This window comes from Parus major, chromosome Z (assembly GCF_001522545.3).
Source record: "Parus major isolate Abel chromosome Z, Parus_major1.1, whole genome shotgun sequence".
Classification (NCBI taxonomy): Eukaryota; Metazoa; Chordata; class Aves; order Passeriformes; family Paridae; genus Parus; species Parus major.
In genome coordinates this window covers 46,314,499-46,386,154 of record NC_031799.1, presented here as the reverse complement: position 1 = coordinate 46,386,154, position 71,656 = coordinate 46,314,499, and the positions used below count along the sequence as shown (strand labels likewise).

The 71,656-nt window shown below is 40.3% G+C and overlaps 2 protein-coding genes across 5 annotated transcripts; one reads left to right on the top strand and one right to left on the bottom strand.

Moving 5' to 3' along the window:
• The first annotated feature begins 11,141 nt into the window (after nt 1–11,141).
• Nucleotides 11,142–46,095, top strand: ACO1 (aconitase 1). Its single transcript, XM_015652570.2, has 21 exons — nt 11,142–11,246; nt 22,565–22,685; nt 24,425–24,593; nt 26,675–26,812; nt 28,095–28,164; nt 28,270–28,453; nt 31,156–31,295; nt 32,267–32,438; nt 32,876–32,976; nt 33,924–34,040; nt 35,264–35,423; nt 37,953–38,088; nt 38,571–38,655; nt 38,940–39,096; nt 39,631–39,755; nt 40,510–40,614; nt 41,282–41,424; nt 42,849–42,996; nt 43,397–43,519; nt 44,448–44,633; nt 45,398–46,095. Exons 2-21 carry the CDS (start codon nt 22,589–22,591, stop codon nt 45,509–45,511), a joined length of 2,670 nt encoding a protein of 889 aa, XP_015508056.1. The 5' UTR covers nt 11,142–11,246; nt 22,565–22,588; the 3' UTR covers nt 45,512–46,095.
• Nucleotides 45,698–69,329, bottom strand: DDX58 (DExD/H-box helicase 58). 4 transcript variants are annotated; one of them, XM_015652567.3, is made up of 18 exons: nt 69,163–69,329; nt 68,953–69,084; nt 67,040–67,218; nt 66,388–66,538; nt 64,518–64,640; nt 63,616–63,729; nt 62,575–62,728; nt 61,441–61,699; nt 60,586–60,748; nt 60,073–60,174; nt 57,867–58,024; nt 57,088–57,223; nt 56,061–56,209; nt 54,695–54,785; nt 53,779–53,949; nt 51,949–52,100; nt 49,956–50,102; nt 45,698–48,345 (listed from the first exon to the last, which is right to left on the bottom strand). In XM_015652567.3, exons 1-18 carry the CDS (start codon nt 69,266–69,268, stop codon nt 48,049–48,051), a joined length of 2,784 nt encoding a protein of 927 aa, XP_015508053.2. In that variant the 5' UTR covers nt 69,269–69,329; the 3' UTR covers nt 45,698–48,048. The 4 variants fall into 4 exon arrangements, with proteins under 4 accessions (XP_015508053.2, XP_015508055.1, XP_015508054.1 ...); XM_015652569.3 differs by lacking the exons at nt 68,953–69,084; nt 69,163–69,329 and adding an exon at nt 68,611–68,909; XM_015652568.3 differs by lacking the exons at nt 68,953–69,084; nt 69,163–69,329 and adding an exon at nt 68,615–68,909.
• Between the last annotated feature and the right edge of the window lie 2,327 nt (nt 69,330–71,656).

Here is a 71,656-nt window from a genome sequence, read left to right as displayed (position 1 = left end):
AACTCTCTTGACACTGAGTATGATGAAATTCAGTTCCTAAATTCTTTCATGAAGCAATTAATTTGTAAGCAAGCTTCAAAAAGCCTGTAAGATCCAGGTGGGATTTAGAGAGGATTTAATAGGACTGTACAAATAGGGAAGTAGTGGGTGAAAAACAGATGGAGCTGTGCTGTTTTTTACTGGACCGTCCTGGCCTTCCCATGTCCTGGTTTCTCAGAGAGCTACGAACAATTTCATCCATCCACTCACAGGATGGGAGTCAGAGTCTTTAACTTCCCAAATGCCAGATAATCTTGTTAAATTTCTATTTCTATAAAGTGTGTTCTTTACATGTTGGTGAAGTGTGAAAGTGTGTAATCCAATGGTACCTATCCCATAGAGCCGTAAGCAAAAGCCTTTCTAGATTACTGGAATCTTCTTTATTGTTGACTTCTGTTTTCTGGATTTCCTCCATTACCACAAGGAACTGGAAGAGAGGAATGACATAAACCGTATGTGGAGGCTGAAAAGGAGAGTTTAAAATAAATTATGGCTTCTAAGAAGCAAGACTTTAAAACACAGGAGTTACTTTGAATGTGCCCTCCTGTTGGCAATCAGAAGGGAAGAAGAGCTACAGGGGGATTGGTTTCATTTTGTTTAAGCCAGCACATCAATATTTGGAAAATGAGGGATAATGCTGTTCTGGCTCATGAAAGGAAGTGGCTTATGAAGTATCACCTTCCTAGGCAAGAGAGGTTTCAGATGTGCAGTTTTTTTCACCTCTCCAAGTTGGTGATATCTGAATCAAAAGTAAATCCTGATGTTCATTTAAATAGGATATCTTTATTTTTTTCCCAAAATCTTGCAGCTGAAGAGACAGTAAAACTCTTAGATCATGTTGGCGCACTCTGTGTCTTGCAACAGAAAACAAAAGAGAAATTAAATTTCTTATGCCCACAGTACCAAAAAAAAAAAAAAAAAAAGGTATGTACCTAGCATGTAATTGTGGTGGCGTTTTTTTTCCTGTTTTTTGCTTCATAATAGCTCTATAGCTACTTCCTAAAAAAAAACCTTTAAAACAACTGTTCAGATCACACTAGAAATAAATCAAGTGCTGACTTGTTAGTTAAAAGCATCAGCTTCCCCTGAGTCAGAGAAGCAAAAGCCCTGCTGTGGAAAGCCAGGAGAAAATTCTGGGTCAGGTCCAAGTTATGCAGTAAGATATGGTATGTCTTTCAGCTTTTTAATTGTTTCTTTGCTTAGCCAGATTAAGAGACTATACTTTTTCAGATAAAGGTCATAATTAGGAACACATTAGCATTCATAATCTAAGCAAAATTACATATTAATGTTTATATATCAAATATATACACACTTTTCATATAGGTGCAGAGACATAAAAGAGAAGAAAATCCTTCAGTTCAAATACATCCATCTATTGTGGGAAAAAAAGCCTTCCAGAGATCCCATCAAGTAATACACTTTTATTTCACCAAAATCATTATAGTCAGCATTAGTAAGTATTTAATGAAAAAGTAGATACATTTATCACAAGCAGACATAACCTTGGATCTCATATTTTCTTTTAGCATTTACACTTCTTACTATCCCAGGAGTTTCTCTAGTTCTGCTAACAAAACTGAGACTTAGTAAACAATAAGCCATATCAGAGCTGAAAATAAAGGAAACTGTAACAACATAGCAAAGTCAAGAGGCTGAAAATTTAGGCCCAGCCAGCTAGCAAATATGATGATATGACAGGCAAGTTATTTGTGTTTCAAATATACCAATTTTAAAATTTAATAGCTTATTTCCAGCTCTTAAGTTTTAGAACAAATATCTTCCTGACAAAGTACATAAGGGATGTGGTCAGAGTTAATGAATCACTTCTCTTTGAGAAAAGCACCAACCACTCAACCAAAAAAACAGGTAGGGTTTTATTTATATATTTATTTATTTATTTATTGTAAAGGATTGCCAGTTTAACTTCTTTGGTCATGTTTCGTCTCTGGACCTAGGGAACATGAAAGCAATTCTTATTAATAGAGTAGCTTAATTAATGCATTCTGAAATGCAAAATATGCAGAAACAGCCACATATGGAATAACAGATTGCAGTTAAGGTTTACTAAGAATTGTGCACTCTGAAAAGAAAATGTCCAGGTCTTGTTAAAACCACATTGTAATTTTTGATTCTACACTCTAATAATGTATCAGAAATCCAGTATATAAAACACCATTTTTTAATATATGTGTATATGTAAAATAAGTAACATTATTTATTTCTATGCCTGACAGAACCTGTTGGCCTACAGGATAGATCTACTCCTTCACCAGCAAGAAGAAATACCACGTGTGCTAGACTCAAGAGTGATGTGCTCATGCATGAGATTCTCCTTTGGCTGTGTCACTGGTGCCCACATGGATGATGGGAAGTCATGGTCTGAGGGCTTGACAAAAGCACCCCAGATCAAAGGCCAAGGTGTTTTGCAAGCAGAAAACTTTCTGAGACAGAGAGATCAGCAAAAGTAAAGTCTCCAGCCACCATGACTTGCTCTGTCCTTGTGGGGGCTCTGATGTTTTTCCCGACCTAGGTGAAAGGGAAAGACTGTTTTCAGAGTATAGCACCTGAGTGCCTTCAGTTCATACCTACATGACCAAAAGGAGTCATTCTCCTATTGCCTGGAGTCACAAGATCCCAACATTTCCATCTTGGGAGTCTCAGCCTTCCCACCTTACAAATCCAAGCCTACAAGAGAGTCCTGCATAGCCTTTTAACTGTCCTACCTCTTAAGCACCTGTTGCAGATAAATTCCTAAAATAAGACATCACTGTGGAATTACAGGGGTTTGTTGATGATTAACTCATTATAAAATTTTAATTAAACAATTATTGAATGATAATTAAATAGTAATGTAATTAAAAAACTACCGCCCACTGCTGTACAGGAGAGCTCAATGTCCTCAGAGTGGGGTTACAGATGTCTATAGTGTAATGTGGTTGATTTGTAGTTAACCTGCCTTGGAGCAGGAGTACAGCCACAGCAGTTTTGGTATTGGCTAGTCCTGCTCAGGATGGTTCTGTTAGGTCCTGATAAGTTGTGGTCTGGGAACCTTGGTTCCTGAAAAGTCAATGGCCTGGCACGGTTCTCTGGGTGTGCACAGCAGGGCTGACTGGCAGTGACGCCTGAACAAAAGTGCTGTTCACTCAGCCAGAGTCCTGCACCCATCACTGCTGCAGAGGGCTCCAGCACTTACCTCTGCACAGGCACCTCCTTGAAGGGATCCTGTTGCCTTCCTGCTCATCCTCCCTGGTGCTATGTGGTGTCCTGCCTTCTCCCATAGCTTCTGCACCTGTAAGCTCTGTACCTGAGTCCTGCACCTCAGTCAAACCTCAACCTCCACAGTACCACCCTAGGAAGAGGTACTTGGCCCTCCATATAGCCCTACACTTTCAGGGCCCCCCGTGTTCTCTTGGAGCAGCATCTGGGCTGGTGCTAAGGGGCATTCTATGGTGCTGGCCCCAGCACAGTCTTCAGCAGTTGTTTTGTGCATCTGCTGTAATGGGAATGCTGTGCTAAAGCCAGCTGCCCCTCACCAGCAGATCACTGCTCTCCTCTGGTACAGCTGAACAGAAGTAAACACCCCCTGACCAGGAAAATGCTGACTTGGAGCTTCTGCATTCCACAATAAGGAAAACAAAAGGAGAGGCAGCAGTGAATCTCCATCTGTGAAAAATAAAAACTGGTCAGTTATGTGACAAATCCCCATTTGCTACTCCTGGTTACCACTACATTTCCTTCTTCTGTTCTGTAACAGCTTGTAACTATAATGGATTCTGTTGAGTGCAGTGCATGGTTGATTAATGGAAAGATAATTCATGTGAATGGTGCTGAAAGCACTGGTTTTGTAGGTGTTTATTTCTTTGGAAAGTGTGGAATAGGAGAGGACTCTGGAGCTCAGAATAGGGGTGACCTTAAATTTAGATCCAAGTTTGGTATTAAAGCAGCTCCCCACATTCTCCCAGCAGCGCTCTTGACTTGTTTTATCACCTTGTCACACAGATGAAACTTTACATTATGTAACTCAGTTCAAGATTACAGAAATAGGTTGAGTTTTCCAATCTCTGCTGCAGGTAAAACAATTAAAAACTTGCTTGTGTGCTCTTTACATAACTAAACAGGACCAGCAGGCAGTCGCTGATAGAAATTTTCAAGGTGTGCAGGGCAGCCAATCACTTAGGTAACATTGTGACATTTCAGGGGGTCAGCCAGGGAAGGAAATGTGGCCCTTATTATTGCACAACTCATGTTCTTAAATTCCCCATAAGCCAAAAGAAGTGAGCATCCAGCTTAAAAATGGGCCTACCACTGTGTAACAGCAATCCTGCACCTGTGCATTACAGTATGGAAACAGGCACCAACACCTCTAGCACCTGTGATGGGTCTGGAGAGAAGCTGAAAGCTACCCAAATCCAGGGACCCACCTACAGGCTAGTCACAGGACAGAATAGTTATGTATCATGCAGATTCCCACCACAGACCACTGACACCGTGGAAATCTAAGCACTGGAGTGTTGAAGTGCAATAGGAATGAAAAAGGTGAATGAGAATTTATAGACTGATAATGGCACCTGTTTCTTTTTCCATCACAGCCAAAGCTTTATTGCACACAGCTTATATTTACATGGTTATCAGAAGGCACCGTGTTTAATTCCAGTTGGTTAGGAACTCAATTCACTGGTTGGTAATGAGTGTACATGTCAGTCAAAACTCTTCTCTCAAACAATGTTTACAGGCTTTTTCTACTGATTCCCATGGGACAGATCCCTTGTTACTACAGGTGCACTTGTTTTTCTCCCCAAGACCAGTTACTTATGTTTTCATTCTCAAGATGTCTTTGCATGGGAACTTACCAGGCTAGCTGCTAGCTAGTAACAAGTAACAAGTAACAAGGCCTGAACCATGATTTTACAGGGCCTTTCTTTTGTAAAGTTTTACCTATATGTGACAAGATTTCACTGATGGAAATGAAGAACTGAGGGCCTGGTAACACTCAAGTTAACATTTCATAGGAGATTCCATTGGGTAGCTTTCTCTTGGCACAATCACAGCTTTTCATTAAGGTCTCTGGTAAATGAGGCAGTCTGTTCACTGAAGAGAGATTAACAATAGAGGTACTATTTGCACCCAGAGCAGTAGTAGATGATTTCCCACTCTCCTGGCATCTAGATTTTGTGTGTAGAAACGTACACACAAAAAAAGCTCACCAACCTCTGTCTTTTTTGCTGTTATCCTTTTGTTCTGTATTTGTGTGCAAAGAATGGAACTACTTGCAAACAGGCAAAAAAGACAGCTTTCATGAGTTGTAATTTAGCTCTGTGCTCTCTGTTTCACTAGTAGTCAGGGTATATCTGCCATGATGAATGGCTCTCAGCCCTCAGAGGCAGGAAAATACATCAGGGAAACATCCATCCTGACTGTGCCATATCATAGGTGACTTGATGATCTGTTCAGGAAGCCTTCGAAGCAGCTAAGTGGAATAGTCTTAAACTGCAAGTGCTGATTTAATTCAGCATGTGAATTTGTTGTGGGAAAATTGAGGAATCCAAAAGCAAAGTACTAGTATAAACATCTTGGGAAAAATACACAGTATCCAATTTTTCACTGAAAAGTAGTTAAGAACAGTCACTCATGTTCAGTAAGTAACAATAAGTAAAATGTTACAGAAAAACAGCCTTCCATTAGAACTTAACAATGGTATTCCTACTGCTGTTTTGTGCATCTTTAATTCTCTTTGAGCAAAATGTGTATCTATAGGCAGCATAAAATGTGTACCTCTTTTCAAAAAGTGTGTTTTCCATTACTTTCTATAATGTGTCAGTTGTTTTTAAGAAAGTTCTAGATGTCAGAGCAACTACAAGCAATTACTAGGCAGTACAGGGAATGAAAGAGTAGTGCTACAGTGAATGTCCAAGGCTGTTATGTTTACCAGTCACCAAAGGCATGCAGCAAGCATGTAGTAGGAAACAGCTGTCTCTTAGATAAGGGTTAGTGACTGCGTGTGCAAGTTCTTTAGGCAGGTACAGCGGCAAAGTGAAAACAGCTATCTTAGACTAGCCACATGCTAGATGGTAAATTTCCTGAGCTCCAGAGTTTCTTTCTTCTACCAGCTTTCTGGATTAGTTTACTCTCCACTTCATCCTGTTGTATCAGATGAGTAACATGTTCTGTCATAGTCCTGAGCTCAGTTAGGGAGTGTTAGTGCAACTGCAACAAGAATATGAACAACGTAAGTTCAGGCTTACTGAGTTCAAGGGTGTTGTACATTGCCTATGCACCAAAAGTTTAAATTTTGAATATGGGTCATTTTCAGATGAGCATTCACAGGTATCTAGTCTGGTTAAAGTCCTCTACACCATCCTGGCTATGCAGGGAAACACACTAGTCGTCAGTAAAGTCTTCTGTATTTGCTGCAAGTTATATCATTACTCTTGAAAGGGACAAGAACAATCCTTCCACTTCTATGGTGGAAACAGTTTTTATTTGTCATTCTCCATACAGTAACTATAAGCTGATCACAGATTACCTACTTTGGGAGAAATTCTCCAAAAACATTATGCAGTCTGGTGCTGAAGGCACAGTCCTGACAGTGAAGTTTCACTTGTCTCAGACAATTTATTCTTTCATTTTGGGTACACAGTCCCATCCTCAAGTCCCTTTTCTTCTGTACCTATGGCACAGTCGAAAAAAGGCTTTTATTCTGCAAGAAAGCAGTATTATTCCGTGACAGTACACTTGTGTGAGTTACTGCTCGGGATTAAGTAGAGGATCTGAACTCCTAAATCAATGCCCTCTCGCCGGTAGGAGTGACAGCGAGCCTCCGCTAAACCCCGTTTAACCAGTAGATGGCAGAACTCGAATCTTTGTTTTCTGCTGAGACCGAAGTTCAATAAATGTTACTGCAATTTTCTGAAGACTCATTCAAAGAAAATTAAGCAAACAACTGCTGAGACCAAAAGCAAATTATAACATGTTTATTAAAATATGCCGACCACAGAATTCCCTTTAGAGGATGCACAATCATCTAATTAAAGAGGGACAGTGCAGTATGCCCTCACTTAGAGGTCTTCAGTGAGCTTCTCAAACTCTGTTTTAGACTAGTACTTCTGCTGCACTGACAATTTGAACAGCTTGAAACAGTCATGACTAACACTGAAATCTTAGCATGAACTCCTTCATGAGCCACCAAACATATTTTTCTGTACTCAGGACAAGCTGTAGGCCATAACCTGCAAGCTACCATCTCACCAGTTCTTTAGTTCATTCACAGATGGCTTCCTGGAATCAGGAACACTTTTACTGAGTGGTGAACTCATTTGAATGCATAAATTTGTATGTTCTGTAGAACATAGTACGTTAAATTATGTATCCTTAGGTGTTGCTTATGGGGACAGCACTCCAGAGCAAATCTCATCAGGCCTTTTCATTATCCTACAGAGAGCACACAGGCAGACACTACTTTTTGATGACAACTCCAAAGCTCTGGGTCCTCTAGGCTGACAGCTCAAATTTATTGCCTCTCTGTCAGACCTATCCTAGCCCAGTTTGAGACTGATTGCAGCAATCCTGTGATTGCAGCAATCCTGTGATTGCTGCAACCTCAATGATCAGCTGAGCCTGAATGGAAGATTGCTACAACACTGAAGTCTGCTGCTGTATGTTAGGGCTTTATTGGCTGTAATAAACTGAAAGCTATCTCTTGGGAATTCAAAGTCTTTGTAACTTCTTGATAGGATCAGAAAGAGTGAAATATGTTGACAGACACAATAGTGAAGTCAGATAGGAATTGAACAAACATGATGTGCTCTCTGGACTTCCAGGACATTGGTGAATAACCTCAAAGAAAGCTCCAGAAGGAAACTGATATTAGATGAAGCTTCTTGGACATGGATTTCATTAAAACAGAAAGGACAAAGGACTGACATAAAGTTCCTCATCTGTTGTTTAATAATTTAATGAAAAACCCTAAAAGCAGTCAAGGATGCACATGACTGCAACATGAAAGGCACTGTTATTCCTATTTGCATCCATCTTCACTGCAAGAACAGAAAATATTTTTTTTGATCCTGATTTAGCACAATGCATGATTGTCCAAGAAAATGGTTGGATATCCTTGCAGTCTGATCCTAAACCCGAGAAGCCATTTCAGTAAACATCTTCCTTACAAAAAATGGGTCTAATATAGTTCCCATCTTCTGACAGTCTTGGGAAAAGCAAACCCACACATTTTTAGTCATGTGCTAAATAAGACACATTGTTGTAAACTGTGCCCCAGTGAGAAGAATACTCAAATGCTCAAATGGAAATGGTGGAAACACCAGCAGTAACATTCAGGCAGCATTGCCATAAACCATTGAATGAACAGCCTGTCTTCCAATCCCACGATAGTCTCTGTGTCCTTACAAAGAACCAGTAGTGGCTGAAGCATTTCTGCCACTCTTTCTGGGATATAGAATCTTCCCTTCTACTGTCAACCTCAAGGGCCTTCACTCCCTACAGAACAGAAAGTACAAACCTTGCAGATATTCACTGGGAAAAGTCAGAGCTGATGTATGGATTTCCCATTTCTGTTGCTGACCTGTTTTTTTCACTAGTGTTGTCTTTTTGTCAAGAGATTTTAGGTCAATCAGATTTTGCAGCAATTGCTTTGGTAACTAGGTAATAGAGGGTTTTATTCATGATTGAAAACTTAGTGATACACATGGGCCTTGCAAGTCTGTTCTGTTAGAAACAACAACAATAAAACTAAAATTTTAAAATTTTCTTTTTAAAGGAAGTGACCCAAAGAAGCATTACAGGACTTAATCCCACGAAGAGGAACATGTTTGAAATGCTTTCATTACTATTAACTAAACATATACAAAAATAAAAACTTCTATCAAATAATGAAGTATTAAAAACCCTAAGAGGTTTTAGAAATTTTCTGGCTTTACAGACCATCAGAGTCATCTACTGTTCTGTGGTGTCATGTAGAAACATGTGCTTCCACCTTCAAGAGCCAAAAGCCAAACTACAGACTTAACTGTTTTCTGCCAAACTCGAAACTCTCTGGCCAAAGGTTTGAAAACAGTATTATGAATTAATGTCCATTTCCATGTTAACCATTTTGTAAAACAAATCATATGTTTTAAAAACCAATACAATTCTAAAAGAAGAACTTAGTGCAAGTGAATTACTCCATGTGGTACTTTATGCTGAACAGAAAACAGGCCAACCTGGAAGAGATTTTGAGCAATAACTCAGAAGTACTGCATGTTGTAGATTACAGGCTATTTAGAGGTGCCACTGCAGAGAATAGCAGGTCCTGAGAAGTCTTAACTGGTGAAATCAGTTAAATGAAATCAGCAGGTATGCCAAAGCCAGGATTTCCATATTTAGTTAAAAAAAATAAACCAAAAACCTACTCAATGTATTTTGTTTGCTAGATCTTGGGGTCCTTCCCACTGATTTCTTCTGGTCTGGTAGTTTCAGCTGGACAGTTTACTTAGGCAGGAGGATCTGTCAGCACAGGTCTATGTGCAGGAATCCAACCCACAAACATCCAGGTGAGACATCAGGGGCATTTTCTTTAGAAGTAGAGCTACGCACTTCCATTTTCACTCACCTGAGACTTGCAAAGCTAGCAAGTAACTCAGTTTGCTTTTAGCCTAAGCTTTCTTCTGGTAAAAACAAAACGTCTCTGATCTTGTTTTACACCAACTACCAGTGGTTAGCATGTCTCCTAGCCACTGCTCTCCAGGACCTCACCAAGACTTTCAAAATATTTGCATTCCTACTTCTCTTTACTATGTATACAATTATTTTCCTTGAATCAGATACCTTTTAGTTTACCTAATTGTTAAACAAAGTTTCCTGTCTGACCATCCAGGAATCGCTCTGGCAGGCACACTCAGACCACGTGAGCTGGAACGGAGGTCACTTCACAGTGGGCGGCTCCAGTCAGCTGAGTGGTGCCCTGTTTGACTCCCTACACACCCCATTCTCACCCAGTCAGACTAGGTTTCCTTATGGGCTGGACCCCAGGTTTCCCAAGACAAAGTCTCAGAATACTGGATTCTTACAATGGTTTAATCATTCAGTGACAAAATAACAGCTGAAGCTGGGGTGTCCGAGGAGGGACCCTGAGCAAAGCAAACCCTGGGCTTTTATACCCTCATTGTCTAAGCATGTGAAAGTCTGGGGTCTTCCAGCTGAGTCACTGGCTCCTGTTGTGTTTCTCAGTGTCTGCTCACCTGTCTGGGCCACAGGGTCCTGCACTCTTTGTTGAGTCAATGCCAGTTCCTAGCCTGTTCTGGCTCCTGCTATCCAGGGATCAACGTGCAGCTCCCACTGTAGCTGCACCCCGACTACTTGCACTGAATGAATTCCTCAACATTATTCAGCCTCAAACCTATATTGATCTACTGGGAACATGCTGGACACTGATAAATTCTCCCTGGCACTCAGCTATGGGGGTGATGTAAATTATGTCCTCGAGGATGTCCTCTACTCTGATATTGTTCCTTAATATTGACGTCATGATATTGATCTTGATCAGCCTGTAAGTAACAGCCTGTTTCTGCCAACAGCCAGGCCAATCAGCTCTTCCACTGCCAAGAGAAACAACAGGAGGTCCCACTCCTATTGCACTGCCACGAGGATGAGGATGACACCTGTGTGACAGGTGGTGTCCCGAGCAACACCTGTTCTCTTCCCGGCCCAGGTTTCACTGACAGCACCTCTGGACTCCTCCGAAGCCTGGTCGAGCGTTCGGGCTGTGAGCACGTGGAGCACTTACGGCCGCCACAAGGCACATCACTGCCCACACCCCGCTGACCATGTCACAGTGCCAGCAGCAGATCTGCCCTTGACCTCGGTACCACCCCTCCTACCCACCCCTCCATACTCACAGCACGCCCTCTCCTCCCCCTACATCCAGGAAAAGAGGCTGGCCGATGAAAGCAGCAGCTCCTCTGCAGGGTCAGGGCTGTGGGTGGGAAGGGGAAGCCCGCCCGCATCGCGCCCCCGCCGCCCAGCTGGCCATCTCTAGCTCGTCCATCCTCCCTCCTTCCCTTCCCGCCTCCCTCTCGGGCGCTGGCGGCCATCCCGCCGCCGCTCCGGCCTTGGGGCGCGGGGCGGAGCCCGCCCGCCACCGCCCCTTCCCTCTCCCTGCGCCCGGCGGCCCCTGACGGCGAGCGGCGGCGGTCGTCTGTGCTCCTCGCTCCCCGGTGAGTGCGGGCCCCGCCGCCCCGCTTCTCTCCCGCCCGGCACCGGCGGCTCGGCTGCCTGGGAGCCGCTTCCCCGGGCGCGGCGTGCCCGTTCCCGGCGGCGGCGGGGAAGGTGGCGGGGTGGACCCTCGAGGCAGAGCTGGGACGGGCGCGGGCCCGGGCGGAGGGCGGGGACCGCGGCTAGCAGGGCCCGGCGGCAGGTCGGGGGATCCTGCCGTCTCCCGGCCCCGGCTCCTGCGGTGGGGGCTGGAAAGGCTCACTGGATGCTGCGGAGGGAAGGCGGCTGTGGCGGAGCAGCCCCTGCGAGGCACCATCTCGTAGCTGCGGCGGCAGCAGCAGCGGCGGGCTGTGCGGCCCCCGCCGCGGCTCCGGGCCCCGGCTGCCGAAATCGCGTCTCTCCAACACCCGGCTTGGGGCCGGCTCACAGCGGGCACACGGGCGGCTTTTGCGAAGCGGAGAAACCGGAATAGATTTAGCTAGAGAAGAGCGGACGTGGAAGAGGAGTTGAGCTTCTCTGTCCTTATGCAGAGGAAGCTTTAACATTGATTTTCCTCCTGGAACTACTCGAGCCTTGACTCTAAGTATTTCAGTAGTATCTAAATAGTAGAGGATAGTGTAAATTATACATATCAAGCACACAGCAACTCCTCTGTGTTGCAAAACACCTCGGTAGATCTGCAACATAATTGGGCAGGAAAAGGATGGAAGAAAATAACTGGAAGGTGATGCCTAGAAAGTGTCAGGTTTTAATAATTTTGGGTGACAAAATAATCTTTTTCATGTTCGTGGCACAGAACAGGTGCAGGTGCAGATGTTCTGTAACAGTCCTGGAGGTTGTAGAGCAGATGCAGGTATTTGCCTTCTAATTTAACTTTGAACGGTGGCTGTGGCGATGCCCATTTTCAGTAACTGGTATACGTTTGGATTGGTCCCTGTTTATGTTCAGGATATTTCCATGTTTCAAAACATCACCACAGTACCCATTTATTTTTTAACTGGAGGTTGTGCTTTGGTATTTAGTTTCCACCTCTAAAGCTAGTGAAGGTGGGGGGAGGGGGGATAAAGGGGAAGATGGAGAAGTCTGGAATTTAGCGTTTTTAGTATCAGCAGGAAACTTGGTTTAAAACAGAGGATTCTCTCTCTAAACAGTTGGAATTGAATTGATATCTCTGAGCACTCAGCGCAGTTGCTATTGTTCAGACTGGCTTTATCAATCCACAAAACCGAAGTAAAGGAAGACCACCCTAGAGAAATATTAACACTGGAATGTTTATTTAGTAATGCTTTGCTTAAAAGCAATTGTATTTCATCAGAATGTCCTAATAAACTTCTGGGGATTGTTACTGCTTCAAAGAATGTAAGAGGAGTGTAATGGGCATTGAGTAGGAAGTGCAGCTGAGTCCTGTGCCTTCCAGGATCTGTGGTGTGTGTGAAGAGTATCAATACTTTACCCATCTCAGACTTTATAAGATAGAGGAAATTCCTGGAGAAGCTTTCCATGTAAAAAGAAGTCTGGTCACTTAGCAGAGCTTTACATGCACACTATTGCTATATTGAAAAGACTGTTGGGCTTTCAAACTGCAGGTTTTTTGTCATATCTTATTTGTAATTTAGCACCTTTCTCTCTGGTTGTCTTTGGCCAGAGGATGTTATACTCCAACTTTGATATTATCTGGTGAAGTTTTTATAGTAATGGTGGAAGAGTCAAAACGATAAATGCAGAAAATTAGAGAAGAAATAACATTTGAATAGTAGGAAATGGAACAAATCTCTTTTGCAAGTGTTTCCCAGCACAGACTCTCACTGTAGGATTGTAAAGGAGAGAAGAGCTGGAAATTTGCTCCCTCATTGGAGCAACAATCCATTTAAGCTAAGTGGAGAGATGTGAATTGAAGAGTCGTCCCTTTGTGTCTTGAAATATAGAGAAGGTAGGGACGAGTTTTAATTGTGTGAAAAGGAGATAATTTTTTTTACAGGGTTTTTTCCTTCACTGCTGCCTTAGGGATTGGTTGATTCAGAAGATTTTCCCTAGGTATTTGGCACTTCCTTTAAAGAAATGGGACGTCCCACAGCTGTAGGGTCAGGACTTCATATGCTTGTGAAAGAGGGTGTTAATTTTGGTTGTTTGGGGGTTTATTTGCCTACCCTTTCTGTGTGAAAACTGTTATGAAAAAGTTGATTTAAAAATGTTTAGTGGAACTTAATTTGCCTCCCCAGAGAGCTTGGCCAGTAAACTCTGCTAACAGCTAGTTTGAATTCATGAAATTGCATCAGACACACACTTGTTCTCCTTACAGGCTGAAGCTGTGGGTGTTTGAAAGCTGGATTCATGTACACAAATAGTTGAATAGTGGCTGAGATTGCAGGTAGCAGGTTTTGGTGTGAGAAAATGATCTTTATTTCCAGACCACAAATTCAGGGTTTTCCTCTCATTAGTTCTTCATCCTGAAAGGAATCCTTCCGCCTACATATCTTCAGGAGTTCTGAAACAGTTCAGATTTCAAGTTACAGAAAAGAAGTTTTCAAGGTGCAGAGAGAGCAGTTTCTAGAGCTGGTAAAATAGTAATGGCATGAGTACAGAGCTGATTCACAATACTCTCATTTTGTTTGCCTTTCCCATGCACCTCTGCTTCGTTTCTTCACCCTTCACAGGAGTCTTTTGAAACTAACAGACCAATACAGAGATGTCTTTTAATCCTGCCTTTTGAAGTTGAACCAAAATTTCAGACCAAATCTTTGTATGTGTATTCTGTATTCCACACTTCTTGCAGCATTTCCATGTTGGTTTTGTATTTTATCTAACTAATATTGAAAGCTAGGTCTTTGTTAAAACTGGTCCAAGCCGCATATTTGTTAATGAACAGTCTAAGAGTACTAGCATAAGGTTAAAAAGCAGCAAGTTTGTATAGAGGTAGGAAGTAGGTTAAAGTTCAGAGCTGCTCTTTCAGAGTTGGGAAAAAAAATTTCAACACTTAATTTTTTGATGTTTGGTCTCCAGATAAGTTTCTTTTATTCTTGGGTGTAACACTGCTCATTTTCCTGTAGCAAAAAAAGGAAAATTAGTCTCTACTTTTATGTGGGACACTCAGTGGTGAGTGGGCTGACAGAGCATTCCCTTAACACTTGCACCTGCTTAATTATGATCTGGATTTTGTTAAGACTAGATTGCATTTCAGAGGCTGTCTGAGAGCACACTACATACGTGTATGTGCCTGGGTTACCAAAGGCTGGTGAGATCTATACAAGAGAAGTGCTTTGACTGTCCCTCTAAGCTGTAAGTGCACAATACCTGTGTTGAAGTGAGGGAGGAGGTAGCATTTGGCTTTCTGGAGGGATGACTTGAAAGTGTTTAATATCTACATTTTGGAACTGGGCATGCATCTAAACTTCCAGCTGACTTGGAGCTGGGGTTACTTTAAGACCTCAATGTTTGATTTCACAAACTTGATCTCTGACCTAAACTTTAAGTTCCAATATGCGTGATACAGCATTGCCAACAAAGTGAAAAGGTCAGAATACTTATGACAGATTATGAAATGCACTAATTATGGTAATATGCAATTAGCTACCTGTTCAGTGTTTTGAAAGTTTAACACTTTATGTATCTGAATAAATATGTATTTTAGCATTGCAGCCAAAAGTTTCAAGCAGCAGGAGAAATCAGGAACATCTGCAATTCAAAGCTCTGTTTGTTCCAGTACAGTGTTCCTCTTGAGCATTAAAGTTGAAAAGGGTACCCTGAAACTTTGCTTAGGGATTGTTTAAGAAACCCTTCTTTTTAAATTACTGCATTTTTTTCCAGTGTGGAATGTAGTTTATACCGGTGGAATAGTTGCCCAGTCATCGAATTTTTGGTGGACTTCTCTTTAAGGATCTATGTGTAATGATTGACTTTTCTATGTAACAAAGAAACACAAAGATTGTTTCTGCTGTCTCTTTAACCTCTGAAATCCCCTTACTGCCTGTTAGCAGCAATGCAACAGTGTATATTTGTTACATAGTGGCCTTATCTGCCACAGGTAGAGTAAGTGTTAAATACTAAGAGCTTCTCTAAATAAAAACAAGAAACTTGTGTTTGTTGCAACAGTAATTGCACTCATCTGTTCTTTGTACATCCAAAAGTAATTATAGCATTTTTTATTTTTATAAAACAAGAATCTGCTTGTTCTGGTGTTGGAGTCTATCCAAATGCTGGGGACGTGTGTGGGCTTGAGGGGTTTTTTTTTGCTTATGGTTTGGTTGGGTTTTTGCCATTTTTTGGTGGGAAGGTGGGGTCTTTTGTTGTTGTGTTGTCATGTGTCTGGTTATCTCTATCTGTCTGTCAATTTACCCAGTGTAACAAAAACATTTTTCTTAGGCAACTAAATATTTAAACTAAAAAAAATTCCTGCCACACAAACGTATTTATTTGGATTTTCTTTCTAAACTGACTTGAATTATGGATATATTTACTTATTGAAGTTTTACTGCTTGAAACAATTGACTGATACTGAAGAGGTTGCCTTTCCTATAAAAAATGCAGAGTTTTGTCAACATGCTTAACATGGATATTCTCCCTCCTTGGTTTCTGGGCAAGTTTGTCAAGTACAGAACATGGTGTAGTTCCAACTACATCATGCTGGATATGCTTAGAGATCTTTATTCATGGTTATGCCATCTATAATTTAGGTAAACTAGAATTAGTCATCAACTTTTCTAATGGAGGCCCCCTGCTGAGTAGAATGTGAACCCATGAGAAGAGCTATGTGAGTTTAAGAGGCTCAGGGGAATTGAGCAATAGTGTTTAATCTAAAAAGTGCTGTTCAGCTATATGTAACAGCTAGTAATCTCACAAAGTGCATGCTCAATGTTGTGATGAAGAGCTTATAAATCAGTAGCCTGATGCCCTGACGCAGCTCTGCTTAGATTTTTTTAAGTCGCTTGCTTTTGCTATTTTGGAGGTGCTTGTTGCAAACTTGGCAGCTAAGTACAGATACATACAGTGGCAGTCATTTGAGTGGACAGAACCAAGGGAAATAACTTGTGGGTGTAGGAGAGATAATTGCAACAGAAGGTGGTAAGATCAGATTCAGCATGGATGAAAAATGTTGCATTTTCCAAGCAAAGCCATGGATGTTGCCTAGGTCCTGCCTTACTTATCACCTAGCAAGGACTTTAACCATGGTGGTTCTGCCAACTCACCTCTTTTTTCCCCAGTTTCCAGTTGGAAGTTTCATCACAGAAACATGAAATTTTTCATGTTTCTTTCCTGCAAGTACCAGCAAGTCTGAGCCTTCGCCTTTTTCTTGATGACTGATAAAATTGCGTCTTTGCTTTGCCAAAGTGTAATCTTTTTTAGCATTTCTAGAGTCTGGTAAAATGTTCAAATGAAACTACTTCTTTGCTGAGTGTGTGCCTCCCAGCAATGACAAGGAATTTATCCACATTTCAGAAAATTGAGCAGTAAATATTACTTGAAATCTCTTCTAGTTAAAATACTAGGTGTTTAGTTTTAGGAAGAGATGCCTAAAATTAACCTCTTATTATTAAAAATGTAGGCACCCTTTGTTAATTGGAAGGACAGCAATTAAGAAACCAAAGGTGGAGTAGAAAAAGCAATTGTAGAAACATGTTTCTCCAAGTGAGATTAAATATATGTCTGTGCTAAAATGCTCAGTAACTGTGGCTGTTCTCTTCCTACTTTATGGCCTGAAGCTTAGACAGAAGTTGTCTCATCCAGAGCTTTTTTTTCCTTACTGCAGGTCAGACAATCTGTGTCTTTGGTTTGTCATCGGGTGCTTCTGAAATAAATGTGGTTATTACCAATCATGAGTCTTTTGTAAATATTTGTGTCATGTACTACAGAAAGAGCATGGTTTACTGTCAGCATGCTTGTAGGAAACTACTCCGTATGCTATAGTCTTCTCTTTTTCTGGATGGTGAGAGATGAGTGGGATGCTCTCATATCCCTAAGAAACTGCAAAACAATACATACTGTTGACTGTATGAATCTGTTTACAGTCAAAGAGTGTAAGTGCAGGTCTTATGATGTAAGATTGCTGCTTTTAGTCTGACTGGCTGTGTTCAGTTTTACCTTCAATTCTAAAGAGAGAATAGTATGTCATACGGTGATATCTAGAACAGTTTTCTGACTTTTTCTCAGGTATAGTAAGAGGCTAAATAACTTTTTTCCCTCTCTATGATCTTCATGAGATAATTTCTGCAAGTGCAAAATTACTGGATATATTATGATGTCTTTTTCAATTCCATTAATTTCAGTGAAATTTATTTGTTGTTTTTGTTCCAAGTTATACAACTGCTTGAAAGGGGTCTGAAGTAGAGTCAAAGAGTCACTGTCAATCAAGAATGTGCTTTAAACTGAACCAAATCCTTTTCCAATCAATGTTGTTGTGATGTGACTAGGACTGTGTTTATGTTAGATACTCAGAAAGGTACAACAACTGAAGATTTGAAAGCACACACACAACATATCTTGAAGCCTTCTGTGATTTTTTTTTTCTTTTATATAAGATTTTAAGTTAACTACTTAAATCCTTTTTATGGAGATACACATGAGACTTAAATGTACTTTGAATGTATCTGATGTAGTTGATTAACAAATAAGGGAAGAAAAGGAAAGAGAATGGACAAACACCTTTTTCCATCTGTCCCCTTGGACTTGTGCATGTTTCTTATGTCAGGATCATCAAATCGTGTGTCCTTCAGGACACCACAGAGATCCCCACAGACAGTATAGCCAGTAGGCATCTTTGCAAAGAGCTTTTGGTGCTAGTGAATGTCTGAGGTCTCATGGTAAAGGTTTGCTGGCACACTCAATACAGATTAAGCGAGAAGTGTTGTACTAAGATTTTGTCTGTCCAAAAGCTTTTTTAGAGTATCACAGTGTGAAACTTATGTTCCTAGAGAAATTTAAACTGCCCTGTGTCTAGGGATACAAATAGCAAGAGACAGCTGTTCTGGCCAAGGGTTCATTCTCTACCCTAAAGGGCAAGATGTTGCATTTACAAAAAGCAGCTTTCTTTTTCTTTTATATCTGGAAAGTTATGGCCTTATCCAAATAAATTTGCCCCTCCTGGTATTCATGGTTACAATCTTTCACTACTCCTTCTTCGAGGGAGAGAGAAAAAGCAGAAATCACACTTTCTGTGGTGAGCTGATGTTCTGTCTGGGTGAATTGAGTTGTATTCTAACAAGAGATTGAGTGTGGTGGCACAGTAGTAAGCTACTGCATTGATGTAGTAAGCTGCATTGATGTAACAAGGTGAGTGGAAAAACAATATTGATAGGGAGTTCAGATTCAAAGGTGATCAGCATTAGTATGGGCCAGATTGTGGGTGTTCTCAGAATTTTAATAGTAGGCACCAAGGAAGGGCAAAAATAAGGCTGTTATTTGTCTGGTACACTTCATACAAGTCATGCAACCACTTTAAGAAGGTTCCAGTACCCTGAGATTAGCACAATTGGTCAGAGCATGGCACTAATAATGCCAGGGTTATGGATTAGAACAACATATGGGCCATTCACTTGGACTTGATGATCCTTGTGTGTCCCTTCCAACACATTCTGTGAGTCTGTGTCAGTAATGAGATGCTCCTTTTAATATTCTGCATTTTCAAGTTCGAATAATCCACATTTCTTTATGTAATTGCCACACAAACAGTTTTAAGGTTGTTGGTCAGAACATAAGTGCTTTTTTTGGTATGTCTGAATAGATATTGAGGTGGACACGGACTTGCCATGGTCAGCGCATGTTATCCTGCGTGTGCTGCACCAGTTCCAGGCAGGCAAATATCTGCTCCCCCATGTTTGCATATTTACATTTCAGTGCCTGCAAAACATGAATAAATACTCTGTTCTGCAATCACAAGTTAACCTGTATCAACTTAAGAAAAAAGTTAACCTGTATCTATCACAAAGATGACTTTAAAAGTTTTGGTGCGGCGTATTGCCCCCTGACTTGTTATTGGCAAATTACTAGTTCAGAGTTCTGTCCTGTGGCCACTTGGTTTATAATTTACTGTGTGGAAATAGCAGTTGGTATGACTGATGTTCCCTGGATCTGTGACATTTGCTACAGCAATGCTGCCAGCTGGTATTTTTTCTAGATATTTTACCTCTTTTGAGGTATTTCTGAATGGCTTCCAGGTTCGTAGCAGCGTTGTTCATATCAGTGTGACCAGGCAGATGAAAATAACTTGTGATTAGTCCTCGGTCAGCCCACAGTTCGGCTTATTTGTGTAACTCACTGATGAGAGGAGATTTGTACTGAGGTATCTCATACTGTGAACTAAAAAACCTCTGTTCAGCAAAGAGGGTGATATCTGGTAATGCTAACACATAGATAATGTGTCATGACATCTTGAATCTCTGCTGCAATTTGCCAAGACATGGACTTGGATGGAAAACTTTTGAGCTGCAATTTATACTTGGATGACAATATGTGAACTGAATACAGTGGACTCATGGTCATATCAAATTAACGATCTGCTTTATCTGTCAGGGGATATCCGAATATTTTCTATCTACAGCTACTCTTAGACTTTCCCATGAGAAATTGATATGCATAAAATAAAGTTCTCATAGTGGAATGCAAAAAAAGTAAATCTTAACAGGAGGGTAGCTGGCAAGAAGAGGAAGGAAGAAATTAATTTTGATCATGTTCAGTTATAGAAGCAGAGAGTTTGCTTAGAGGAATAGCTAGCAGTTCATGCTGTTTAAAGATCATGACACCTAAAACTTTAGGGGCTTGTGTACAGGGTGAGTATCTGCAAAGCTGGGAAGAGAAGTTTCAGAAAATAACTTGTCAATGGAAATGTGAGAGGTGATACATTTGAGGTTGTGTGTGTGTTTCCAGTCTGCTCATTTGCCAACCTTACATCTTCCCTGGGCATTCAGTTTTTTAACTAGAAACATTGTTTTCTTCAAAAGAATGCTGGAAATTTTTCTTTCTCTTATGTTATCTTGCTGCTTTACACCATGGACCTTCTTTTGTTACCATTTCTCTATTTATCCTTGATTGTCTTCAATCAAGGATTTTGAAATTTTGAAAACACTGGAGTACTTTAAAAATCCCCCATAAATACGTTCCACATAGTAGTATTTCCTGAACATTCCATGAAACTGAGATAAATAAATTAATTTTTTGGCCTTGCTTTGTCTGTTTTTAACAAATTACTGGACTTTATGCAACCTTTTGCACCAGTCTCCAAGGTTTGCCATGTGTATCTCCTGCCTTCTTGTGAGTTTTCTTGTTTGAAAAACTGGGGCAAGAGAAGATAATGTTACTTGAGTGAAGGCAGGAGCAGTACTCTGGGAAAACACCAACAAGACCTGGAAATCAGGCCTGTGATTATCTCTCTTCTAAAAAAAAATTTAATCATGACTGGGAATATTGCCAGGCACTGCAAGAGAATTGTTCTCACTGTTAAATTGTTAGCCTGATCCTTGGCATATGTTGGCCTAAGCCAAAGCTTCCAGAAGAGACTTGGGCAGAGTTCAGGTCTTCATTGTGTCCTAGGAAGTGTTCCATTAGGTACTTTGCATATGGTTAACCTCTTCTGGACATTAAGAGATATTTCTCTAGTGAATTTAAGCCACTTTCTGCTAGCTGACCTTGATATGGGGAATATCTCTGGGCTCTTTAACTTCTGTATGTGAACCTAAGAGGCCTAGGTCTCAGAAGAATGCTTTATCCAGCAAACCATTAAGCCACAAAAACTAGTAGATCAGTAAGGAGCAAAACAATAGAAAAAGAAAATATCTCAAACTAAAATGATGTTTACAATAGAGACTATGCAAATTTTCCTTTTGGTGGTGACCCTAACAAATCTTCCTGAAATTAGGAAGGTTCTTTTTGTCTCGGATAGCATTTGTAATCTTAGTCTATAATACTTTCTGTCTCAAAACAATAGTGTTTTCTGGTTTTGTTTAATTGTTTTTAATTTTGAATGCAAGTGTCTGTTTAGGTTTAGACCAATGCCATTTCTGTTGGTTTTGGCTGGGATACAGTTAATTTTTTCCCCTAATAACTAGTATGGGGCTGTGTTTTGAGTTTGTACTGTGTTGATAACACAGGGATATTTTAGGTCCTGCTGAGCAGGGCTTACACAGAGCCAAGGCCTTTGCTGTTCCTCACCCACCCCACCAGTGAGGAGGCTGGGGGTGTGCAAAGATCTGGGAGGGGACACAGCTGGGACAGCTGACCCAAGGGGTATGGCATCATGTTCAGCATATAGAGCTGTAAGGAGAAGGAACAGGGAGATGTTCAGGGTTATGGTGTTTGTCTTTCCAAATTGCTGTGAGATGTGATGGGGCCCTGCTGTCCTGGAGGTGGCTGAGCACCTGTCTGCCCATGGAAGAGGTGGATGAATTCCTGGTTTTGTTTTGCTGGCAGGTCTAGCTCTTGCATTATCTATCAAACCATCTCTATCTCAACCCATTAATTTTTTCAGTTTTGTTGCTCTGATTCTCTTCCTTTTCCCACCAGAAAGGAGTGAGGGAGTAGCTGTGGGTGCTGACTGGGGTTAAGCCACAACACATTTAAGAAATGGGACTATGTTATCATGGTGGTTTGTGAATCAGAAATGACTGTCTAGAAACAGCATAGAGAAGAGAAGAGAATAATAAAGACACTGAATTTCCTTTGTGAAATTGTGTCCAGAGAAGGGTAACAAAGATGGTGAAGGGGCTGGAGCACAGGTTCTGAAGAGGCTGTGAGGAGTGGCTGAGAGAGCTGGGGTTGTTTAGGCTGGAGAAAAGCAGGCTCAGGGGAGACCTTAACAACTCTCTACAACTCCCTGAAAGGAGGGTGTAGCCAGGTGGGGCCAGTCTCTTCTCCCAGGCAGCCAGTGACAGGATGAAACATGTTCTCAAGCTGTACCAGGGAAGGTTTATATTTGATATTAGGAAAAAATTATTCCATCATTGGAATAGGCTATCCAGGGATTCGATGATGGATTCATCATCAAAATGTGCGTGGATGTGGCACTTGAAGACATGGTTTAGTGGTGGATATGGTGGTGCTCAGTGAATAGCTGGACTCAATCTTAGAGGCTGTTTCTAGTTTTCAGGACTCTATGACTCTAAACTATGCGGTGTATCTGTATTTTTCACAATACTCCTATCTCCCTTCAGACCTTTTACCTCTGAAGGATGCATTACAAGTAGATTTGTGGTGGAAGGTGAATGACTGACAGTATTTTTTTCTCTGGTACAGGCCTTTGTGTATGGGATAGATATATTAAAGACTGTGGGACATACATTTGTACATATATCTGTATGCAGGACAGATGTCATTAAATTTTTTTCTCTTGTTTTAGGGACACTAACAGTCTTCAACAGCCATGAGCAACCCTTTTGTACGGATTGTGGAGCCACTGGACCAAAAACAGCCTCTTAAGAAATTCTTCAATCTGAGCAAATTGGAAGACGTGAGATATGGTATGTTGACAACATAAGAGAAGCATTGGATTTTGTTAACACTGATGAACAGAACCTGTACAGACTTTGTTACATTAGATGTAATTGGTCTCTAGAGAGAACTATGAATTCAAAAGGCAGATCTTGAAAACAAAATTTTAGCAAAATCTAATTCTTGAAATTTAGAATGACAGAAATATTGGCAAGATTTCAATAGTATTTTCTCAGCATACTGTGCACTCAGCAGTCTTGTTTTTCCTGAGTGGATGAGGAGAACTAGGCAAAACTAAGAGCCCAAGTTTTCTTATACTGCTAAAAGCTGGAAAGGATCTACCACTCTTATGTATGACTGAACCAATCAGAAAGATTTTTCAGCTTTAAAAACAATAGTGGCTAGAGAATCCTTTCTCAAGAGGCTTTTTCTATAGTTCCTCTGACATTTCCCAGATCTTTCAGTGCTACTGGTAAAAGTCTTAGTGTCTGTGCCATTGACTTAGAAAGTGAGTATCTATAGGTTAGAGTTGTGGTGGGGGGGTTGGTGTTTCAAGAGGAATCAGGTGGCTAAGGAGAATTCCGGGAACAAGAGGAGGAACATTTTCTTTGGATGTGGCAACACATATCTATTACAGGCTCCAGTAAATGAGCAGTCAATTAGTGTCAGTCAGTCTTGGTGGGTGAAAAGCAGAGAAGAGTCTTAAGGAATAGACAAGTAAACAAATACCAGTTTATCCATTCCAGGATTCCAAGAGTGATAACCTCCAGATTCTTTAAAGAAAGAAGGACGCAATTCTCACAATCCAGCATAAAAAGGGAATAGGTTTTCAAGGAAGGGCAGGAGACAATTCTAAATAAACCCAAAACAACAACAGTAACAATAACTTGCAAAACACCCCAAAGAACAAAATCCTCCAAAACAAAATCCCCAACAATAACCAACCTAAATTGTTCCAAATAACTCTGTCCTGAATAATAGATTTTTTTTAATTTTTTTTTTATTTTTTCAATAGCACTAATGAGGTCTCACTGTGATTAAGTGACTTTTATGTCTTGGGGGCTAGCCCTGTGTAGAAGGTTGGAACAAACTTCTCAGAAGTATGTAAATAATGTAAATATTCTGACAGGCAATCAAACAGCTCTCATTGAAGTGGACCAGAGGAGGTGGGACTGAAACATGTTTGGGTTTTTTCTTCACACGCATTCCTTGTAGTAGAGCTGTCAGGACTGCTCCAATAGTATTTTGTGTCATCTTCTTTAAATATTTCTAATTTGAAGTAAAAAAAGATTAATAGATGTGCAGTTTGACTTTCACTCGGTTTGATCTTCAATCTCTTGAGATGAAGAGACTGCATACACCACTAAAGCTGTGCTTTCCAACATGGCCAGTAGAAAACTATGCTTTTCCTGGCATATTTATATGTCTGTGTACAGTGACAAGAGTGAGAGCATACTGCAGAAAAACAATGTGAACACAGCTTATTTTCAGGGTAGTTGTGCTATGGAGGGTGGAAAAGTCCCTTGGCAAAGATGCCTACTGTGTCACAGGAGGTGAGATAATAAACCTGCTGAAAGCATCAAGTGGTACAGCTCAGTTAGTACTGACCTCCTGGCAAAGCTGCAGGCTGGAAAAGGGGTTTGGATAATCAGGATAAAGCCTTGTAGGAATATGGGGACCTGTCTGCCCCAGGCATGGAACCTTGCACTTGCTGACATATGCCCTGAGGTAAAACTTGAATTTGTTTCTTGTCTCTTACCCATTGCAGCTCGCCTGCCATTTTCCATTCGAGTCCTCCTAGAAGCAGCGATCCGTAACTGTGATGAGTTCCTAGTGAAGAAAGGAGACGTTGAGAATATTCTCAACTGGAAAGTGATGCAACACAAGAATGTTGAAGTGCCATTTAAGCCTGCAAGAGTTATTCTGCAAGACTTCACGTGAGTCTGATGTTCTCCAAAGCAAGGAAGAGAGGCTTTTGAGAGTGCAGCAATGCTCAGCTTGGGGTGGAGGGGTGAGCTGAAGGGAAGAATTGCAGTGAGATATTTAGAAAAGCCTTTTTCAACTTTCCTGGATGTCATGCTACAGACAACTCTTGAAAAGGCAAGCACTCGGAATAAGAGCATTGAAAGGAATTCTTCTGAGATGGAGAAGTAAATATCTTCACAAAACTTCAAAACAGGGGAAGAAAATGGGATAATAAATTGCATCCAGCTGAGGAAGTTTGGGGTTTAGAAGTTATTCTTTGAAAGGGTGGTACTGTCTATTCTCTTTCTCTCTCATTTTTTTTTTTTTGCTTGTTTGTTTGTTTGGTTTTTTGTTTGTTTTTGTTCCCTGGGAGAAGTTGTTTTCAATTTTCTACCTATTTCAGTCCTCATTTATAACCCACATCATTACTCCCTCATCTAAATCAGTGTTATTATAAATATATTCTTAAATACTTCTCTGCTGGTGAAAATATTATTTTTCCCAGAAATGCAAATTGAGATTCCTACCTAATGGACTCTGAAAACTGGGCCTTGTTATTGCAGTGAGTTGTCAGGTGTCAGTAATAATCAGATTATAATTCCTCTTCAATGTGGAAAGTCAATTTTCAGGTGAAACAATAGCATTTAACTGTTCTAATACAAGTCTACTCCCTGTTCTTTGTATCTTTGTCCTCTGTCTTTATAAAATATTTCAGTATATCCATGGTAAGCTCACTGCAGCTATGCTGCCAGATGGTTTTCTTCTTCAACATTATAATATCTTAGCTGTCATACCCTCTGTTTTGCATTTTCACAGAGATTTTTGAAGTGCTAGAGACCCAGTACAGCTCAACTTTTAAAAACATTAGAAAATTTTGGCAAAACTTCAAATGAAAGAAGTGGTGATTTCCCAGCTATTTTTCATCCACTAGTTGTTAATATTTTGAAAAACAGGAGCGGAGAGGAAACTGAACTTTCAAGCAAACATCATTCCTTCTCTTACCGCTCTTCTTTCTTGCCCCCTACTCCTGCTGAGTTTTAAAAATGTGCCTATAAGTCTGCACAGCAACTGCATTTCTGAAAAATGAGCTCTTGGACAGGCCTCTGAGGACCTTTCTGAAAAAGGCAGCTTCGGCAACTTTCCAAGAGCCATACAACAATTACATTCAGGTTGTCCCGGTTTAGAATTATCTAATTTCCTAGTTAGGATTATTCTGTAATTATCCTGAGTTCTAAGATGGTAGAAGGATATTTTGTCTGTCCATATCAGTTATATAACACCTGTAAGTTGGCAAAATAACTCTTCTGCTGCTTTCGTCCTACCCCCCTCCCTCAAATTCCCCTAGGCAGCATAACGCAGAATTTCCCATACTTCTTATAAAAAGCTTATCCTGGGATGTCAAACTGCTGAACAACGTCAATTAATTGTGTCTAGGTTAGATAATGTGGATCCTTTTTCCTGTTTATTTTTTGGTAATTTTTCAGGATTTTCAAGGTAAAATTCAGTTGGAATTAAAAAGCCCTTTTCTGCTCTTGCATGGTTTCTGGTATTTAAAAAAATTCTAATAGTTTCCTTATGGTCAGAGTTGAAAACATAAATCCATACTGCTTTGGGCTGCTCTTAAAGAAATATAGTTTATTCAGTGGGTTGCTCATTGATACAAGATTCTTATGAGCATTATCAGAGTACTCTTTTTGTTTTAGCAGCCAGCAAAATCAGATAGGCAAGTATATAAAAGGGTTTTCCAAGCTGGTTGAGGATATCATGTTAGAACATACCTCAGTAGAAAACTGAGAATGTGTGTGAAGAAAAGCATCGAAAGCTGTGTTAAAAGAAATGCTGAGAAGTTTATGATCTCTTAGATAAGTCTGATGTTGAAATGCCAGAAATTCTGGTTACTATTCATTATTTGCTTGCCTTGAAAATGGAGGAGTGCAGTTTGCTTTGTATGTGACAGTAGCTGTCTGTTCTGTATCTCAGGATTAGTTTTTGGTTTGTTTTTTTTTTTCTCTTACCCAAATTGTTTCACCATGCCATTTTGTTTCTGTTGTAGTGGGGTGCCTGCTGTGGTTGACTTTGCTGCAATGCGTGATGCTGTGAAGAAACTTGGTGGGGACCCTGAAAAAATCAATCCCATCTGTCCTGCTGATCTTGTGATAGATCACTCCATCCAGGTTGATTTTAACAGGCAGTAAGAATATAAAAATCACTCTTTACTTCTTGATGGTAGTAAGTAAACTAAATCCAGTTACTGATCATTAAGGTAGTTCCACTGGTGATACTGTTAACATTTGTACCACAGCATTCCAGATATTAAGAAATTTAAAGTTAGACTGCTGTATCAGCTACAGTGAGTTGGGGGGGAGCATTTTCTCTATCTGTGATGTATCTCTCAGCAGCACAAGTCTGTACTAAATGTTTATAGAAACAGACTCATTCCAGGCCTGTGTTTATTGTACTTCTCTTTAATAATGCTGCGTTATTATTAATTGCTCAGAAATGGCTTTTATCCACATACACTTTTTTGACCCCATAAGGGTTTTTAGAAAGGACAAACAAGAGTATTTCCTTTCTTGCTCACTTCTCTAAGAGTAGAGGTGATCTACACTAGGCTCAGCTCTGAGGAGCTGCTTTCTGCTTCAGTGCCTCTAAGCAGAAGCATGAGACACCGCTTACTACACCCCTATGAGTCCTGGAAAGAAACATAAGGCTATTCGGTCTTCAGCATGCTGAGGACAAAGATACAAAGGCTCACTAGAATTCACTAGACCCACAGTGAAATACAAGACCTTTGTATAGAGGTCCTTCTACCCTCCAAGGTGCGCAAGTATGGGCCTACTGAGCTAATCTTCCAAGAAGATCCTGCAATAACATGTTTTATGGTGGTTTCCTTCCATATTCTTGAAGTTTTTGGTATGCAGTTATTAATAATTATTTTTTTGTCACAGCCTTATTTTATTTCTATTAGGCTCATTAACATATGTAAGAAAATAGAGATTTTTCTCTCATGTAAAGAACATTAACCAGATTTATGCTTCAGTTCTTTCAAACTCTGCAGACCTAAGTTAGGCAGCTGATTGAAGTGCTTCATACAGCAGTGTATCATAGTGACAGCCTTTTAAAATGAAGTTACAGGACACTTGTGTTCCAGTTTCTTTTACTGCCTTGCTGATTGCTTCTGATTCAGGTATTGGAAAAGTCAAATTTTGCGAATATGCAGCGTTGCTTTTCTCAGGCTACAACATTTAGGACTGCCAAATGTGGATTAGTATTCACATTTGAAACAAAGTTGACATATTATCTCTTAAGATTTCTTAAATTCTTTTATTGGTTGTCTAGAGTGATATTAAAATGGTGCAATGGATCAAAATTCACATTAGCTAATAAAAGTTTTCTTTCAACCTTTGTGTGTATTTGACTATGAAATTCAGGAGGTACTTTTGTTTCTGACACCTGATTATTTTCACTTGCAGGTCAGACAGCTTGCAAAAAAATCAGGACCTGGAATTTGAAAGAAACAAAGAAAGATTTGAATTCTTAAAGGTACTGACAAAAAATAATCATATTTGCATTGAGAAAAGTTCAGTGAATGAAAGTCCTTCCAGTACTCATGTTGAAAATTTTTTACTCTAATTCGTTTTGTTTCAGTGGGGCTCTCAAGCTTTTAAAAACTTGAGGATTATTCCACCAGGCTCTGGCATCATCCATCAAGTGAACCTGGAGTACTTGGCAAGAGTGGTGATGGATCAGGATGGCTACTACTACCCAGACAGCGTGGTGGGCACTGATTCGCACACCACCATGATAGATGGCTTGGGAGTGCTTGGCTGGGGTATGTACAGCAGTCTATCATGAGCAGTCCCTGGGCTCTGGGAGCTGTATTTTGGGCTCTGGTGAGTTGACCCTGGCTGGCAGATCACCCCCACCCAGTCACTTCCTCACTCCTCCTGCTAGCACAATGAGGAAAGAGAATCGTTAGTCCAAATGCAAGATTAAGCTAATGGGTAGAGACAAAGACAGTTTAAGTGAACAGGGGTAAGTGTAGGGAAAAGAAATGAAAGAAGTGATGCAAAGACAGTTAGTCACCAGTTCCCATCAGCACAACTAAGCCCAGCCAGTCCCTGGGCAATGGCTACTTTGGAAAGGCCATCTTCCTGATTAGTGCTGAGCCTGGTATTTTATGGCATGGAATATTCCATTGTTCAGCTCGGGTCAGCTATGCTGGCTGTGCCTCTCGAGTGTTTTCCCCACCCAGCTTGCTTGCTGAAGGGCAGGGTGAGAAACAAAATGCACTGATACTGTGTAAGCACTGCTCAGCAATAGCTAAAACTCTGGTGTACTATCAATGCCAGTTTGGTCACAAATCTAAAACACGGCACTATATGGGCTCCTGTGATCTCAGTGCCAGCTAGACACAGTTACATAGCTTAACCCCAAATGTAACCCCAAAGTAACCTGATAAGATCTCTTACAGTTATATAATACTTTGTAACTAAGCTCCCCTTTCTGGTAACTGCCTCAGATGATTTCTGATACATGTGTTGTTGGCTTTGTTGGGGTTTTCCTATAGATTCTTTTCTATTCTGCATTTAAATCGCAAGGAAGTAGATAAGAAAAATATTAAATAAAAGAAGGGAATTGAAGTTTCACTGACCAGCCAATTTTTCTTGTGCCACTTGGTTACTTTAAAAGTGCTGAATTATCCAAAAAGTACTGTAAGTACAAATCTATTAAGTGGAAGGTGCTGAAAATTAAATCTGAATGACTAAAATATGGTCAGAGAGGACACCATGGGAAACATAACTGTGATGTTCTAATACCAGTACTCTGCACAATATGTGCCACAGGAATAGATATAAGTAATTCATTTTTCCTTGTAGTGGTGAACTGAAATGCTTGAATTATTGAATAAAAAGGCAACTACAGAATGGAAGTATTTGTGGTCATCCCACACAGCAGCAAAGACTTCAGCTGAGCCTTTATTTTCCTGTGATATGGTGATAGGAGCACTACTGAACCAGCTGTTGTACAAATATGGATCACACTGTGTTTTTAAAGAGTATTTGCTAGTTGTTCACAAATGTGCTTGTGAAGTTCTGAGTGCTACATATGATAGAACTTCCCCTTTTTAATAACCCAGCTATACTACTGTAGCAGTATTGTTTGAGTAAGACTTTCTGAATCAAGGGTGAAAGAGTTCCTGGCTTAGAATACAAAGGTAAACAAGTTCAGTGTGTCTAAAGCTTGACATCTTTGTGATGTCAATCTTTGGGATTAGACACATATCTTATTCCGTATTTGGTTGTAGCATATGCATGGAGCCATCATTTAGATGAAGTTGTAGCACTAAAAGCTGCTTTGAAAAGTGTGACTCTTAGCCTCCTGAATATAGCAGGTATGGCTGGACACAGTCTATAGCGTGTGTGCTCAAAATGCATACTCTTGGATCTAACATTTTTCCTGGAGGCTGGTGATGTTGAACTCGGTTCATGACGGTCAGTGGTAGTCAGTCAGTCATGTAGACTTACTTGACTGTTTAAAAATGATTCAACAACCAGTGAAAGGAGCCACATGGTTGGATATGTCACAGTATTATCTTCTAAATTTACAGAGGCATATAATTTTGAATAAAATAAATTAGAAATTATTTTTCAGTACCATTCTTAGATTAAGTGAGAAAGAGGATTGGAGTAGTGATTTGGCATTCATAAGCAGCTATTACAGGCAGTTTTTTCTAGCTCAGTATTCCTTAAGCTAAACAAAAGATAGAAGGAGATTTCAAAGCAGAAGATAAATACGCGAGGGACTTTCTACAGGCAGAAAGTTATAAAACTGCTTATTGATTTGGCTGCTTAATGCCAAATTGCTAGGTAATAAATATCATGGTTAAATTGCATATGACTATGACATCTCAATATGTTACCTTAATAAATTAGCAATATTAAGTAGTAGCTGGAATTCTAATAGTGAAGGTGTGCTTATGCAAATGTTCCCACCTACACATTCCCAAACCCTGTTGAAACATAGTGGACATAAGGGAAGATATTTCTGTCTGAACATGTATCTTTTCTCTTAGCACTCTTTAGTAACATTTCTTTCTTTCTTTATTATTTCTGAGAATTTGTTTGGCGACCAACAGTCATAGTCTGAATATGTTTCATCCACAGCACATCATGTTCAGTGCCATGCCAGTGGTTCTTGGTTTATTGCATTACATGTTTAAGATATTAAATGAAACTTTTACATCTGTTATCGTAAAAGCCAAGCATCCTTAGAGTAAGTTACTTAGATTCACCTAATATCCCAGCTAGTGGCTTAGGAACAAGGATAAAAATATGAAACAAAACAAAATTAAAAAGCCAACTTTGCAGCAGCAAGATGAGGAGTGCCTCTTAGCAGAAGACTTGGGCTGTCTGCTTTCTCTCCCCTTTGACACCTTAGAGTAGTCATCTGGCAATCGACTTCACGTGTTTATCTCTGACATGTTAGTATATCTTTCCAAATAGTTGCATTGTATCCTCCTGTTGTGTGCAGGTGTGGGTGGCATTGAAGCAGAAGCAGTGATGTTGGGACAGCCGATCAGCATGGTGCTTCCTGAGGTGGTTGGCTATAAGCTGGTAGGAAACCCTCAGCCACTGGTAACATCCACTGACATTGTGCTCACCATTACCAAGGTAAATCACCAAGAGCTGTTATTTTTTCATTACTCCTCAGAGCTAAGCACATTCTGTAGGACAGAGTCAGTGTACAGAATGTTTAAGAACCCTGTGTGTCCTTCCAGTAGTAATTTAGAATTTTAAAAATCTTTATCACTGTCTGTGGATTGGAGTCAGTTCATTAAGGACAATTTTCTAGGCAAATCTGCTTCCCAGAAGCCACACAAAATATATGTTGGGATATTTTGGAGTTCAGAAATGTTTTGGAACAACAGTGCTTTTTCCTCTGCCTCAAAAAAAAAAAAAGCCCTGATGACTTGTTTTTGAAGTCACCACTTAAAATAAGGCAATATAAAAGCTGGAAACCAGACAGTTTCTGGAAACCAGAAGCATTGCATCTGATTTCTTTCATGTGCAGGTGTTTGATTCATGTCATATATTCATAATATGTTTATTCACTCTGTGCATTGTCACTGAATTAAGAGTATTACTGGGTTAGCATTAGTTTTGTTGGAAGTCAGAAGTTCATCACACAATGCTGTCTACAGAGAGACCTTCAAATGGGGAAGGCCAACATTTTGTCATGTTTTTATTCAGATGTTGTGTGTGTTCAGTTTGACTCATGTACTTGTGCAGTTGGTTCTTCCTGTTTTTCCTTCTTCCTGGGTTTGCGGTCTGAAGACTCCCCACACATTTGTCCTCCTCTTAGAACATCACGTTGAGAAAAATACAATTGTAAGACAGTCTAGTTTAAATCAAAGGAAGAGCAAGTTTTAGAAAAAATATGGTCTTACATTGTACCTTATTATTGAACTTTACATCTCTGTGTCCTCATCTTCATGATTGGGATTAGCAGAAGCTTCCTAGTTACAAATGGCTGTAGAAATCTTCACAAGACATTTCTCTGAGCCAAAAGCTGGATTTCTTAACAGACATGATCACGTCATTTGACACACAACAATGACACAGACACTGTATTTTTATAACAGCATCTTCGACAAGTTGGAGTCGTGGGTAAATTTGTGGAGTTTTTTGGTCCTGGTGTTGCCCAGCTGTCGATTGCTGACCGAGCCACCATTGCTAACATGTGTCCAGAGTATGGAGCAACAGCTGCCTACTTCCCAGTGGATGATATTAGCATTGGGTACCTGATACAAACTGGTGAGTGTAAGAAGAGACCACAGGTTCAGGGGTAATTGAAAGGACTCCAGGTCTTTATTACATCAACAGTAGGATTGAATCAGGTGAAGGCTTCTGAGCTTCAGTTCATTCTTTTACTGATACTTGCTTACTGAGGCTGGTTTTTGCACTTAGGATCCATGTTTAGGAAGAGCTGAATGTTAGACTTTTGTCAGCCTGCCAAAAATCTTAACCTAGGTTGTCCAGATGACAGAAAGAGGAACCCAAGGTTTTGTTCTGCCAAAGCCACTAAATCTGCTCGACTGGTGTGTTTTTAGTGGATCCCTAATATTTGTCTTGAAAGGGTCTTGTAGTGCTATTGACAGTGTGCCTGTTACACACTTTTTCTTGTTCTGTCAGATGGTGGTTCCTCCATTTCACTTGCATTTTGGTTTCTCTGTGTCTGGCTTTCACTTTAGGCCGCAACAAAGAGAAGGTTATGTGCACAAAAAGGTATCTTGAGGCTGTGGGAATGCTAAGAGATTTCAAGGACTCCTCTCAGGATCCGGACTTCACACAGGTTAGAAACTACTCTCTCTTCTGGCTCCTATGCTTTATGTCCCTATTTTATTGCGATGACTGTCTGTTTTTCACAGAAACTAAGAAATAGTCAAGGGATTCCTTGCCCTTTGGTTTGGTCTGCGCAGGTGTCTTATTTTAAGGCCCAGTGCAAAGAGTTAGCTGGCTCTTCAGGTGTGAAAACTTGGATGTAGGTGCACATCTGCTGTTGCAGGTTCTACAGTTTCTTCCATGGAGCTTTGAGAAGTCCTTCCAGACTGAAGAATACTCTGAAGTGTAGCTATGGAGATAATGTGGAAGTTGTGTGTGCAAGCCTTGTTTGCAGTTTTACTCTTTTTCTGTTCAGACAGCTATTATGTTGGGTGAATCAGGACCCTTAGAAGCCCTGTGCGGTAACCACAGAGCACAAAAATTAATTCTCTGTTCAAGAAAATTAAGATCTTAAGCTGTGCCCAGGAAACTCAAGAATATTCCTGGTTTTCTCTACTTTAAAATTTTATCTTGTAATTCATGTTTGAGTCTGCATGACTATTCAAAAATCTTAGGAGATTTGGAAGGATGTAGAACATTTTGAAAACAAAGTTGGAAAATGGGTGAGGAACGAATTGATAGTCTGCTTTTTGTTTGTATCAGTACCAGGATTTATTTGCATCATTTTTTAACCTGCTTCTGGCATGTTAGAAGACAAATTAAAAAATATTTACAGTGCTTAGATGCTTTAGTTACATTGGGTTTTTCAGTAATTTTAGGACCTTTGATAGCCATTTGTGTGAGCCGGCAGCATCTAAAATTAGGAGAGTTCCTTTTCTTCTGATTTTCCCATTCTCATTTGTCTTCAATAATTTCTGCAAAGTAGGATGTGCAAACTTGGCATTGATTCAACAGTAGAGGTAAGCATCAACCTATCAGGCAATGCCCGATCACTCTCTGTTTATCTTACTTGAACAGGTTGTTGAGTTGGATCTCCATACTGTTGTGCCTTGCTGCAGTGGACCAAAAAGACCTCAGGACAAAGTTGCTGTGTCAGATATGAAGAAGGACTTTGAGACTTGTCTGGGAGCCAAGGTGGGAACATTTGTGCAAACAAACTAATGCACGCTTCTGAAAGCTGTCTGATGTTCAGGAACTACATTCTGGACTTGTGTGCTGTTTGTCTACTGAAAAATAAATGAGGATATTTGACTGCAGTTTCAAAAGTGACAGAATATAGGTAATAGGTAGTTTAAACTGGGGTATTGCTCCTCTTGCGTGAAAGTGTTCATGAACTACTGGAGTAGTATTTCTTTCTGGTCTTAGGCTTAATATGGTTTTGACATGGACTAGAGATTTCTGAACTCTGCTACAATGGGGGGATTGTTAATAGAGGGAGCAAAATACCTACTGCACTGAGTTCTGAGATAACTATCCAGCTCTTCAGCTCTCCAAGCATTCCAAGCAGGTTATGCCCTGAATCTACAAAATAGTTTTGCAATAAGTATTGAATGTGTTCAGCAGAGCAGAACTGCACGTGTCTCTGTGATTCTTTGATCTTGGTGGTAAAGACAGAAAACAATGACTACATTCTTCATCATCCAGTCAAAAGTGGTCATTGAAAGAAGAGCTAGATTTTTATTTGAATGAATATTCCTGGATACTTAAGTTTTCTAAAGTTTGAATCTTTACCTGATACAGTAACCATCCTTGTTAAAGGCATTACAGAACGCCATTCATGTAAATCAAGAAACCTAAACTACAGCAGTTCCAAATAATTCTTGATTTGTTACATTTTCCAAACTCCATTAGGTGATCTTATGCTTTCAGATCTCTAAATGTAACTTTTCATGGCATGAACAGTGCCTTCTTGCTCTTTAGTTTTTTTCCAACTATCAGACCTTTGCCTCTCAAACCAGCTCCTGGTATACATTCAAACTGTTTGGTAATCCTGGCTTAAGAATCTTACATGTTATGCTAAAATCTCAGGACTAGATTGCGTACTAAGACTATGTGCCATCAGGAATCTGTAACATACAGGAATAAGAAGCATCTGAGAAATCCAAAGAATACCAATGTCTATAGCTGCAAAGGCTGGCTGTTTTACCAGAAAACAGGATGAGAAACTCCAGAAAAAATAATTTTTGTCCACCATTTTGGTTGACCAGAGATGCAAGCCTTCACCATCAGACATAAAAGAATACGCATGGATGTAACTAACAGATGCTTCTACTTGGTGAACAAACAGCCCATACTAATGTTCAGTCAAAACATTTATGTTAACCACTCCTTTTTATTCTTATCTTCTCCTCCTACAGCAAGGATTCAAGGGATTCCAAATTGCCCCAGACCGACACAACAGCACAGTCAAATTTAATTTTGAGGGCCGTGACTTCGAGCTTGCTCATGGTTCAGTAGTGATTGCGGCCATTACAAGCTGCACAAACACCAGTAATCCCTCAGTTATGTTGGGTGCAGGTAAGCTGATTTCCCCAATGTGCAGTAGTTTTTCTATGGCTCTGGATGTGTGTCCTAAAGACAGCAACAACAGTTGGAATTCAATGTGCACAGTGCTGGTTTTGTCATTTGCAGTGCTAAAACTGAGCTTAGTTTCTAAGGGACTCAGACTCATGACTTAGTTTCAGAAGGACTTGTAGAAGTGGTAGCTAGAAATGTAGGTTAACAAAAAAGGTATTCTTCCTGCATTGTCTTTTCTACAAGGCTAGAGGGAACTTAATTAACCAACAATTTTGACACTTTTCCAAATGCACAGAAACTGATATATAAGGCTAAGAAGAGGCTGTTGAAAGTCAAGCCAGAAGAGGGGCAGTAAAGAATGGTCTTTTGGGGCAAGTCTGAAGGTGCTTGATCCGTCAGCAGAGTGAAAATCACACATTTAGCTAGAGGTTGCCCTCTAAAGTTGTTACAAGAGTCTGGGGGCATGGTAGGTGTGAGTAGAGGAAGCAGATTTTATTCTCAGGGATTGCCAGCTTTCAGAGCCTTTTCATTTACATCTTAACTGCATCCAAGAGGAGGCCAGAGGTGAGCTTGGTATGTACCACTAGAGAACAGTTAGTCTGAAAAGGTACAAAGTTTCAGGTCAGGAGATTGTTCATTTTTAACATGACTAGTCTGGGCAGAAAAATTGTCATTCCTAATGTGTGATCCTGGCAACAAAATAGGAATGAAGAGTGTCAGCTCAAAGGGTTCAGTCTATACTGGACAAATTCGACCCAGTTTCCCAGGTGCTTGGCTACATGTTTACATATTTCTTTCTTTCCTCTGCAAACATATACATAGATGGTATCTGTCGCTGTAGGATCATCACTGAATAAAGGCTTACTAGTCTGTCAAACTGGTCATGTGATGCAAACTTTATTCCTACAAAGGTCAGAAGGGATGTGCAGTGTGCAATAAAAAAGCCCTTCACCAGAGTGTATTACTTTCTGGTTAAAGTAACACAATTTGTCTTAGTTCTGGTGTGGTGCTGAGAAGCTTTTGGGTTGTCAGCAGTCTGTCAACAGTCACTTAGTGTTTGGGTTTTTGATGTGATATTTATCACCTTTTTTTTAGACTAACATCTATCTTTGCATACTTTACATACCAGCAGTTCACTCCCCTCCCAGGCCAAAGGTCTTTTAAACTCTAGCAACAGGTTCAAAGTCCATCATAAACTATGATGTGGGGAAAAAGAGAAGCAGGAGAGACCTGCTTGTTTTCTTACCATTTTGAGAGGAACAGAGTTGAACAAGGTGTCTAATCCACTTGCCCTTAACAGGACAGCCAAAACAGCATACCTCTTTCCTCAGTTCCACTCTGCATTATCACAGAAATAGATCTTCCAAGGGTCAAGAAATAGATTTTCTCAGGCAGACTCTGTTGATTCTGTTTGCCTTGTCTATTCCCTTAGTTCTAGGTGGGTGTATTCCTCTTGAGGATAGTTTCCTCTAGTGTTTGGCTCCCAGGCTAATGACATGCATTTTTACCTTTCTGTGAGGCAGTAAGGGATACTGATGTTTTAACTGTCTTAGCTTAATAGCTCTATGGGTTTAAAGTGTAGAATGCTCTGCAGAGCAAATAAAGTTGGTACTTTGAGTGCATTCACTACTGTGTAACGCACAGCACTCTGAAGAATGTAGTCCTAAGGATCTTGGTGTATGTGCTCAGATTTAGTGGCTGCTCTCACCTTTGCTGCCTTTCTGTACAGCAGCATTTATGTTTTGATGATATCTTCCTGTTGGAGATCATGTTGGATCAAAGCACAGCTTATTTCTATTTTCTTATCTAAATGAATGTCATGTGTGAGGGGGAAAATGCATGATGGGAATATGAAGTTTTGCATAGTTTGCCTATCTGCTGCTTTTTTTTATGTTCATCCTGGAAAAGAACTGAACGTTCATCTCTGTATGGACAATTCAAGGAATTTCAAAGGAAGGAATTCAGGATAAATGCATGTCTAGCAACACATTCCCCTGTTATATCTCTATGCATATTACAAAACCAGGAATGGTTAAACAGCACTTGTGCAACAAACTGTGGATTGTGAGATGGTTTGTTTGTGGTAAGGGCCAGTGTTTGTGCTCTCATAGCTTTCTGCTCCTGAGAGCACCAAGTACTATGCTGGAAGTTTTTTCTTCTCTGGTTCACTAGACCACAGGAAGTGAAGAACTTAACAGTTCTTCATTGCATTTTTTGTGAGACATTTGTCTTACAAATAGTGTTCTGAATTTTGAATGTCTACTTGCTGTTCCAGGGAGTGCATCTTATTGAATGCAACTTCCATTATCTTTCTAGTGGAACAGAAATTGCAGGCTGAATCTACAGTTCAACAGAGCACTTGTCTTCTAGCTGGTTATCACAAAATTAGTGTTGTTGGTTCACTGTACCATTTCATTGCTGGTGTGCATTTTCTGTTCCCAGTTATTTAATGGTACTTCTCTTACCGTGCTTATCCACCAAACTATCTCGTTTTCAGGAAAATCTGCAGCTATCCTCTGTATTTTTCAGGATTGCTTGCTAAGAAAGCCGTTGAAGCTGGTTTGACAGTGAAGCCGTACATTAAAACTAGCCTGTCCCCAGGAAGCGGGGTTGTCACTTACTATCTGAGGGAGAGTGGAGTTATGCGTTACCTTTCTCAGCTGGGGTAGGAGTGCTTTTCTTACTATTGTCCTATGGTTGCTTAACTAAAAACAGTGTCAACAAATGATGCAATAGAATAGCTATTTCTCTGTGCAGCTTAAAAGATATTGCATGTTATGGTGTGGTCCTGCATAAGTGAGCACGCTGCTGTTGTGCTGGCTGGCTTTGTACAATGATGAAGGCCTGCTGTAACTTCTTGAAGACTTATGTTCTTAAGCAGGAGAATCAGTTATTTTCAAGACTAATTGTTTTGAAACAGTGTAAATCACACTTCTTCCTCTTGCTAGAGTACACATTTCGCATTCTGTGTGCACAGACAGTCACTGCAGTGGTAAAAATAGAGCATTTCAAAAATGCTGTTTCCAGCAGCATTTCATTTGTTAAAGCAGTACTTCTCCTGAAAGTAACCATTGCCAACTGCTGAGTGTTTGAATGCCTTGCTCCAACATAGCATTATGTTCACTGTTATTTTTGTGCTTTGTATAGGTTTGATGTGGTGGGTTATGGCTGTATGACATGTATTGGCAATAGTGGGCCCCTACCGGAGTCTGTTGTTGAGGCCATTACACAGGTATGTAGTTTTTCCTGGGCAGCTCATTTATGTAAGCTGTTCTCTGCTGTGTGCTCTTCTGAGCTGTATTACACTGTGTGTACAGAACTGTCTTCTCAGCTCTGTACAAAGTAAATTCAGTCTATATTCTCTTTTCTGTGGGAAATGTTCTGGGATTATTCAGAAGAAGACAGTTCTGTGACTTGTCTTTGTTGTTGCAGTGTAGTGAGGCCCTGCAGATTTGCTGAGTGTGTGTGGACTCTGCAAGCAGCTGACCTATCTTTGTCTCAACCTCCATCTTACAGGGAGACCTTGTGGCAGTGGGTGTGTTGTCTGGCAATAGGAATTTTGAAGGGCGTGTCCATCCCAACACCCGTGCCAACTACCTGGCTTCCCCACCGCTGGTAATAGCCTATGCAATTGCCGGGACCATCCGGATTGACTTCGAGAAAGAGCCTTTAGGTAAGACAGTGTTGGGATGCTGCTTTTCACAGCTTAAGAGCTAAACTGTCTGGAATTAAGCACTTTTAGAAATATTTGCCCTAGGGAAGTGCTTTAAAGTGCTAAATACCTCTGGGAGACAAATTACGCAATTGTTAAGAGATGATACAGCAAGGAGTCTGTATGATGGAGAAAGAATAGTGCTCAATCTTGGCTTCCCCCTAGTTCCACTGGGTCATATTTTTGGTTATAGCTGGGTGATAGTCTTTCAAGAGCCAAGTTAGTAGATGTTCTTTGTGAAGATGACCTTCAAAGATCCTTTTCAGCATAAATTCTTTAAATTATTCTGGAAGGCCATTGAAAGTCAAAAAAAAGAAGGGTTGTGTACAGTTATTATAAAGTTTGACACGCTTTTCTGTCAAACCCTTGTAAATGAAATAAAGTGTGTCTTGTGAGTGTTACAAGGAGCACTTAGCCAGAGAACACAGTGGTAAGCTTTTCTTCCTTCTTAATGAAAAATTTATGCAACAAAATTAACAATACCACTTTATACAGGAATAAATGCTTCGGGGAAGAAGATTTTCCTGAAAGATATCTGGCCAACAAGAAATGAGATTCAGGCTGTTGAGCGTCAATTTGTTATTCCTGGGATGTTCAAGGAGGTCTATGAAAAAATAGAGGTGAATTAATCCTCTTGGCAGTAGTTTGATTGATGTACTGTGCTGTTCTGAAGTTATTAAATAAGACAATCATGATAATGAAATGAACCTTTTTCATCTCTAGGTTTTGCTCTCATTATGACAGATATTCAAATGAGGATTTTTTTAAAAAAAATCTTCTGGATAATTAATTATTTCTGACAGTCATGTTTTGAAAATTGCTCCTTATGATACTTTTAATGTGACATGTAGATGATATGTTTTCGATAGCCATCCCTAGCTGATACTAGAAGGTGGAATATTCCAGCTTCACAGATGTTTGATTTTTTTTCAGCTTTCATAAAATTCATTTGCATTAACTAATAGGATTGATATCAGAAAAAGAACTTCTACTTGGTAATATCTTCCTGCAAATCTTTCTCAAGAGTTGAAACAAAATATGTTTATGTTAGGGAAGCTTCTTAAGATTACTTACAAACACAATGGAGAATTATAAAGTGTTATCTGTGTGCATAGTACAGGTTATTCTGAGAAAACAGAATTAATGTCTTTCTTTTGTAATGAAGTGAGGCTTTTCCTAAATCTTTTAACAGGTAGAATAATTAAAAAAACACTCCCAAACATAATGTAAATTTTTATGGGCATTTCCCAAAGTGCACTAAGAAATACATAAGGCTTTAGCTAAAGTAAAATTTGTTATTTTACCTGGATTCTGAAATAATTACGTTGCTTCTGAAAACTTTAGAAATCATTGAAACGATTTTGTGTTTTTCAGACAGTCAACAAAGCTTGGAATGCCTTAGATGCTCCTTCAGATAAACTGTATACTTGGAATCCCAAGTCTACTTATATCAAGTCTCCTCCTTTCTTTGATGGTCTGGTACGTACGTGCTTTCCCTTTGAATCAAGCCAAAGTGTACAGTGATCTTGACTCATTGAGGGTGAAGTAAAGCCACTTCAAGGGGCCTGAGAGGATTCATAAAAGGCTATTGAGGCCTTGGTTCTTACACGTTAGAATTGAGCTATTGTGTTCATTTTAATACAAAGGCATGAGTGAATCTCAAAATTGTAAGGATTCCCTTTCACTTCAGTGCTCTTGAAAAGTCTCCTTTAACTTTTAAGTTGAAATACTTCTAAACAGTCACAAAACAAGTGAAGAAAAAAAAACAGGAAATGAAATGCACTGTTCTGCCTGCTTCCATGTTGCACCAAATAGCTCAGTGCTTGAATTGCTAATTCAGTGCCATTTAAAAGTAAATGGAAATTTTAATGCATGCACATGTCTAGGAATCTTCGATGCGTGTATCACAGGAAGCCTTGGCTGGATTTTTTTGTCTCCTCTATTTTCTTCATGCATGAACCTGCTGGCAGATAGCCAGGTCATCATATTTGTTCAAGAACATAAACATTTTTAATAGCGTTGGATTTTTTCTTTCTCCTAACTTGTATACAAAAGGGAGACTATATTTTGCAATTTGCACTTTTTTGAGAAAGGTAAAGGAATCATTTTTCATACGTTAATTGTTTTGTTTGTATTTATGGCTTAGACTTTGGCTCTTCAGACCCCAAAAACAATAGAAGATGCTTATGTCTTGTTGAGTTTTGGGGATTCTGTGACTACTGACCACATATCTCCAGCTGGGAACATAGCAAGAAATAGTCCTGCAGCCCGTTATTTGACCAGCAGAGGGTAAGCACTGCTTCTTGTTCTTGCCATACATTGGGAAGAGAGCCACAAACCACAACTACTATACCATGTTACAGGCACACATACCTTCTGTCTGTTCACATACACTTACATACCTTGACAGGTGCCTAGACAACATATAAATTAAGAAGGGAAAACATTTCTCTTCATGCTGCTTCAGCAGCTCTCACTAAGTGTAAGAAGAGAATAGAGTGTGTACATCTGTTATCATTGTAGAGCTAAAGACATTTTTATGGAAATAGGGGAATAAGATGACTTACTGCAAAAACTAGCCTCTACATTTATTCATAAATAAGGGAATCAAGATTTGTCCTTCTATCAAAGCAAAATGACCATTTTCATTAGTGCCAAAAATGGGTTTTATATTAATTTCTTCTAGCATGTACAACTATTTCACATATCTAGGCTCTTAGGCACTACAGAACATCCAGAAGTTTAGGTTTCAGTGCAGCTGCAATGACTGGCGAATCTGTTGTGACTGGAGTCCAAACTCCTGTAAAATGTTCATCTTTTTCTATGGCCAGAATGTCACTTTAGTATTTGGGGTTCAGCTTAGGGCAAGACAAGGACTTACCACTTGGACCTATTCAGGCTTCACAGGTAATATAATGCTTTTATTCTCTGATTTAGCACTTCTTAAAACTTCAGTGGTGTTTTGAGCAACAGCACTGACATAAAAAGAAGACGTAACTCACTAGACCTAATAATTTTGGAAAGATAATTGATTAAAACAGCATAATATACTGAAAACCAACTGCTCTGGACTCTCTCACACCCTGCTATCAGTTACTTGGAAATCTGAATAGTCCTACATGCATTACAAAAGATACATTTTATGTCATAGCTATGGTTTGGATGTAGCCCAATGCAAACAGTCTAATTTTCTGTCATGTTCCAGTGCATTTTTTGTTTGCTGGTTAGGCTGGAGTGTCCCCTCATTCTCATATTTCTGTTTGCAAGTGAAATTTTCTTCTGTAGTTCCAACTTGCAGCAGAGATTCTTGCTGCCTTTTTGATATTTAGCACAATTCAGTGCCCTTGTTCTAGATGTTATAGTAGTATAAATAACGAGGATCTTCAGGGACCAGTAATTAAGAAAAAAATTGTGTTGCATCTCCTGAGTTAATGTGAATGATATACTTGCATCTGTTGGATACTGTTTGTAGGGCAAGAGTTGAGACTATTATGGAAACTGCTTTTTCTGACCAAACTGTAGCTATTTGTGAATTACTTTTCTTTTCCTTCAAAACAACTCAAAGGAGAAATATTGGTTAACTGGATACTGCTGCTGGGGTAGAAACTACATATGTACCTGCCTTAGAAACACCAGTTTATTACTTTCTTTTTTTCGAGCAAAGTGCTTTTAGTCTAAAACCAACAACTTCCTTTCTACTTTTCCCTTAATAGCTTGACTCCTCGAGAGTTCAATTCTTACGGCTCCCGCAGAGGGAACGATGCTGTCATGGCCAGAGGGACATTTGCAAACATTCGTTTGGTCAACAAGTTTATTGATAAACAAGGACCTCAGACAATCCATTTCCCTTCTGGGGAAATTGTAAGTACACATGCTGCTCTAAACTGTGGCTCACTGACAACCGAGTGGATTAGTGCTGGCTTTCCTTCTTACCAGCTTAGTAATTTACTTCAGTACCTTCTAAGCAAAGCTACTTGAGGGGGCAGGAGCTGACTCAGGGAAGCAGTCAAATGCACCTTCAGGCACATCAGTGGTGAGTGTAACCACTGTAAAAGCACCAGTGGAAGGTGCAGGTTTGTGTTGGGAATGAGATCAGACTAGAAGCCACAAAGTGCTTTATGGTTCAATATCCTTAAAGTGCTGCTTGGTGGAAGTTGTGAGCTTCAATTGTTTATGTGGGGACAATTCTCTTTCCTCCTTTCTCTGGAATTGTGCTTCGACCTGCAAAAAGTTTACAAAGCGTTTGGCATTTTTATTCCAGCTGGATGTGTTTGATGCTGCAGAAAGATACAAGCAGGCTGGTCATCCTCTGATTGTGCTGGCTGGGAAGGAATATGGTGCAGGAAGTTCCAGAGACTGGGCTGCTAAAGGACCATTCCTCTTGGTGAGTGGCAACAGTAAACTAGGAGAACAGTATTAACAGTGTACTTTTTTGTCAGTAACACTAGCTTGTGACCAAATCCTGAGTAGCTCATTCTCATTTTTGGTAGAAAGAGCTGTTTTGAAATCTCAGCTGCCTCCAAGAGCCACAGTAGATCTGCAAAAGCTATTTAACATTAATAGATCTTGTTCTGACCAGAAGGCTTTACCAATCTTCATCTAGAAATCCACAAGGCCACACTAGAAAGGCCCAATTTTTACTTCCATTTTCCATAAGCCCATAAACCATAGGTCTGCTTTCAGCAGCATCCTTAAGCTCATTTACAAGGAAACTAGAAAGTGTAAGAGAAGAGTAGCAGTGAAAATGAAATTTAGCATGGCTTCACCATGGGAGCCAAATAGATATCCACATACAGTGAAATACCTGTTTCTTTCTTTGTCTGTCCAGTCTTACACTGCAGCAAGAACTTTGATTCAAGCTTTCTTGCATTATTAAAGAAACTTTTATGAGAGTTGGTGCTTAAGCTCATTTAGGTGCTTGGAGATTTTTTTCTGGCAATGAGTTTTCGTGTTAAATGTATTAACATGTAAAATTTTCAAAATTATTTAAACTGCGTGCTTACAGGAGAGCAACACTGAATTAGGAAGAGTTGTGGAAATGACTAGTGGTGCTCTGCATATGACCTATTAAGGTAGATGCAGGATTCCTGAGAAAATATGTTACTTTTTTGAGTCAGGCTTCTTTTAAAGAGGTGTGAAAGTTAACGTAAAATCAAGTCATCCTGGACAGTTTGCTGTCAGAGAGACCTGCTAACTCTACAATAGCTGGTAAATGAAATGGGGGGGACCACAAACAAACCACTTTTCTCCTTTTGAGTACAGAAAGACTGTTCTGAGCTATGAAATAACTCAACCTATTGTGCATTTCCCAGGGTGTCAAGGCTGTGCTCGCTGAAAGCTATGAAAGAATTCATCGAAGCAACCTAGTAGGAATGGGAGTGATCCCTCTGCAGTATTTACCTGGAGAGGATGCAGGAACTTTAGGACTCACTGGACGGGAGCGTTACACGATTATCATTCCTGAAAAACTAAGACCACAGATGAATGTCCAGATTAAGGTACGAGAAGACTTGTAAGAGCAGAATTTCTGAATCACTTAATTTTACTCTAAATTATTTGTCTCTTCAAAACATATGCTGTCACATGTTTTGCTGTTCAAAACATATGGCAGTAAGATTCACTTAAACCAGGGAGAAAACTGAGATGGTGAAGGAAATTGACGGGGTCATTCTAATAGGGATTAAACTGGAGGAAGATATAATTAGCTTAGATACAAGGAATAATTTGAGATGAGGCACTGGAACTACTGCCCAGAGAAGCTGTGGATTCCTTCTCCCTGGAAGGGTTCAAGGTCAGGTTGGATAAGGCTTTGAGCAACCTTCTCTTGTGGGAATGTTTCCTGCCCATGGCAGTGGGGGTTCGAACTAGATGATCCTTAATGTCCCTTCCAGCCCAAACCATGCTATGATTTACTATGACAGGATATAAAAGCAGGATGCTCAAACTGTTTTAATTAACATAAAGCCATCCTGTCTTTCTGGACCAGTCACTCAAAATCCACTATAAATTTCTCACTTATAGATGAAGCAGCAAATGCAATGAGATGCCATACTGTGTTTGTTATGCTCTGTTTTAAACCACTTTCTTCTCAAGCAGCTTCCTGCAGTCTAGTGTGGATAGAAGTATTGGTGCCTGTTCACTTTAGCTTTCTATCACAATTTTTTAAGGTAGCAAAACTAGCCTAGTAGTCCTTATTTTACTATGATATCAAGTAACATGTGCAAGGTTCTGCTGCTTGAATGACTTTCTTTGACCCTAACAGCTGGACACCGGGAAAACCTTTCACGCAATCATGAGATTTGACACTGATGTGGAGCTTACTTACTTCCACAACGGCGGCATTCTGAACTACATGATCCGGAAAATGGCATCCTAATCAAAAAAAGATTAAGTGAAAAGGTCCAGGTACAAGCCTGCTTCTCCTGAGCACAATGAAACTATAGTAATCGTGCATTTCAAAGTGTGAACCATAAAGTGAGCAATTTTTTTCTGTCGATTGTATTAGAAGGCTTGTTTACAGTGATGAATTTTTCTGTGTATCAGGAAACTGGACACACCCATATAAAGTAAACAGCATTTATTAACTGTTTTGTATGGCAATTGGCTTGACTTACTGTAGAACACAGTGCAAAAGTCATTAAAATACCGCTGGCATCTGTAGAACCATTGAAGATCACGAGCTGATTTCATGTATTTGATCCACTTAGTTTGACTCTGAAGTTAAGTTCTATGCTCTCATCAGTGACTTAGAAATTAACTGACAGTATAAAAAGATTTTATTACTTTCTGATTACCTGACACTGACTTGCTTTCTTATTCAGCTAAACAGAATCTGAATCTAATATTGAAATTATTTAGCTGCTTATTAATTTTAAAAAAATGTGAACTCTGTTTAAGATCTAAGCCTTTATGGAAAGGTGGACTTATTGGGGATATTTCTAATAAATAAAATTAAATTTATTTTTAAAAAGTTTGGTGGTTCTGTCATTTTATCCTTGGTCTTGGAGAGCTCCTCTAGTAAATCTGTCAGAGGCCCATCATGATGTTGCAGGGTCTGAAGTGTCTCTCATGAGGAGAAGCTGAGAGCCTGGACTATTTAGTCCAGTGATGAGAAGGCCCAGGGATATCTCTGCTGTTTGTGTACAAATATCTGAATGGAGGGCACAAAAGAACATGCAGCCAGGCTCTTTTCAGTGGTGCTTAGTGACACAGCAAGAAGCAGTGGGCACAAACAGTGTGAAACACAACGTTTCCTGTGAACAACAGAACACACTTTTTCACTCTGAGGCACCGAGCGCTGGACGGGAGGAGATTGCCAAGAGAGGTTGTAGAGTTTAGTCTGAAATCCTTGTGTTCAAAGACTATGAAAATAACAAAACTTTCCAATTTCAAATTCCCAGTAGTTACTACCATAAACTGGAATTTTGTACTGATTATTTTTTTATGCAAAGAGTCCCAAAGCATATGGTCTTTTCACAGAGCAATTTGATACTTAAGAACTGTGATTTTTCCATTTACTTTTAATCTGACAGTGCTAAACCAGCCTTTTTCAAAAGTATTTTGTTCATAGTATTTTTGGAGGGGAGGCATTATCTAAACATAAATCATCTTTATTCATTGTTCTGTGTTTCCTTTTAGGTAAAAACTAAGTACAGAGGAAGTTACTGTAGGACTGAGATCCAGCCTTCCCGTACAGCTCATACAGCTTTCACAGTAAAAGCCATGGACTGGGATGGAACATGAAGCAGTGCTTACAAAGTTCTTTTGCTTTTAATGCAACACTTTACAAGAACACAAACCTCACTGAATAGGATTTAGGCAGTTTAATTTTTGAACTCATAATTTTACACTAATTTTTTTAACTCTTAAAAAAAGGGAGGCAGGATTGCATTTTTTTTTAAATTAGTTCCAGTGTTTTGTAACATAATTCTTGCACATACATACCATACCACACTGTCAAATACACAAAGTGAACTTCAAATGAATTTGATTTTGGTTCTATAAATAATGGATACTAAGCTTGAAAACGTGTAGGATCATCAGGTGCTTTAGACTGTACAAGTACAGCCTTTCATAACTCTATAGGGATTTCTGTTTTTCTTAGAGAAGTCTGGGATCTGGGTAGTCCATAAGACAGGTTATCCAGGTGAGTGCTAATCCCCATCAAAACTGAACCTCCACCCATGATCCAGGGCACTGTCTTGTCCCTATCAGGGCTTGTTCAGCTCAGCAACACAGGAGGGTGTTGCAACTTGAGCAACAGCAACTCGATGGAGGTGCAGTGATACGAAAAAGTGTTACCATTTTAATCCCCAAGAGGGCTCTGCCCTGCTGCATTTCTTACTGTTGCAGAAGCATTTCTTATTAAAGATAGATTCAAGAGATGTAGTGTCTTCCTTACAGTAAAGCTACTGGACACTTTTCTTTCAATTTTATATATCTACATCTAGAACACTAAAAGTAACTTTTTTTAAGTTTCAGAAGTATCTAGAGTAGTGCCTGAAGTGCTAGTAAGGCATGTTGTTTGCAAGGATGTGCAGTCCAACAACACATTAGTAGTAGCAAAGAAGATGCTGATTCGCACCTCAGTTCTTGAAAGTGTAGCCTGTCACCAAAAGTTGGATATTTAATCAGTCATTCTACTTGATCTTATTTTTTTTCAGACCAGGTTAGTCATAGCCATAAAGATTTGGATCTAGACAGCTAGGCATGTATTTGTCCTTCTAGTGAAACTTCAGGTTAAGTATCTCATTATATAGCAAATACTGTATTTCAGTGGCTTTACCAGCCTTTCACAATCTAGCCAGATGCAGGTGAGGGGCCTAGCAGAAAGAATGAAAGTTTTTTTAGAAAATTGACCATCTGCTATTTCAGCATAGTGCTCTAGAACAATATCTTCATAAAATGTTGAATTCAGTTGGATGCTTCTTCATCAAAATTCTTCAAAGAAAAATTAATGTTTTTCCATTTCTGAAAATCCATTTGTGTCCCAGTTTCAACATCCTCTAGTACAAAGCTTTTGATTTTGATCACTGGTAGATTATCAAATATCTTGTACTTCACTGTGATCCCCCAGTCATGCTGGCATTGAGTATTACGGCAATGCATCTTGCATTTTTTCTCAAAAGCATCATACTTAACTGGTTTCCGGTGGGGCTTTGTTATATAACGCTCCTTGAACGCATCACCAAGGACAGTGTGATGAGATTCCTGAAACAACACATGCCAGAAACACTTAATATTAGAAACAACATTCTTCATTTTTTCTTGTCATTTTCCTTCCCTTCTCAAATACATGTTCTCTCTATTAAGGCACTTGCTATTGTCCACTTTCCAGCTTCTTTTGACTCATTGTTCTTCCCCTCCCCGCACTCCCATTCATGGAACACCAGCTACTAGAAGGACCCAGGCCTGGGCTTGGGTCAAAGCCAAAAAAATTTACTGTGTATCCCCAGTCACCAGTTTACACATATTTGAAATTAGTAAGCTGTTTAAAAACTTTGTTTGCAGTATTTGAGCTATGGCCATGAAACTAAGAGAGTAATTCAGACAATGGACAAGTTTGAGAGACTCCTGTTTCCCATGAGGGGTCATACAATTACTTTGGAGTGGTAGAATGAATTACCCTAACAAAGGATTTGTATATGTTTACAGTTCATATAATAAAGGATTAAAGAAATTAACAGCCTTATTTGAAAGCATATTTACAATCCGAGCTTGAGTCTGAAAATGGTAGATCCTCCTGGAAATGCAGCTTGTAGGGATTATTTTGAAAACTGAGGGGTTTTTTGCAGAGTGCTAAGCAAAAGCACTTACTGAAGAGTTTTCTGAACTCTTGGATCTATTTGCACAGGTATAGGTAATAAGCCAGGAACACAAAATAGAGTAAAAGTCAAAGGTGCTTTAGATAGCCCTTGCTTTTTGTCAAAGAAACCTAACCAACTACTTGCAGAGGACTAGTAAGTACCATCTACATTCCACAAACAGCTGGTAAAAACAAACAAAAATTTGGCAAGGGCCTGAAGGCACACATGGTAATGCTCAGCCGTGGCCTTATCACATTGCAACTACACTTTTCAGAGCAGCACAAATAGAAGCAGCTTATAAAGAATAAAAGGCAGAAGAATAAAGGCTCAAAGTGCTCAGAAAAGCCTCTCCTCCCTGATCACTACTTTCTGTTTGAAAAGAGTATTGCCTTCTTTTGCCTTGTCTACAGAAAATACTCATGTTCAGAAAGAGTACAATCAAAATGTCCCTAGGATATGCATAGAAGCAATGTCAACTGCACCTACAGAATGGAAAACAAAATAATATTGAAAGACTGTAGGACTCTTCTCATGAAACCATGGTTTACTTTGCTTTTCAAAACTCAAACTGTCCCATTAGACAAGGAGTTTGTAAGCTGATCCCAGTACTTTGTGTAGATAATTTTCAGTCAACAGAAATTGTGGGAGAAATTTCTCAACAGCAGAGAGTCTTCTTCAGGAAAGTAAATATCCAGCAGTACCTCTAGGAAGTTATGTAATTGAAGATCAGGGGATTTTCAACAGAATTTGTCAGAAGGGCTTCGGGAAAACTGAAGTGATTCCTACTGTATCCCATATTTGCACACCTTGGCCAATATATCATATATATCATATCATATATCATATCATACTACAGAAGTAGTCACAACTGTTCCTGTGGTTTACTTATTTACTCAGAATTTCTGTTCTCCTCCAGTTTGCACAAAATAGCCCACTTCCACACTGATAATGCAACTAGTTCAGTGATGCTGACTTCCCTCTTGGTCATGGTTGTGTTTCTGTACACAAACATACCTGTATGACTCTGATGTCGTCTGTACTGCAGACATACGCTTTGCATTTTCCACACAAGAGTTTTTTCTTCCCTTCCACTACTTTATGTTTTGTTTCTTTCTTCCTGGAATCTCGTAGTATCTTTTCCTTCATTTGCAGGCCATGTATCTTTAACAAATAAATAAATACCAAGGTCATTATGAAATGAAGTCCCAATGTCAGCCTAAACATGACTTTGGGCACATAATATCTAGGAACCTATTACTTAAAGCCCACAAAACAAAACAAACCTTGTTCTGGCAACTCACACTGAGAAAGAACAGGGTACATTTGTCAATTTAGAATGCAGGGCTAGAATGAGACTACGTGATGGACAGCACTTATGCTGTTTGTTCCTTCCTCCCTTCTAGCCCTCAACAGCCCCTCTGGTCTTAAGGCTGCTGTGTTGGTGTGAACACTTAATTCATGTGTGACCCTGCAGCAGAATTAACGCTGCTGCTCTGGGAATCTCATGGTTTGGAAAGAAAGCTAGAGAGACCACAGAAACTGCAGGCAGAGAGAGAAGCAACAAGGTACAGCCTGGAGCTGAGAACCAAATGCAGAAACGGAATCCTCTGAGAAAAAGCAGGAGCAACTGCACCAAGGCTCGGAGGTGGGAAAGGAAATGTCACAAAGATCAGGGGGCCCTGGGTACCCTTTGTTGCACAGCTTAATCTCTGAAAGCTCGTCTGGAAACACAGGATGATCTGTGAGTCCAAGGGTTATAGGAGAACTATGTACAAAGCTTTTTTGTTAGTAGTGCCTGCCAGTGGCTTATTCCAGGTTTCCCTGAGCTCTGGGGAACACCACCGATACACAGCCACCAGCTGTATTTAACTCCAGTCACTCCCACTCTCTGGGCCCAGCCATCCAGACAGTTTTTACCCAGCAAAGAGGGCACCCATCCAAGCCATGAACAGCCAGTTTCTCCAGGAGAATGCTGTGGGAAATGGTGTCAAGGTCCTTACTGAAGTTCAGACAAACACCAACCACAGCCTTCCCCACATCCACTAGGTGGGTCACGCTGTTGCAGAAGAAAATCAAGATGCTCAGGCAGGACCTGCTGTTCATAAAGCTATCCCAGGTGGGCCTAATCCCTGGTTGTCCTGTATGTGATGGGTAATAGCATTCAAGATGATCTGCTCCATAACGTTCCCTGGCATTGAGGTCAGGCCAACAGGGCTGTAGCTCCCTGGATCTTCCTGGTCCTTCTTATAGATGGGTGGTCACAGTGACCAGCTTCCAGTCACCTGGGATCTCCTTGATTATCCAGGACTGCTGATAAATGCTGGAGAGTGGATTGATGAGCTCTTCCACCAGCTCTCTCACTACCCTTAGGTGGATCCCATCTGCCTCCATGAACTTGTGTGCATTGCAGTGGCGTAGCAGGTCACTAACCAGTTCCTTTTGGATTGTGGGGCCTTCATCCTGCTCCCTATCTCTGTCTTCCAGCTCAGGAGGCTGGATATCCTGAGGCGCTTAATGCCTTGTTCTCCTCTGAAAGACAACCAGTGTTACAGAGGCAAACAAAGCATTAAGCACCTCATTTTCTTCTCTTCATCTTTGTCACTACGTTTCCCCCCATGTCCAATAAAGAATGGGGATTTTTCTTTAGTGCTTGGTGGTGATCCAAATGAGTATCCAGCTGGGCTTTGGCCCCTCTGATTTTCAGCTGCAAAACATCAGTATTTCTTTATACACTGTGCCCAAGATAGCCTCCAACTCTCACATCACCCATGAGTCTTTCTTTTTTCATAAGCAACACATTATAAATTCTACCTCACTGTAGAGTTGATATTCACAAACTGACAGTACATACTATCCCTTCTCTTCTGACTTAGCCTTTGTCAGAAATCAAGTAAAATGAACACTTCCCTTGGGTTATCCTTTGGCCCTACATACAGCCTTAGTAGATGAAGGCTGATATAGATTATGCCTTTATAATCTGAGTATGAAAACCATGCAAATCACAAACCTTTCTTGCAAACGTTGTTTCATCCCAGCTCTGTAGCTTTTCAATAGCTGCATTCATCATTTCTTCCTTGTAACTGTTTAGTTTTTCATTCTCAACCACTTCTGTTTTGCTTGTCACAAGGATGCACTTGCTGTCTCTTGCCCTTCCACGACCTATATAGCAACACATTTATGCTCTTTAGTTACTCTTAACAACATGTGCACAAAAGTGATGGGTCTGCCATGAGACTATTAAGGGCCTTCCACATGGCTGCTTTTGTTTGCAATGTTCTGAGGTTCAGATAATGCTGCTTCTGAAGAGCATTCTTCAATAACAAACCAGAACAAGATCCCCCTTACAGGTATCCTCATGGATATACCCTAGCCAGTATACATAAACAGTATACATATACACACACACACACACACACACACACACACACACATATATATACACACATATATATATACACACATACACACATACATACATACATATATATGTATACAGGCACTGTATTGCCTGCTTCTGTGGCCTCACTGTGTTGAGTTCAGGCATGCTTTAAAATAAAATTTTGGTGTAGCATCTTGCTGTCTTCTTGTCATTAAAAAAAATATATATATACATACATATATATATATATATATATATATATAAGAAAAGTTGATCTCAGTCAACTTTTTGGTATCTGAAAAACCCCAAAACCCCCATATATCACAAAAACCTAAGGAACTGGAAATAAAGTGCTGACAAGAACATAGACAACAGTAAGTGCCTTCTCTTCTACCTTACTATGCCTACTGCCTGCCTGTTTATTGAAGCTGTGACACAGACAGAGCCAGAGCTAAAGTAATCTTTAATTACATTAAACTGATAATAGTTTAGCAGTATTTTAGTTATAAAAAGTATTTACATTTTCTTTTGAGCTTCTACTCCACAAAAATCATGATTGTATGTGGTTTGAAACTGACATAACCTCTTTTCTTTACACCTTTAATGGCTTCTTAGTAATAAACACTTTTTTTTTTTCCATAAAAGTCAATTCTGGTCCGATAAAACACAGATAAGAAGGTCACAACACACAAACCCTGAAAGAAGTGTAAGTACAATGGATATAAGTAAGTACAATGGATATAACTTACATATATAACTATAATACATAAAAACTATGATGTTAATTGCTTGGAAAATAAGATAAAATATTTCAGATGTACCCTTAAAAGAGTAGGCAGTTTTATGCTGTTCAGGAATGTGAAGCAAAAATCAGTATTTAATGTGGCTTTTCATTCCCCTCTACTGGCCATACTGTAAAATCACCAAATTTAAGGCCAGAGTCATGACAGACTTTGTGGACAGGCAGGGAAGACAGAAACAGGGTGTCTTTGTTTTGGTCATAAATATTAGAGATCTGCACAGGCAAAGGCCTCCTATACCTGGGAGCTGGGCTGGTAATAAACCAACCAGCTGGGGAATGCCTTCAGAAGCCAAGGCAATACAAGAAATTCCATTGCAGCAGTCCTTTGTAAATTTTTTGAATGATTTGTAATATTTCTGACAACAGTTCTTCTAGCCACAGTTGTGCTTAAATGTGTAATTGTCTACTTGAGGTACTAGTCCTCAACAGTTCAATAACCTTGTGCAGCATGGCTAATTTCCCTGGCAAAAGAGCAGTCAAACAACATCAAGGACTAGGCTGTGTGAACTAATTTATCACGTCCCATCATTCACCTGACTTTGCTCTAAGGCACACAGGAACAAGGCATGCACATATAACTGCAGTATTTAGTAGCATTTCATGTCCATGAAATGGTCAAAACAGGTTTCTAAAGTAAAAGCTCAGAAATTCCATACCTCTGACTTGGATCATTTTGGTGACATTACCGAAGTATTCATAGAGCACCACAAGGTTGCACTCAGTAATATCAATGCCTTCGTCAGCAACAGATGTAGCAATCAGCAGTCTGATGTTTTTATCATTTCTGAATGCATCCAGTACATCCCTCTGCATTGGCAGGGTCATACCTACAGTACCAAGAAACTGTGTCAGGAGAAAAACACTGAAGAGCTCCTTGAGCAAGGTACCCACATTTGATTTTACTTAAATGATTAGCAATTAGTACATCCTTTTGATCTGGAAAAACACTTCAAGTTTGATATGCAACATTATATATATATATGTATATATATACATATATGCAGTATATGTGTACATTATACCCACTGTCCAGGGATTCCTCTTGATGTGACACAGAAATCATCAACTTGGGAAACACCATTTTAGACACAACACCCAGATGATCTTTATTGGAGACATCCATGCAGCTTAGTTAGCTAAATCCCAAGCTAACTCGTAACTTAAACCACAGGTAATTAATTTCAGCTGTAGTTTCCATTCTATCTTATAATGTCTTTCTACCAACAAACACAAAATAAGAGAGGGATCTACAAAAGTAACGGAGGTAATATGAGAATTAATCACAAGAAACTATGGTAGTGAAATTTCTAAACTGCTTTTAAACCAGCAGAAGAGTCCTGCAGAAAAGTGTCACTGATGGTATTACTGCTGCTTTAACCAAAGATTCTGGAGAGAAAAGGCAAGCAACTCCTTAGGATCCATTCAAGGACTTCCAGATATGGAAGAATGAAAGTGCAAACCCCTATGACCTTCCTCTGTTTAAGGGCACAGAATATGAGCACTGGAAAAGCAGAACAGCTTTGGCACCATAGCCACCACTGGTTTGGCATATCTCAGTGCAAATCTGCGTACCTGTTTTATGATCTCTTCTTCCCTTACCCATCAACACATCTGTCTTTATGTGGCTAAGTACAGGGTTTGCTTCTATCCACTTCTTCAAAGCCTGGAAAGTAAATCTCAGAGTTAGTTTCCCTGTGCAGATGAAATGCTAGTTTTAGGTAGGCAGATCTTTCCTATGCTTGCCTAGTCATTCAATACTTCCGAAAGAAGACCCATGAGCAGAAAGCAAGATGTAACTCTCCTTGTCAGGAGAGAATATTTTTTAATACATAAGAAAACAAGGGTCACACCACGATGCCAGATTAAACCATGCCCGACTGATTTCCCCTTTTCCTACTCCTGCAACTTCAAAGTTGGCTAGAGAGCAAGTAGCCTTTCACTGCTAAAAAGTTTGTATTTTTCTCTAGTAAACTAACAGGTCACTGAATGCTACACCTCTGGCATCAAAGGAAAGTCGTTGTTATTTACAAACTGGACTTCTGCTACACAGTGACAATAGCATGTTCATACTGCTCTTACAGAAGAACAAAATTCAGCCAAGCTACTGTCGGCTTTTAAATCTAAAATGGAAAGCCGCCAGCTGATGTTTGGTGTTGTTGGTTTGGACTTCATCCTGCTTTTAATTTTTTCTGATTTGAAACTCATCCAGCATGTCTGGATGAAAAGGATAAAAAGGGGGGCTTGGTTGTTCAGCTGATAAATCTGTTTACAGTAGACAGAGACAGCTGATATTTGCAGTAAATGTTTTAATCTACTCATGTTAGTGATTAGGAGAACATTAACTTCAAGCACAAACCTTTTCTGGGATCAAGGTACTGCAAGGGAAAAAAAGCATCATCCAGCCTAGATCCTCGATCATAGGCAAGTATGAAATAGACCAGTGATACAAAGAGTCCAGAAAACATCTGCAGCACAAAGTTTTTCCTTTTTCTTGATCAAAAACAGGTGTTAGGGCACAGACCTTCTTTAGGTCTATAGGAATCCTCTGAGAAATGTATAAATACCTCCTGATGTGCAGCCTGTAATGCAGTAAAGCTGCCAATTCATAACACCACTATACCTGAAAGCCAAAACTCTTAAAACACATCTTGTTGTAACTTACTTTAGACCTAGAGTAAAAATCTGATGGCTTAATGATCAACTACAACATGTAGTTAGATGTCATGAAGGACACCATAGCTGTACTGTAGTTTTCAGAAAAAGAAAAAAAAAACATCACTTATCCTGCTTCAGAGCATCAGGGCTTAGGTGGACACTGTAATAAAAAGATCAAATACATGCACATTTTTCTATTTCAGATCAAAATGGGAAGGGTAATAGATGAGGAGATTATTTTTCCCGCTTCCCATTTTAGGAGTTTTATAAGAAAATATCGTACAGCTACTAAGGCTCTTGTCTTGGCAAAGAGAATAGTGCGAGTCTCTGGATTATAGTGGTATGCTTCGTCCAGGATACAAGTGAGCTCTTCCAACTTTGGATTCTCATTTGACTCATCTTTTGAAAGAGCAGTGAGCTCTAGCTCTTTCTCTGAAAGAAAAAATAAAAAAGGTTTCTTGCAAAATTTACCTTTTTTAGTGCAGAAGGCAGAATTTCCGCACAAACATACTTTCAAACAGCACACACATTCTCTTTTAGCTTCTTCTATTTTCTGTTCTGTTTGAAATAATATGCTTTCATATGCAAGCAGGGAAATCTGTTGGTTTAAATGCAACACAATCCCCAGAAAAAAACAAAATTATGAATATCTCACACTTTGCTTCAAACTGACAAGAGAACTTCTGCAATGTATTGTGTATCAAAGGACAGCAACAAAACAAACTTAGCTCTTGCACTATTTCTTCTTAGAAAACAACTGACACTGAAGGGCAGATTTAAAATTGCAGTCAACATGGCAACACACCAGACCACAGGCTGGAATATAGCCCACTGCTCACTAAATCGGAAGTCAGAGCACAGTGACAACCTCTAACTTCCAATGAGAAGGGTACACCTGCTTCTCCCCAGAAGAAAGGGACTAGCCAGGAGGCTAGGCAGTGCACTGAGCAGTGTATATTGGCTTATCTAATGCTAGCAGCATTCATGATTGTAGACCATCCCCCTACTTGTGGGGCACAGCCATAAGGGCACTGCTGCCTTATCTCCAAGCCAGGCATGTAAGAACTTATTACAGCATCTAGCTACAACTATTACTATTTCATCAGCTTCTGCACTAGAAGCCTACAGTACCAGAAATTTAGTCCCCCTCAGATGCCTTAACTCTGCACTTGCACCCATGCAGTCACCACATCTTCTGGGAAGTGCAGTTTCCGGAAAAACAACTGCAATTACTCTGAAGAAAACACCTGGACCATCCTACCATGAGCTCTCTTTTCCCCAGCAACTGTCACAGGGACTGTGGGAAATACCTTGAAATTTCTCCGTCAGCTGCTTCTCTAACTCTGTATATGGTCCATTTTTCACATTTGTGAAAAATTCATTTAGATAGGCTAAAGCATCTTCAATGCGAGCGTCTTCACTGATAATGAGAGCATCATTGAATTTCTGCATGGAAAGAGACACACACATTTAGACCTCATCTTCCATGGGGTGGGATGAACACAAATTTTATTTAGCTAGATTAAGTGTTGCAAATTTGTGGTGTTCTTCCATTTCCATGACAACACAAGCACTGCAAAGTCTCCTCTGCACTGATCTGCCCCTGATGAGTATCACAGAGACAACTCTTACATGCCTTATGCCTTAGCCTCTGTCAGCTTGTTGCAGTCTTCAACATCCTCACTTAGTGGAGAGGCAAGTACAGATCTCTTCACTGTGGTGACCAGTGACAGGACTCATGGAAACAGCCTGAAGCTGAGTCAGGGGAGGTTTAGGCTGGATATCAGGATAAGGTTTTTCACCCAGAGAATGGTTTGGGCACTGGAACAGGCTCCCCAGGGAAGTGGACACAGTACCAAGCCTGAGAGAGCTCAAGAAGTGCTTGGACAATGCTCTTGGGCACATGGTGAAGGTGTCCTCTGCAGGGACAGGAGCTGGAGCCAATGATCCTTGGGGGTCCCTTCCAACTCTGCGTATATTCTATGATTCTAAACAGAACAACTGGTTCAAAATCTGCTTCTAGGTGAACATAGCCATATTGGAAGGAACAGAATGACTCTGCAGGGAAGGAAAGAGGATGCACACTTACCCGCAAGTGTTCAGTACAAATGAAAAGTTCTCTACAAATACTGCTCTCCTTCTCCTTATCTTCCAGTTGCAACAGTCTGCATTTCTTCTGAGTGGAAACTATCCACTGTTCATATCTCTGTGTTCCAAAGTAATTCTTGTTGATTTGGGAGATGATATCTATTAAAGGAGAGGAAAAAAAATTTGATCATCTTGAATAACAAAGAAAAAGCATTAGCTAGAGGATAACACATTTCCCACTAATATTTACTCTAAAAAGCCTATGCAAAAAAGCAGTTTTTCAATACAATCACAGAACCACTGAGGCTGGAAGGCAGCTGTGGAGGTCTTTAGTTCAACCCTCTGCTCAAAGCATATCACCCTAGAGCAGGTCACTCAGTTCAAATGGGCTTTGAGTACTTCCAAGGACAGAGTCTAGAACTTCTTCAGGCAAGTGTTTGACCATCTTACAGCAAAAAAGTTCTTCCTGTTACTTAAATATTTCTGTTGTGCCCACTGCCTCTTGTCCAGCCTCTGGGAACCACCTGCGAAGAGTCTGGCTCTGTTTTCTTCACTCCCTATATATACCAAATATATACCCAGATGATAGCACAAAAATTAACCCAGTAAAATTCAGCTGAGGATCTGTGTATATACACACATCTGCAGTGACTTTAGTAATAGAATTAGAGCTCATTTATCCTGTAAAAAGCCTACAGTATTCATAAAAATCGTAGCATGTATATTGTTCCTTGAATTACCAGTTACTCAATAGTTTATAGTCATTCATTAAATAGTCCAGAAGCGTACTGCCCAAGGGGCTGTCCCTCAGGCAGAACTAGGCAGTAGCTGTTTGCTGCATCCATACTCTGCCTGAGTGCTTCAAGGGCTTCAGTAACCACAGGGTCCACAGAAGGGAAGCCACTGCCACTCATGCAAGAGGAACTGTGATGCAAAATAAGCTTCAGAAGTGTTTGCTTAATGTAACATGCATTTTGACAATCTTTTTGTCTTTGTTCTTTGATCAGGCTTCTTGGGTTTGGGGTTGGTTTGGTGTGTTTTTTCCTTTGGTTGTGTGGGGGTTTTAATTCTCCCTTCCTGCCCCAGAATATAGTTCATTCTCAAATATCTGGGAAGTGGAGAGCACGGTGGAAATCTAGAACTGTGGCAAACAGGTTTAAGGCACTGCAGTCAATGTACAAAAGCCTGTCTAAGCACAGACAATGTCCTTCAGTCCAGAGCTGGAGAGACCAAGGCTGATCCTGAACATATCCATTAATGGGTCTCTGCTTTGTACCCCCTTCTGCTCTCCAATTTTTTATAAAAGCCACTTAATGGACACCACTTAGGAACTCTGCAAAAGCAGAAAAGATAAATTAATTTCTGAAGGGTTATAGAATTAACCTCATGATCATGAGACCTGTTTTCACAATCATGCATCTCCTCTCTGCAAACCCTCCCATCAGAGCAGCTCCTGAAGCTGGAACCTTACTGGCAGTTGTTTCCTTCCTTTCTTGGGCAGCCATATCCTCTCTCCAGTGATGTTCATGTTGCACAGATCCTACTGAAACATTACCTCAAGGGCTTTTCAAAGGAAAATAGTGGAGTCCTGGTAAAAAGTGGAAATAGGAGTACCCAGAAGAATAAAGAGGACAGAATGCTGACCAGAAAAGGTGGCCAGGGCAACCCTAGAAATGTGTCCATCTCCAAGTGCAGCTCAGAAACAAGAGAAAACATGAGAAGTGTCAGAGCAGCAAGTGTGAAAATTAACTTCTGCTGTACAGAAAAAATGACAACATTGAGAGTAATACCACTGTGATGCTTCTTATTTTCCTAACAGAGACACATTGAGTGTGAAGGATTTGGAGAAATGTTTAAATAAGAACATACAAATATCTCTCATCAATGAAGTCCAGCCCACTGCATTTTGAATGCAAGCCCTTTTGTTTCCAATTCTTTAAATTGAGAAGGATTTGACACTCAAAAGCACACTGTTTTTAGTTGCAAGCAACAGGCTGAAATTCAAGCAAAAATGTGTATGATTGTCAAACAAATCAGGTATAACAGGAAAATAGTTGAATCTCTTATCTGTAATCTCTTATTGAGGAAATATTGATTAAATGCAACTAAAAATGAAGGAAGTGAAAAGAGTGTCCTAGCAGCTATAAGGATTCACTCTGATTTAATCAAATACTGAACTGCAATACAGGCATATTTGAGCTTCTTACCCGCTGAATAAATCTTCCTCATCAACATCTCCGTCTCAGACATCAGACCTGAGATAATGTCTGCAAAATGATTCTGAGCTCGCATTTTAACCCATCTGATATCTAGAGAAGAGAAACGTAAGTCAGTGTGCTGAGTAAGTAAAACATTTCCTCAGGAAGCACAGAGCAAATTCTTGTCTAGAAGAATGCTACACATGGTGTTCCATGCAATCATAATCAAATTTTTTGTTAATAAGCACTGCAGGTGCACAGAAAAAAACAGCCCCAAATCCTCACTGGCAGAACTGATTAAAATCTAGAGATGGTGCATCAACAGCAAAGAGAAAATACATCCAAGGGGGCACTTCCTTACTGCAGGAGATTGCAAACCTAAACTTCTTTCAAGCCAGTAGGAAGTAAACCCCTAGCTGAGTTTGAAGTTTTTAACTTGATCTAAAAAAAAGGGGGATTGGGTAGCTGCCATAATCATGGTGCTTTGCAACTCACAGGAAAATAAAAAGGAAGTGTGCTTACGTGTTTCTGGCTTGTTTCCAAACCTCTGCAGATCTTCTTTGTTCACTCTGACAGTGGATATGGTCTGTATGTCAAGGTTGGAGCAGAGGGTACAGATGTGCTCTACAGTTTCATTAGTGCTCTTGGCATTACCAACTCCAATAGAAGCAGTTAAACCTATAATCTAAACACACACAGGAATAGCTCCTTCGTTACAAATGAAATAAAACCAGGATTACCGAATTGCCACCATCGTCAAAAACATGGAAACAAAACAGGCAGCAGAAGTAAACAAGCAGTAGGCACAAAATCCCAAGACCCAATAACTGTATGTACTCATGCCCTCTTCAAGGCACTCAAACTTAGAGTATTTAAACTTAAAATAAACTTAAATAAATAAATAAATAAACTTAAATCCACTCAGAAAGTGGGTTAAACTTAAAGACACTTAAATCCATAACCCACACCCAGACCCATCCTTTGCATTCATTCAGAGGTGTCTTCCCAGCTGGATGAAAACCTCAGACCAGCAGAGGCAATGGCCCCATTTTCTAGTGCAGAAAACAGCAGTAGCGAGGTAACAAGGGGATTACTAAACTGCCTGCTTTCCTCACAGTTCAGCTCTTCTGTTTGCTCTCAAGTACTCCACTCTTTGTCATGTTTGATCAGTCTTTCACAGCTGCAGGGAAGATGTGACATGGGAAAAAAAGCCTGGAAGTGTCCAAGAATGAAAAAATGTTCCAGCTTCTACCATTTCCATTTGCAGCCATTGTTAAATGGGAATTGAACTGGATCAGCACAAAAGGCAAGACTTTGCTGACTACATTGCAGAACACTTTCCTCCAACGTTTCCACCCCTGATGGGCTGGGCCTTACCTGAGGCAGCTGGTTTGCAGAGGAGTCCAATTTTTCATCCAGATACCTGGTCATCAACACATTGTAAGGGTGGTTGCCTGTAGTGTTGTGGCACTCATCAAATATGATCAGAGTGAAGATGGAGAGGGAGCTAAGGATCCCTTTCTCCATGCTATTCACAAGAATCTGGGGTGTTATCACAATGATATCACTGTCCTGTATAATATTTTCTACAGAGATATTTGCAACTGTTTCACCACAAATTCCTTGAACGGAGTATCTGGAAAGAAGATGCAAAAAAAACAGTATGAAAAAGGATATCTTGCAGGAGAAGGAAAGCCAGAAAAACGGGCTTTTCAGCGAGCTTTCAGCAAGCAGTTACTAAGTTTCAAATATCAAAGAGTTAAAGCTGGCAGTTTGACCACAGAAACTGAGGGGAAAAAACCAAAAAAGCTGAGGGTAAATAACTGAATTTTCAACTACCATTAACAAAAATACATCATATTTGAGGAATGATTAAGTTGTATATTTAAGCTGCACTTGTCAGTTCACATGTAACAACCCTTTTGTGTACATGCCTGACATCATGGGACTGTTTCTGCCCAGCAGCCTCCTTTTCCCATAGCAAAAAGGAGACATATGTGGATGTTCAGTAATCAGTTCCCTCAAAATCAGAAGATATAGGTTGTTAATGACCCTCTAAGCAACCTGCAGTCTTGACTGAGAGATGAACTATCATTTTCTGACTAGAGGTTGAAAAACCAAAGAAGTTTGGGTAATTCCATTTAGAGAAGAGGGAGAGAATGGCAGGAGGAACCTCACTGCTGCTGCCAGGAAATGCATCTGCACCTGCTTTGGAAGCAGGTATGAAAGGAGTCTCAAGAGAGAACACACCCCACCCTTTATGTACAGAAATACTTTCACCATTTCCATAGATGTGCAACAATGAGTGCTTAAACTCTCCAAAGCCAGACTTCAAATTCTCCAAAAAAAGTCTGCCACGGCAATGCCATTCTTGCAGCTATGCATCATCCTGATAACACTGTCAAGCACTCTTGTTCACCAGCAAACCCACTACATCATGCCCTAGCCACAGCTGACCTATAGGGCAGTTTATCTTCTGTGGAGGGAGCCACCAGGTAGAATTACACTTACCCACTTCTTTCAAAATGCTGCCTGAATATATTTTTCTGTTGCTCATACACTGGCACTTTGGTTGCAAGGAAGACAACTTTTGCCTTTCGTCCTGACGGAATGTTTTGCAAATGATGTTCACAAATCATAAGTGCCACAAAAGTTTTTCCAGATCCTTCAAACAGAAAACATGAAAGGTGAAGGACAAGTATGAAAAGGTGCATCTGTAAGCAGTAGCTTGTCTCATCTAAATGCCTTGTAACAAAGGGGAGCTGACAATGGGGCCAGACTTGAACACATTTGGAACAGATTTAAACACAAGCATGTTGCTTACTCAGGTGGGGAATCATCCCTTTCTCTCTCAGTTTCAGTCTGTAAATGAAATTAGGCAGTCACTGGGGACTAAAATCCATTTGCAGTTGTATTTGAATTCTTTGAAATCAGAGTCTTTTTTTCACTCTCAGCACATGCTCTCACATCAAATCAGACTATGTATAGATACCAGGCCCTTTCAGCTTCCATTCTTCCTCATGCAGCCTTGTTCCTCTCCCACTTGCTTTCCTTTGGCCCTCAGGCTCACTGTGCAGGCTCCCCAGAGCTCTCCTCTGTCCCTGCCTCTGTTATCCCACTTGCCTCACCAGGGCTCAGGGGAAAATTAGGCTGTCTGGATGTTGCAGATTGCAGTAGAGAAGAGAGGGGAGCCTGAAGCTAACTCATCCTGTTATCCCTTCAGCTTGCAAGACGAATTTCTTAAATATCTGCAAAGATTAGTGACTGGCTTTAACTGAAAAATCCACACTGAGGAGTGAGAAAGCAGAAGTCAGAAGATGGAAATGAATGCTGAGTGCGCCAAATACAAGCACTGATGTGCCAACAGACACGTCTGTCTTGCCAGCCTCTGTGCTGCCCATGGTCATTAATTGCAGGGTGAATCTGGATCTACTGCAAGGAAGACAGCTTTAAACAAACGGCTGAAGAAGTCGCCTTCAACCTTTACCATTCCCTATCCTTCACAGACAAATGCATCAAGAAAATCTTTCTAAGAAATGTCTATCCCCTTACCTGTGGGGGCACAAATCAATGTGTTTTTCCCATCAGTAGCAGGCTGTGCAAGCTCAATCTGGTAGCTCCGAGCCTTCTTTGGTTCATAAACAGACGGAGATGCATAGACGCTTTCTAGGATAAAACAATGTTTTTGCGGAGTGTTGCAATAAAAATGCAAAAAATATGTTGTGCCATATAGTTGCTATCTAAAATGATAGAAGAGTCCTTGCAGTCTACACAGAACATTACAGATGCACCAAATAAGAATTCTGTGTGAGTTTGATGGCACACTTTTGTTACCCCTCAACTGTGATTCATAAAATAAACTCATTTCAAGGTCTTGGCTCACAACGCTCACTTCAACTGGTCTTTTTTTCAACTCAGAATGAAAACACAAAGATTATTTTTCCCCAAATACATACGTAGGATTTATTTTAGCCTTCTTCTCTACAGACTTTTGAAGTTATTACTCTCTTAAACTGTGGTCTTGTCAGAGTGTTTGGACTTAAGGAACAGGAACTAGAAACTACTGGTGGAGCAAAATTTGCCACGACAGTCACTGCACAGATCCCTTGCAGCCACATTCAGTTCTCTAAACTGGTTAATATCAGATCATGTGTGAATTAATTATATCAGAGAAGAGGTGCATAAACAACAGGCTGGTGTTAGGGGACCTTTTCTGATAAAGTGCTGACAGAACAACTCTTCACTAGAAATGTGATAAGCGCGGGGCGACCCCATACATTTCCAGTGCCCAGCATGAGATCCTTTGAACGTTAATACAGACGACAGGTAAATCAAGTCAGAGATTTGTACTAATTCCTCAGTACCTTCCATTGTGGCACACTACATCTGTGTCCTTTGGGAATCTAAGCAAATGGAAAATATCAACCACAAACTTTTAAGTTCTTAAGAGCTACCTGAAGCCGAAGAGAGATTTTTGCTGAGATTATCACAATCTGCTTCTTCAGAAAAGGTCACCATGGTTTCAAAGTAATTCTCAGAGGCATCTGTCATTTCACTATCCACATCTTTGCCATTATCTGTATAAATGGAAAAAAAGCCATGTTATAGATCCTTATGATTTTAAAACATATTTGCTGTGATGACAAGTGAAGGAGTTGGTTGCTGGAAGAAAAAGACTATATAAAGTGATGGTGCACACAGGCTCCTTTCAAAGAAGATGGATAGCACTGAGAATCTTGGTTTTAGAAGAACACAATGCGTTCACAATGTGTAACAACTTCCAAAAAACAAAGGAGACAACAGACTGGGAGGAAAGTTTATCCTCTGTGTTTAGTGACAAGAAGTCACCGTGTAACATAGACACTAACCACAAGCATGAAAAATTCTTATGAAATCAAAGAAGCTTTATAAATTCAAGATTCTGCTCTCCCTTTCTCCCCACCTACTGAAAGGACCTAGAAATTGTAAGAATATCTCTATTCTTTATATTACACAATGATCAAAAGAGAAATTTTCTTTGGTGTTATAATTAATTCTTTCTCAAAGAACCGTCCCTGGGCCCTGCATGAAGAGTCTCTTTGCAAACAACATATGATCACAAAGCACTGCTTTTGGAGTGGGAGAAAGAGCACATCTGCACATCAATCCAGCTGCAGAAAGCAGACAATATCTGCCATTAATTTCTGGTACCAACTCCTCTTAACTGCCAGCAGTAAAATGTTTCCAATATGGACAATGCTTCTTCAGTAGGATGACTTTGGTTTTGCTGAGCTGGATGTCAGAGGAAGCTGCCCCAAAAGACTGATAATTTTAACTTAAAGAAATGTAACTGTCAACAAGTAATACGTATAGCCACCAGCTACATAAAATAATATCTGTGTACGTATAGGTATTACCATTATGTATTATTTCACCTATATTTTAATAAATTTATTAATTATGTACACAACTTTATGCATATATGATAGTTAATTCTCCAGTTAAGAAATTACACCCTTTGACTGCAGTAATAAAAAAATTTCAAAATATGAAATATAGTTTAAGAAGCCACTTAAATATAGCTTATCCCTGTTGCTAACTAAAAATACAATTCAAATAAGCACCTAGGGAGACAGCAAATGTAGATACGAAGATATATGGTCCAGTTTATATAAAATCACTTTTTTAGTAGCAAAATAATGTATTCTTCTCTAAATTCTGTTATGCTGCAGGTTACTTATAGAATTGTTTTTCAAGGAGGTAAATTTAATGACTTAAGCAAAATCTTATGAGGGACAATTCTGCAGTTTTGCACAATATGAACATAATAACTTGGTAAGGGCTGCTTATCATTATAAACACTTGGTAAGGACAATTTCTTGTAGAAAAAGGTATATGATCTGCTCTGGGGATTACACAAGTGTATCACTCTCTAGACTAGCACATTACTAGTCATATTTTATCAGAAAATATTGCATCTGTCACAACTCAAGCAATGAAAAAGATGACAAAAGTTGCGTTAAGAAGAGAAGGAAGAAGATAACTATTTGGGTATTTTTATGCCTTCAGAGCCTGTGCTGCCTGAGTCTCCTTTCCTTAAAAAGGTACCATGACTAACCATCTGGGAGGAAAAAGAGTCAAAGACTAATTTCTGTCTGTTTGTAGGATAGTACTTGTACTTAATTTTATATAAAAGACATTTAAAATAAATTTTTAAGAGTTTTTTTTTTAGACCACAAAGTATTCTGACAGTATCCTTCTAAATTAGGCTGATTCTCCTAAAAAGAAATTACTGTCTGGTACAAGAACAGGAAAAGAATATCATAAAAACAATTCACATTTTACCTTCTCTTATATTCCACAGTACACTTGCATTGTAATATCCTGCATTATCCAATGCCAGCTGAAGACTTTTGGGCCAGTTTTCCTTATCTGAGCGACAGAGGCAGTCAATGAGTTTAGTTATCCCGGCCGCTTTGCTTCTGTATTCACTGATCTGCGCACACCGCAAACAGAAACTGCTGTCGATTCTGAACAATCAAACCCACTGCTCTTTGCTTAGCAGGTGAATTTGTGATGTTTAATGATCAGTTGAAAACTGCATTTCCTTTTCAATGAATAAAAAGCTTTAGAGTAAGGTGCAGCCATTTACCCAGTACAGCTTCAATTCTGCCAGTGTAGTTACACACTAAATTTGGTTGGACTATAATAATAGGTAGGCTGTTTGTTTGAATATTTGTAAATGGTGTGAAATATCACAGAGCTTTTCTGTCAATTTCTGTCTGGCAAAGTCCTTGCAATGAACTCTATCTGCCATAAATCTGTGAGCCTTCCATTTCAGAACAGTAAAAGAAAAATTATAGAAATTATAGCAGGCCTGTGACCAGCCATCCTCCTCACCCAGGCACCTATCAGACAGGTGCTAATTCATCCCAGAAGCGAAGCAGCCAGCACTTCTCTGGATCAAAACTAGGCCAATACCATGATTTTACCATACCTGCAGGATCTCATCACACTCCCTGTCTATCAGGCATGTGTTTATGTATGGCATGATTACTACAGGATCAATTTCTATCATTGTTGCTTCTATCCGCTTCAACAGCTGCCTGTGCAGCTCCAGTTTTTCCAGCTTGCTGAAGTCCCAGTTTTCAATTGCTTCTGCCAGTCCAGTGTAACCTTTCAGAAAAAGAGACAAATCATTACTGTGAATTCAATCTCTAGCTAGAATAGGTAGGAACAAGCTGAAAAAAAATTTTCTCAGCCACTCTAGAGAAATTAAAATTATTTTGTCCTGTAAATGATAAAAATCTAGGTGAACCACATACAATTTTATTTAAAAAGTCATTGTTTTCCTTCATAGCACTTTTTCTAGAATGAAATACCAGTGCTAAAAGAGCAGTAGCACCTGAAAAAACAATAAAAGAGCCACACTACATCATAGGTCACATTACCCAAACAATTATATCCTGTCTTTCAGTTATACAATCCTTGGAATTCTTGAATTCCATGATGCTCTTCTGCAGGATTCCCAGAGCAAAGGACACTACTCAGAATCACAAGATGCTTTGGTTGCCTTTTCTTTTATTTACCAGCATTTTATCTTTTACTCTTGTCCTTGACTCCACTCTCCTTCAAAAATCCTTCCTGTACTGGATTCAAGCCAGTCCCTGACCGAAAGCAGTACAAACACCTGCAGCCTAGATAGTGATCAAATAGCTGAAAATACTGTCCTGGAACAGACAGAGACAGGGAAACATATTTTAAGGACTTGTGCGATTTGCCGTCTAGGCTTCCAAAGTGGAAAAAAGCAGATCAGGGTCCCAGAGGAACTTGTGAAGGAATTTGCCTAACTTCATAATTCCTTTTAGAGGAGCAGGAGAATGGTGTGGATACTTACCACCATAATGTATAGTATGAAGTATAAGTATTATCCCTGCATCTGCCAAAAATAAGAGAAATTCTAAATTCTATTCTCTCTCCCAATTAACAAGTAATTGGGATAGCACTTTGAATCATCAGGTTAACTGTCTCAGATTTTTGCTGAAGATACACCAAACTGAACTCTACTAGCAGGTTCAAAGTAGATAGTTCCACAATTCAGACATCAGCATTATCACAGACTGGTAAAAGGTTGCTCTGGACCTAGTGCTTGCTTTAAGGCATGAGTGGCTTACATCCAAGTGGTAAGAAATTTTGTAATATTTTTTCACTGAGATAATTATTCCCAATTAATGGTGAGGAGAAGAAAACAAAAGTATCTTACAACATGAGATTGTAGGATTCAACAAATCTAATAAATCATCAACAAGAATCTATGATACAATATATATGTATAGAAGAAAGCTGGTAGATGCTGCTCATTTTGTACCTTCACAATCTTTTCTGTTCCATTTCATAAAGGAAACTGGATTAGGAATTTACACACCAAGTAGTTATAGCTACTGTGGAACAGTCATGTTATAAACTACAAATGGTTGGTTACTTCTTGAAACAGAAGACTTTCAATGCCACTGAGTAATTTAAAATATTTTAAAAAGTCATTTAAGACTCTGTCGTTAAGTTACTCACGCACTTCCTGAAACCCATTTGGCTTTCTGTTTCAGAGGATTTAGCCTCCTTCCACTGTATTTGGTGAGAACAATGGTACTCTTGTTTCTTCTCTAAAGGCTCTGAGACAGACAAGCCTCCTGTCAACGAGGCTTTCTCCATCCTCAGAATCGTTCCAGCCGCTTCACATCCCAGCAGGCTTGTTTCCAGACTGCCAGCCTGCCTTTTCCTACGGCACCTGACCTTGTGTGTCAGCACGGGCAGCCGAACCGCGGCGGGCGGAGCGCCCCGGCCGGTCCCGGGAGAACCTGGGCGGAACAGCGACACAGCAGCGACACAGTCCCGCCGGGGAGTGGCACCCACCTGCTGCCACCAGGGCATCCAGGAAGCCCCGCAGCCAGCCCTCCTCCTCCAGCAGCAGCACGGCATCCAGGAACAGCGCGGCGGCCGCCGTCACCCCCTTCTCCTCCTCCTTTCGGACCCTCTCCTTCACCTCTAGCGAGAAGCCAGCACAGACAGTGAGGGGCGAAGGGGCAGGGGCGGGGGGCGGGGGGGGGCGGGGTCGGCTCTCACCGTCGGACAGCCAGGCCGTCATGTTGCCGAGGATGTGCACGGGGTTCAGGATCCTCTCGATGTACCGCCTGAAGCACCGCAAGCTCTGCTTCTCCTCCGCCGTCATGGCGAGGCCGGCTGCGCACCGCCGCCCGCGGGCCCGGTCCCGGTGCCGGTGCCGATCCCGGTGCCGCGGTCCCGGCTGCGTGCGCGGAGCCCACCCCAGGTACGAGACAGCTGGTAGGGACTGAGTGGGAGCCGCCCCCGAGCAGGGAGCGACAGGAAAAGGAAACTTCAGTGCGGCTGAAGAATGGAAACTGAAAGCGCTCTCGAAGGGAAAACGCTGCTTTCCGCTTGCGTCTGTCCGTAGCAAAAGAAAAAGGGGACCGTCGCTCCGAGCCAAGCTAATCATATGCCTATGCATACGGCTGTAAAGGCTGTAACCAGCCCGTTTGTGTGGCTGCCAGGGTGAGAAAAAGCACCGCGAAGAAATAGGAGTAAACGCATCATCCTATCTTCTCTTCCCTTTGTCCCTAGAAAAATCTTTTTTTTCTAGGGACAGGAACGAGCTTTTGTAGGCTGTATCCTGGGTTTTTTTAAAAAAATATAGAAACACTTCTAAAAGCTTTTAGGAAAAGAATTAGGCAGGTGTACATCAAACGAGGAGGCTTACCGAAGGGGCAACCCTGTTACAGGGCAGAAAGCCCCCGCAGTGGGAAGTGCTGCTAAACGTGACAACTCCTGACACAAAACCTCTCCCCTCACCGTGTGGATGTGCCATTCTCAAACAGACTGACAGGTACTGGCTCAGCACAAAATTCCTGCTTTCTAAAGCCTGCCAACACAAGGCCACTGAGCTTGTCCCGTCCCCAGTGGTGGACAGTGGATAGCAGGGGCGGAAGGAATGGCATTGAGGAAGGCACTGACATTTCATTTTCTACTCCTCTCTAGTCCACTTTTATGCTCAAGTGTTTAATATACTTCTGTTCCTTTTTCTGAAGTCTTCTGTCTATTGGAAGAGTGATTGAGCCTTGGAATAGACTGCCCAGGGAAGTGGTGGAATCACCATCCCTGGTGACCCACCCCTGAAGGTGTTTAAGAAAAGACTGGGTGTGGCACTTAGTGCCATGGTGTGGTTGACAAGGTGGTCAGAGGCTGGACTCAATCATGTCTAAGGTCCTTTCCAAACGAATTTTTTCTATGATTCTCTGTTTTCACAGTAAATAAAGAAAGTACTGTTTTTCTCAAAAGGCCAAAAAGGTCATTAGGGAGCTTTGCAAAAGCCTTCGGTGTGGTTTGTTGTGTAAACCTGATGCCAGACAGCGTGAGCCCGAGCAGCATGTGGATTGCTGCAGTAGAGTGGGCAAGGGGCAGCAGGACTTCCATGGGTAATTGCATTTTCATTCTGTAAGTCAAGAGGGTTGTAATATATCCCAATTAAAAAAACCCATGCATTTCAGAGACCTTCTTTCCATCATTATGCAAGAAAGCTGCTTGTGGATTGATGCCTCTGCTTAAGAACTAGATTGCCTCCAATTTCAGGAGTGGGTCTGCTGAGGGCATGGGGATCTGGCAGCAGGTAAGGTCCCTGGGGAAACCAGAGTGCTCGTTTCCCAGGATAGCTCTCTGTGAGCATCCTACCTCACTTCCCAGGGATCCTCCGTTCCTCACAATGTCCTTGATTGCAACGTGCACAGACTCCTGCTTCAGCTTTCCATGCCTAATGCTGAGCAAAGTAAACAGCAGCAAGGGTTGCTGAGGCATTGAGACCCAAAGAAGCTCTTTGATGTCCGGAGAGTGTAATATTATATGTATGATGAGCAGTTAAGACACAGTAACTATGAACATCAATACAGAACGATTAGATTTGCTGAATCCCTGGAGTTTTGTGTGGAAGGCTGGAACTGACTGGCCTGAGAAATGTGTTGATAAGTTATGCTCTATCTCCCTCTGTTGATCAATATTTGCATCGCACTTGACTAAAAGTCAGGAGAATGGAAGTCTTCTGAGCGTAGTTTTATTTCTGCAGAAGGAATCTGCGGTGATCTTTAAAACTGACCATTTCTGTAAGTTCCTCGATACTCATCCACCATGCAGAGAATAAAAAATTAGAAAAAAAAAAAATAAATGCAATTATTAAATTGTAAGTAGTGCCGTGTGACACCAGATGGTAGGTTCTGTTGTAGCAGGAGAAATGCATAAAGTTAACAGCAGAAAAGGAGGGCTGCAATTCCTAATCCTTTCATTACTGCAGAATGCAATTGGTATGCCTCAAAACAACATAAGGTGCTGGACTGGTTGCTCACTGCAGTTGTCTCTCTTGCAAAATCCTCACAGGTCTCTGGCTCTAAACCAAAGGTCTGAAAGGTCTCTTACTTTTGAACAAACACTGCCATTCTCATTCCTTGGTGACTCCTTCATCTGATCCCATTGAGCCTTCCCTTGGGTTAACCTGTAAGAACAGCAAGTGTCTTTTCAAAGTAATGTTTTGCATGATATTTTATGTTTCTTGGGA

Coding starts and splice junctions, on each gene's coding strand:
- ACO1 (XM_015652570.2), top strand. CDS start 22,589: ATGAGCAACCCTTTTGTACGGATTGTGGAGCCACTGGACCAAAAACAG. Junction 34,041..35,263: donor AGACTTGTCTGGGAGCCAAG/GTGGGAACATTT, acceptor CTCCTCCTACAG/CAAGGATTCAAGGGATTCCA. Junction 35,424..37,952: donor CTCAGTTATGTTGGGTGCAG/GTAAGCTGATTT, acceptor TGTATTTTTCAG/GATTGCTTGCTAAGAAAGCC.
- DDX58 (XM_015652567.3), bottom strand. CDS start 69,268: ATGACGGCGGAGGAGAAGCAGAGCTTGCGGTGCTTCAGGCGGTACATC. Junction 60,175..60,585: donor TGGAAACAAGCCAGAAACAC/GTAAGCACACTT, acceptor TCTCTTCTCTAG/ATATCAGATGGGTTAAAATG. Junction 58,025..60,072: donor GAGGAAGATTTATTCAGCGG/GTAAGAAGCTCA, acceptor CTCCTTTAATAG/ATATCATCTCCCAAATCAAC.